Genomic DNA, 72,089 nt, shown 5'->3' with positions numbered 1-72,089 from the left:
GGGGTGGGGGGGGGGGGGGAAGGAGAGAGAGAGAAAAAGAGAGGCAGAGTGCCTAGAAATAAGATACAGTCCCTGGGTGGCAAAACAAAAGAGCCCAAGAAAAAAAAAAAAAGCTGTAGAAAGTTGACACAGTCAAGAATAATGGCTAAATCTATCAAGTTTGATCAGGTCTGCTATAATGAAGTGGAGCTTCATATTCCAAGCAGGGACAATGAAGACAGAAGTCAGGCTCTAGAAATGTGCTGCTCACTTTGTGCTTGGAATATGCAGCAGCCAGCAGGGAGCCACAAGATAATTACACAGTATTTGTGTGGTTCCAGGGAGCTTCCTGCGCAGGTTGAATGCCCGCGCTATATTAAAAGGCAGCACAGTGAAATGTTTTTAATGAATATTTTTGTCAGGGAAAGAAAAGGCATTTGAATGATTTTTGTGTATGCAGGGAAGGAGAGGTGGAACATCACTGTCAAAATAGAGGTACCTTTGTTTATATTTACTCCATTATTCACAGTTTCAAGAGCCTGATGTCCCTTCAATAATACAAATCACAATGCCAGCCTAATGTTATTTAGGGCTAATCGCACTCACAGTCCTAACTAATGTCTGCTGCTAGTGTGTTCCACTGAAATCCTGCCTCAACTGCCTTGGAACTACTTTTATTTTTATTTCCAGTAGGAGCTGAAATGTTTAGACACATTTAATCAGAAAACTCAAAGAAGTAACACAGATGTTGATACTTACTATTCAGTAGCCCTTGGCAGTGATAGATTTAAACCACGAGAATACATTATTCCAGCACTCTGTAATTCTCACCTAACAGATGTGAGTAATCCACTGAATTAAAACCCCCAGACATCAGACTTAGAAATGCTCATCCTGCAGCACGAGCCATCGTGATCACAACCCGGACTTGGGCAAAAAAGGCCTTTTGGTGGCCCAGATTTCAATATTCTCTACAGCTAAGCCAGCCCCTGTTCTGCTCACAACTGAATCCCTTCTGGTATGCACAGCCCAAGACAATTTGCTGTTCTGTGCCTCTCAGCATCCTCGTGCAGGGTTAAATCAGGCCCTTCGGGTTCCACAGCATCACCCTCCACAAGAAATACAGGAACAAACACCCAACTTCCTGCTCCAGGCAATGGCTGCAATCCATGAGGAGGTTTTTTTTTTGTTTGTTTGGTTTTTTTTTTTTTACGATAAAAATTAATCTTTAAACAAGTACCATGGTCAGTTCTATAATTAAACTGTGTTTCAATAAACACCCTGGCTGAGAAAGGAGGTCCAGGAACCCTCATGTCCTTCCTCCCAGAATCAGCACCTCTACCTGCACTGTCCCATCTCTTTCCCACCCAAATGTGTGCCTGGATTGAGAGGATTTATCAACAAATACCAAACAAGAAAGCCAAAAGATCCTGTTTCTAAGGGTTTTCCTAGAAATGCCAAAAAAATACATATAGTAATTTCTGGACAACTCAGAAACAAGGAATGCAATTAAAAGGAGTCACTCCTTTGGTGATGATGCTTCAAGTAACCCACGGTAGCAGGAAACAGTTTCTCTTCTCCTCATCAAAAATACAGGTGACTTCCACCTTTCCACATTTTTAACTCTGTGCTGACAAAAAATAGTGACTATTTGTGATATTAGTCCCAGGAAAAGCACAATGAAATAGGGCAATGCTTCACCTGAACTCTGTTATTGAAGAGAACGACCTCGAGGATCAAGATAATGCAGCCAAAGAGGTGTTCAGTTTTGTTTCTTTTTAAAAGACATTAGTAAATTATTGAATAATTCTGATATTGCCACTGATTTTACAGTTTTAAGTCTCTATGAATAAAGGTTATTATAGAATAGCTATGGCCACAAATTAATCCCCAGTGTAGCTCCAGTGATTTCCTGTTTGCTACTGGATTTAAGTGCATCTAGAACTTGAATTTTAGAAAACAAAAACAAAACCCCCTTAAACTCCAAGTTATGAAACTTATTCCTCAGAAATTATTTTATTTTCAATTCAAATATTTGCTTCTTGTACATTGTTTTTGAGAACTCTAAATTAAACTTCCTTGAATCACTGAGCACTTCAGCAGCGTCACTTCACCTTTGCTACCTGCAGGGACTGATTCTGCCCTTTTGAACAGGAGATTCACCAAAGGCAGGAAGAAATCCTGATGCAAAAGGGAATAAAAGGGTTTCACATATGTAACACCTCCCTGGTTTTTGTTTGCATTCCTATTTTAGCAGCACTCTGTGGTAGGATTTCTGCCATGATCAAAGGGCTACACTGGAAATACCTCTTTCAGAATGATCAGCGCTATATTTTTGCCAAGGAACTGAATGTGATTTCTGCTCCATTCTTTGTCTACAGCAGCTCTAATTTAAAAGGAAATCTTTCAATTACCAGATGAAGAGGTAAACAGCTGTCACATTGGAGCCTGTGTAAGCATTATAACCTACATTCCATACCCCTGAGCAAAGAAATCCAGAGGAACTTCCTCCACCACAAAGGATGGGAGCTGAGTGAGTTTTCATTTTATTTTTGGCAAGTTGGTAAAAAATTTTTGCAGCTTTAAAGGCTCAAGCCCACCTCTTAAATGGAGGGGAAATAAGAATTACTCCTTTAGACCCCGGGCTGTTGGAGGTTGCCTTTTGTGATTAGACCAAATAGTCACAACTAATCAACCACGACAAGCTGTTCTTGCTCCGTTTCAAATAGTTCACTCTACCAAATCTGGTTTTGAGCAACTGAAATATCAAAGATTACACCTCAACACTCGAGAGCTGAGCTCTCCTCCACCCACCACAGCACTCAGAGCCAACGCTCTGTGTATGCAGCTCATTTCTGTTTGACTGTTGTTACAAATAAGCTGAAAGAATAATAACCTCATTGGGTCAGATTCTCGTTCTCGTTCCGCCTGTCCATTTAATTCCATGTAAGCCAGTGCATTACACCAGATTTACAGCACTCTGAGTGACAACAGGATTCACTCAGGCCAATAGAATCCACCCAGGTTCTCACAAGTTTGAGTCAGAGCAGAATTGTGCCTCTATAGCAGCAAAGAAATCTTAATACCATGCTCGCTGTGCACCCTCTTCCCTTGCAGCAGCCATATAAACTGGGTAATGAAGGCACAGATCCTTTTTGCATCTGTATATTAAACAGTTATTTTGCCAGTATTTATATGCCCATATTCCTGGGTACAAACAGAGCCAGGGATATCAACCATAGCTGTTGCATGAGATGAGCTTTGTATCAAAGGAAAAAAGGTTCTCTCCATCTCGGATGCTTTATTTTATTCAACCAGCTCTTTTTCACATTGTTATATCCAGTGAATGTAGCACGGTTGGATTCAGAAGAGAACCTTAAGCGTTATCATAATGCTTAGAAGCAATGGCTTCACACTGTATAATCTATCAAAGGTGTCAGATTTACAAAATGCAGATTTTCTGTCAAATTTGGGCACTATAAGCACTGTATCTTTTCACTAAGGTGCTGACTGCTGTTTTAATGAGGCCCTTTGGTGGCTGTAAAAAACTGAAAGGAGAGGATTATAGGGGTTACCCTAGGTATTGTCTATTTGTCTTACAAATTTCACACTAACTACCAATTACATCGCCATAAACCTTTTGGCTACTTCAAGCTATATGCCATATAATACATAAAAAATACGCTGTGTTAACCTCTCCCATATTATACGAGTAACTACAGCCACTGATGCAAGTAACATATCTAATGAAGCCAATAATGAGCCTCTTTAAAAGTAGTCTTGTTATAGGAATAATATTAGAGCAGTTCAGTTAAAGGCTAAGGTCCATTATGGCACGCTTCCTATGTTCTCCAGTCCCAGGGCTGAAAAGATGCTGACATGCTAATTCAGGCTCAAGAAGGGCATTAATCTCACAACCTTCTACTTGTCATGCTTAATGGGACATCCTGCCTAGGTGAAATGAACCTGATGTATTCAGGTAAACATAATTTAATAAGGGGGAAGGAAAAAAAAAAAGGAGTAGCCAGGGTCCAACATAATGGGAAAGGGAATATTTACGATTTATTTATGTTTATATCTCAGTGGAGAGGATTGTTAACATTCAACTGAGAATTAAGCGGTGTAAGAAAAGGGCAAATAATGCAGGATTTTTATAAAACCCAACTGCTGAAATACTGGTGCATTTAAAGGAACACGTTAATTTGGAGGAGGAGGAGGAAGGGATGCTCTAATGTGGGACTTGGAGCACTTGAGTGTAAAATAGAGATCTGGAGATATTTAAAAGCCAAGCATGAATGTCAGTGCGTAGCTGTAGATCCTCTTTGGGCTGTCATCAATCATAAGTCTAATAAGCTACCTAAAATTATGTCACAAGGTACAGAACAGTACCAATGGCAGCAGCTAAAGCAGTGCATGCCCCACTTGCAGCCCAGCTGGGAAATGCAGGGCTCACCTCCCAAACTCCCCAAAGCACAAGGAAAACACACCTGGACACAGCATGCAAGGGCCTGATGGTCCATGCTGCTGAATTTACAGATTATAATTGTGGCCATTCCTTGGATTAGCAGGAGATCAAAGTACAAAAAAATATTGTCAGCTACACAGGAAAGATTTATTCATGAATAGCGGCCAGTACCCAAGAAAGCCAAAGCATTGGCTATGAGGCTGCAGGATGGACTTGTTAGGTTTTACCCCTAGGAGAGAGTCTTTATTTCCCTAGAATTTGCCTGCCTCCAAAGTCTAAAGGTTGCTCTACATATTTCTGTGCTGTGTGAGGAAGCAGGATGGAATCATCAGACACTCAAAGGGAATAAAACTATTATAGATGCTCCTTGGTGACTGCAGAAAGCACAACCCCCCACTCCACTGCAGAGCAGGGCTGTCGTCCCCAACCTCTGGGGCTTCTTTAACAAACTACAGCTTCATTTCTTTCATTCCTGTACAGCCCAAACATCACTGTAGCATCAAAAGCTCAAGGGAGATACTCTGCAAGTTCTTTGGCTGTTGTCAGGTTTTTATGTAGCTGCAGCCTAACTGAGCAGGGAGGGTGTCACATCAGCAGGGTAATGGTGATCAGAAACCAGAGAAAGTTAGGTAAATATCCCAGTGCTGTGATTGTGGAACTGCTGTGTTACAGTTGTGTCCTGTTCCAGAGAGGGAGCCAAGGGCACCTTTCTCCCAACAGCAACTCCTTTTGCTGGACAGCAGAGCCCAAACTGCCCTGGTTTCACAGCACTGAGAAACACAAACTTCACTTTTAAGCAGCAAAACCCCCAGGTATGGAGAGAGCACCATTCAGTGGGCCCCTGCAGGCTCACACACACAGGCATTAATCTTGTTAAGCCTCCAAACACTCACTCTAAATAGACCTTCACTGCCTCACTGGCTCCCAATGCACCTTTTGACCATAAACATCTGGGTATTTTATCTAGGCTGGTTTTTGCAAGCAGTTTCCTCTAAAGGCACTAATGCAGGCAGCTGCAATGGGGCTCCTTGGTGCCTATTAGGTGCTGGCCATGCTGAGCCAGGGTGGGGCTGTGCAGATCAGCTGCTCCACAGGGAGCTGCTGCAGGGCACAAACCTTCCTGCAGCTCTCAGGTGCACAGAGGAGTACACTTGCCATTAAATTCTGTCACAGGGAGAGGCCTGTTACCTGGGAAAGCTGATCCTGCTCTAAAGGCCAGTGCAAAAGGACCATAACCCTCTCTAGGGAGATGATGTGTCCAGAGAAGCAGCCCCAGGAATCCCAGGCAGCTAAAGGCCAGTAATAACAGGCACTTGTATGAGTATGAGTCAGGTTTGATGTGCAGCTTCCCGTCCACACAACCCCAAGTGTGCCAAAGGATGGCCCAAGAAATCAGCAGCTCCAAAGTTCCACTAGTAAGTATCCATTTGTTCCCAACTCCAGCTTGTAAGGAGAGATTTGGAAGTGGAGGCCAGTCAGATTGCCCCAAAAACACTGGCAGAGTTTGTTGATCCAGCACAAAGCCTCCCCCTTAAAGTTAAGGAAAAGACTCAACGATATTGCCATATTTGAATGCATTCTTTCTCCAATAGACAATTTCCCAGCCTCATTCTTGAGGTTCCCTGGGTGCCAGGCAGTTCTCCCCTCACCTCTTATGATTTTTTTTCTCCCCATCCAAATGGAAACCATGTTCTGCTCTGTATAAAATCAGCTCTGCAGAGCTGGATAAAATATGTCACCTTAGGCACCTGAATTAATAGTTCGGTTATGTACTCTCTTAAGTCTTTACTATAGATCAGCATAACTGTGCCAGACAGACAATTCTTTAGAGCTAACATTTTAAAAAGGTGCCAAAGCCAAGGGCCCTTTGAGATCCCACTGAATTACCCAGATTAAGAAATAAAAAGGAAAAAAAGGCACAAACCAAAACCAAAGTTTTTTGGGTTTTTTTTCCCCTCCTGCAGCTTTCTTCAGTGGAAATATAATATAGTGGAAAACATTGGCAGGAACAAGCAGTTCGTGGAGTTGCTAAAGCTGCAATTAATGTTAATGAAGCTAAACCTTACACAGAAAGGAGCCCCAGTATAAACTGGATAAGTAAGAAAAACGATCAGCCATTGTGCTCTTCCCATACAGTCCATCAGGGTATTGCCTCCGCGAAGCCATCTTGATTTGAAACCGCGAAATAAACCAAAATAAATCTGCAAGCAGGTGTTCCTCGGTGGAAGTTGTAACGCAAACAGCCTAATTTTAGCTTCTGTGGAGAGAGTGAAGTGAATTTACTGCTCAGCGATGCAGCGAGCGCGGGGAGGACACGAGCAGCAGGAGCTTCCAGCAGGATGGCTGCTATTAAGGCAGGAAGACTTCCCGCGGCTGTTAAGGAAGTAGTGGAAGGCAGGTGATGGAAGTGGGGGCTTGCCAGGCAGCCACGGGCCCACTGTACATGTTAAGTTGTTGTTTTCTGCTCAGCTAAGCAGCAGAGAATTGATATGTTCGCAATGAAGTGCAATGACAATTAAATTGTAACTGACCTACATGTTACCATCATTACGCTTTCTCTTTTTTACTGCTTTCCCTCTTATTTAATCACACAGTATGGGGTTTTTATTAGGCTGTAATGTTAAAATCTTCATCCATTTAGCCATAAATGTTTGACTGGTTATCTATCAGACTTCCCTGCACTATACAAACAAAACCATTTTGCTGAATCATTGTTGACTTGTTTGTGGCCTAATTTAATGAGTGTAATAACTTACATGACTACCCAGTTAACATTTAGGAGCCCAGAAAAGACCTGCTAGCATGCAGCAAGCTACTGTATATGTTTTCTATTCCTATCACTCCTCTTTGCAGTAAATTTTATACAATAATATGCACTTCTTGCAAGGCTGCCTTTGCTTTTCCTCAGCCCAGGTTGCACGTCCCTTAGCCAGGCTGCAATGCTGACAATCAAGGGCCTCAAATTTTCAGTAGAGTTTCAGCTTTCTAACAATCAGGTAACCTCTTACATAGAAATCATAATATCAAGTACAAGAAGCCTCAGCACATGCCCACTGCACTGTGCCCATGCAGGAAGCCACCTTATTGAGGAGGAAAACAAAGCCACTTGCTAGCACCAACACAAAAAAAAGGTTTTGAAGTTCAAAAACCACAGAAAACGAAACCTTATTTCAGATGAGGTGAAAGAAACGTGGCTGCTTTATGACATTCAGGGGCCAGTCCTAGGTGTTTGGGACTGCTGAGGAAGGAGGAGAGGATCCCCGGAGTCTGGGGAACCCACAGCAGCAGTGTTCACCTGTGGGAGATCATTTTTCCTCCATTATCCTGAAAAACCCCAAACCTTCTTGTCACTACCTCCACTTCCAGATTCATCTGCCATTGGAGAGCCCTGCAGATTCATTAAGTAACAAATGAGAGCCTCCATGTTCATACACTAATTTACCACATACTTGGCAAGACAGAGGTGTCTTGCTGCTTGCAAGGCCATAACTCAAACACCAAAACATAGAGGGTGACAATTTGTGAAGTGCAAATGCTGAAATTTTCCATTTTCTACACAAAAATATCATTTCAGCGTGACAAAGGGATGGCACCAATTATATTTTATTGCAGACATCCTTTGTTAATGGCAATGAATCAAGCTGTACCAGGGAATTGCAGGCTCTGCTGTAAAAGTGACCCTGTCCCAGGTAAATCCCAAAGCATGGAAGAGTCTCAGTTGTCCCCCAGACACATTCCAACAACCCTCTTTTATCCACAGGAGAAACTAACCCCAAAAGGCATCAAAACAGACACCAGGGTCACTTGGAGTCTCTTTGAATCTCTATGAAAGGACAGAGCACAAGGATTTTCAACTTAGGAGAAACAATCATGTATGGATCTGCCATTTGGTAAATATTTTACCTAGATTTCTACATTTTGTTGAATGTCATGAACTTACAGTAAAATTTCTTTTAAAAAATAACAGCTGATATTTGATTATTTATATTTTGGTCACTGTGTTTTCATAAAGTGAAAGGCTTTGGGGTTTTTGTTCTCTCAGTATGCAAAATGAAATGCACATTGTCTTCATCAATAGCATAATACTGACCTAGGAAAGTCGAATAAATTATTTAATTTCAGGAAAGGTTTCTGGAAAGATACCTGAATTCAGTACACAGCTCTATTTGGTTTTAAAAACTCTTTAAAGACCTCAGTAACAGCAAAATGGGTAAATTGTCAAAGAGGGATGTGTTTCCAAGCCTTTGCAGGGCCACAATTAGGAGTTTTATTTTGAATGGATAACAGCACACACCATGTGGCCTGGCAAATCACACTGAAGATTTCTATTATTAAATCCTGCAACCTTAAATATTTGATGTTTTTTTCATTAGTGTTTCTGACTCTCCTTCTATTCCATTTTTAGGATTGAAGAATGGGGCTGGCAGTAAAAAAATCTGACAGAACAAACCTCTGACTCACAACTTTTCTGCTTTTCCTTCTCTCTTTTTCACTTTCTCAACACAGCACAGAAAGTACAACCTGGAGAACTTTCAGGCTACAGCTCAGACAACAAAAACCAGCATCTTCCAAGCACAGGACTCAGCCCTGTGGAATCCAACAGGAAATGAAGGTAATATTAATCACTGAGTATTTCTGCACCCTCCTGAACAGAGAACCTGCAAAATCCCTACTAAAAATATAATCCCATGTTATTTTCTCAAACTTCAGTTGCTGCTGTTTGTGCCATGTGAAAAACTGAGGCAGATGAACTGGGAGTCACAACAAGATCTGGGGAAAAACCAAAATGCTTTTTTTGCTGGATGAATATGCAAAAGCTAGATAAAGTTAATCCTTGGGTTTTGTAAAAGGAAAACTGCTTTGCAAATCCAACAGTCCTGAGACAGGAACTCCACAAGTCCCTGCCTCACTCCCAACTGCTCTGCGCTGTGCAGAGCCAGGTGATGCTCTCTTTAAAACCTTCCTCTAGGTCAGGATCACTTCATGATGATCCTTGTGGGTCCCTTCCCACTCAGGATATTCTGATTTTAAACCCAGGAGCACCCCTTTGCCAGCCATCAGTCCAGGACACTGTCCCACCAGCTCCTCTGTTTTGACACTATGACCCTCTGTGAAGCAGATTTATTCTGGTCCTAAGCTGTAAACAACCTAAGCTACTTCAAAATATTTTTCCTGTTATTGGGACAAGGCAGGTGGGGAATGGACTGAAATTCTCTTGTTGACACAGCCAAAGGGTCATGTCAGATGTATCTACATGTCTGAATAAATGTACACAATTCCCACCCTTCCTCCCTTCCACCCCAACTCTAAAAATTCACTTTAATTATTTAATCAGTTTGGTTGAAATTCAAAGTTGTAAGTTGTTAGTTGCTACTTAACATTCCTTATAAATTGCATTTATTAGTTGCAGGAAGGAGACTTGCCATTGTTACAGTAATTTAAATTGTTACCACATGCCTACAGACTCCTGCTGACTGGTAGCTTTGGGGCAAAATCAGCTCCTTAACGATCTTTAAAAGACACTAGAGATAAGCTAACCAAACTTTCCTCCAGGAAGTTACAATTTATCAAAAATGTAATGCACCATGGATGAAATACTCGTTGTAAGCAGCACATAACGTGGTCCATGAAATGACATCTTAGCATCTCTCACTCTGGTCATATGGAAGTTTGCTGACAGGGCAGGGTGATGCTCCATTGATATTTAACAGCCCCAGCTCCAACATCCTTTGTGAGATTGCAACTTTATCCACTCCAGTCCATTCTTTCCCCAGCACTAAATCAGTCAGCTTTGACACACAACACTGTTCCAGTCCCTTTGTTCAATTTTAATGCTGGAGATGTTTTAACTTCCCAATATTATTAACTTGGAAAGCAACTGAGGAAAGACTCTCCTCCCTTCCCAATTCTCCCTGTACTTCTTGGACACAAGCACATGCTTGTGATAAACGCCGGCCTCCTCCTCCCCATCCTAAGGAAAAGAATGGTCTCTCCTGGGGGTCACTGGAGAAATTTTACAGCTGAAGACTCTTTAACCTTGATGCAGCACAGACAAGAATACATCAGCACCTCCTATAGGAAAATTTGGATGAACACCACACATAAAATAACAAAATAAAATAATAGATTCATCTTCCTGCAGCTAAAGATAAATATTAAATAATCCTATCTGCTTCTGGCTGAAAATTAATTTCTTCTAAGGCAAATAGTGTAATACATATGTGCGTTTCAATTCCCATTTGGCAAAAAGCCTATTTTCAGTCTGCAGTACATAGACTTTTGGAATACCAGAACTGCATTCATCACAGACACACTTAAACAAATAAAATCTTCCTTCGGGTACCAATTCACTGTGGTCTTGTAAAATATATAATTTTTTTCAAATCATCAGTATTTCCACCCAATCCAGATAGCCAGATTAGAAGCAAAGCTCTTTGTTGAATATTTAATTAGTCCAGCAAGCACTTCCAGGAGGGTTATCCCCAACATCCAGACTGCCAAGCAGGACCACAGACACTGCCCACTTGTGCCACACAGACAAACGTCTGTATTTTGGGATTGAGCCATCCATGCAGCACTCCTGATTAACTCATTGCCCAGGAAAGGAGAGCAGAGCAAACACCAGTGTGAGCACTCTGTCTCCTGCCTTGGCTCAGACAGGAACATCTCCATCCCCCTGTGCCTCTGTCACTCCCGCGCTGCCGAGCGCTCGGGAGACACCGCTCCACGAGCACGGATCCACTGTGCTCTAATCAGCCTCAGCTCCTTGTGCTGTGTGGAACTTGCCAGGTGAAATGTTGTGACAGAAAACCTGACATGCCATGACATTGTGCAGTCTTGTCAGCTTCCTGGCAACGCACATTATTCTCTCCCTTTCCCACCAAAATCCTCTTTTCCTGTTTTGGAGCAGCATCCAGTTGTCTCTGGCATTACCCTCCACAGAACTTCTTTCCCATGGCATATTCTGGGTGCATTTCACCCTCTCATACTGTTAAAAAACTTCCCTCCCCATGCTTGGAGCCCTGAGGAATATGAATTGCTCACTGCCCAAGGTTGGAGAGCCTAGATATTTTTCCAGACCCCATTGCTGCCCATACAAGCACAGGAATTTACAGGTTTGCCAGCCTGTTCTTCACTCAGACCCTTCTACAGTCTAGTCTGGGCTCTGACAAAGGATTTTGAGTGCTACAAACTTTCTCTCAAAACTTTCTGAGATCTCTTGATCTCAGTCTCTTAGCCAGGACCCATTTGGCAGTACCCAGAGTAGCTGCTCTGATGCAGGATGCCCAGATAAGATATTAGACACAGCTACCACGGTGATTGATAGTCTAAAAATATCCAACTCAGCTGTACTGACAGATGGGTTAAATATATGGCTGCACTATACCTGGATCACAGTCTGTTAACATGAGGATGCAGATAAGGACCAGTGAGTGCAGTTCAGTTGTAGAAATTGAAAGAAAAATGGACAAAAAAAGTATCTATAAACTCTACTGGTCTCATATGTTAAAAAGGCTTCATTTTCTTTTTCTCTTTCTGCTCTAGCAACTCTATCTGGTCCATTCTGCACTCGAGGAGATGACAAATATGCAGATTGCAGTGGTAAGGAGAAGGAATCCAGTTCTTAGGAAACACAACATGACAGAAAGCATTTGTTGCCGCTGCTGAAATTTGTGTATCTAAGCATTCCGAGAAGTCTAATGTGATCTTAGGCTGCCTGCTGCCTTGGAAACCAGTGGTCAGATACTCTCAGCAGTGGGCATAACCAACTAGAACATTTTGATTAGATGAAATTTCATGGAACTGAAATATTTCACACACTGGCTTCAGTGAATTTCTGTCAAGGACTGAAAAAGAGAGAGCACTCCTTGAAAATCACAACCCCACATGCTGGTGGTTTGGACACAGGGATGCTGGAGCTCTAGACTCAAATCCCTGTTGGACCAAGTGATCCGGAATTAAATCAATTGCACTTGAAGCCAACAACAGGCCAGCCAGGCTGCTAACAGAGAAAGTCAAGAGATGTAACTCTCAGATATAAAAGAGAAAAAAATAAACCCAAACACACACCTATTTTCCATGTTGTTTGACTCTCTCCATTGAAACCCTGAAGCTTTGAGAAGTAAAATTTGTGCACTTGCCCAAAGCAAAGCATTTGGATTACAGAAGTTAGGACAGAGTAACAGACCTAAAAACTGCCAAAACATCAGGTCATGAGGGTTCTACCTTCTAATCTTGCTTTGGAGAAACAGAAATCCCTTTTCCTCAGAAACCATTTTAAGGTTACAAGGCTGAACAGAGTCTTGTTATTGTAGGAATAAGAGAATCAAATTAGCAACAGAAAATGTACTTGGATCATGATGGTATCCCACCTCTGCAGCACAAGGACTGGAGTTCAGAAAGCAACTTTGCTGCAGCAGCTGCTAAATATTGCTGAATATTGTTTTCCTCCAGCCAGCAGCCTGGATGTGGGAGCATCCATTGGGTGTGGGCTGTCCCCACAGCCTCCAAACCTCAAGGGCCGTTCCTAAGCTGTGAAAGGCATTCAGCTTTTGGCAGTGCTGTGATTACAGGGAAGGGCCCATTTGCAAAGTGCCCCCTTCAACGCACAGAGCTGCCACTGCAGCCCCCTCATCCCAGGTGGGATCACAGCAGTGGGTGAGGCTGGAATTGCAGTGGCAAGATGCTGCAAAGTGCCTCTGACTCCCCATTAAATAATTGCTCTTTATTAAAAACGTCTTTTCAATCACGTTTCTTTGCATCCAGATCTGAACATTCCTGGGATTTCTCAAGGTCAGCCGTGCACGGGGATGTTCCTCTTTCATATTGCAACCCCCTGAAGTGATGATTTCTCCTTCTGTCTTTGGGCTCGGAGCAGAGCTGCCCTTTGCAAGCACCAGGTGGGTCACGCTCCCCAGTAACAGCCATTAGGTAGGGATGCGATTTGGATTTCAGCATATTTGTATGGAAATCACCCTCGTGGTGTCATTTTACTCCTTATAAATCACTTCAATATCAGGCTCATAAACCCAAGTGATTGTAGAGAACAAATAAATACGGATGCATTGCTGGAAATGTGCAACAAGGAACACTGCTGGACTGTGGTCAGAGAGGTTTTCCACCCATTCCTTCCTTCGGTAGCCATCCTGTTTTTACCATTTCAAATTTAATACTTTTTCTAATATATTGTAAGTTACCTCCCATGTATTTAAACTGTACTTAAAAGCATGCTAAGAACTGGTAATTCTTTAATGGTTGTTCACTTACAAGCGATTGTGGGTCATTACACAATCATTTAAAGGGCATTAATGAGAACCATTTAATGGTTTTAGTAGAATATCATTGTAAGGGACAGGGGAAAAGTTACTGGCTGTAAATTTTTATGACCATTTCTTACAAAACGTATTACTTTAAAGATTTATGTACGTAACAATGAGTACAATAAAAGCCATGCTAAAAATAATTTGAAATCAAAGTAATGCATATAGATAAGGTCCCACTTGCTTCAGTTTTCAATGCAGAGAGATTCTCTCTTTTCTTTTAGAAACCTTTTGACTTGCAGTGCAGCTTCAGCTCTCCTTTATGAAAAGTCAGAGCAGGAAAAAAGTGCTCAACTCTACATTTTAGCAAGGCATAAATTGTCCTTTACGGTCCATATTTTATTTTTACTTTTCACTCCTTGTTTTGCATATAAAGTCAGTATTTTCTCACTTTTTCCTCAGACACAGCACAATAAGCCAGCTTTTAACCAGAATGCAAGGAGAATAAGGAGAATTACTTCCATAGGCATCTCGAACTGTGCATTTCATTGGCTTTTTATAAATGGAAAATAAAGGAGAACTCTGCACACCAAAATTAAAAGGTTGGCTATTTCCACACATGGAAATTCTTTATTACTGCACTAGACCAGAGCATACCTTCAAAACTACAGAAACTTATTTTGAAAACCATTCATATGGATGCATTAACCTTATTAAAGTGCTTTAATAACAAAACAGTCATCATATTATGCCTGGTTTTGTCCATTTGTGATTCCCATGGAATATCTAACGAGGAAGAGAATGCCCTTTTCCCCCAGTATTCTTGCATAAGTAGGAGAATATTTCTAATTAACAGGCAGACTTAGTACAGCACATGAATTGAACTCAACCATATCTCTAGAAATGCTGATATTTTTACTGTTTGCATTAAGTAAGGATTGTATTTCTCTCTGAATCTGACCCAGTACCCATTACCAATAAGATTAAGATTTAAGATAACTTGGTCAAAAGATGGTGAATTATAACTTTTAATTAAGCGTAGGAAATAGTTTCTTTAAAACAAACATGATAATACTTCCAAGATCATTAATTTTTTATGTAATGAACAACAAACCCAACCTGAATATTTTCAAGTGTGACACTGCAGAGCCAAGGAAAGGGAATTTTTCAATACTTCAAGGCAGCAAACATAAGCAATGCAGCTCATCTGCAGCTTTTGAATGTTTGAAAGCACTGCTGTTCCTTCACAGGGAGTGCTGTTGCCCTTACACTCTCCAAAATTCAGTTTCAATTCTAACTGAGATGACACAGATAGCAGTGAGTTATGAGGTGATGGTTATTGCTGTGTTTTCTTTTACTTTTGACTGATTTGGTCCTATTTCAAAAGGACTGAAGAAATTTAAGAGCTGGACTGATCTGATTCACTTTTGTGTTTGAGATTGTGTACAAAGCAATGATTAATATGGTGTGACATGGTGGCTGTCTCACCTTTAATACAGATTAACATTTGATTGGCATCTCAGGAATTCTTATTGCTGTGAATCCTTGAGCTTAGTCTCCAGAATTCTGTTTAACACAAGAGCAGACTACAACTGATTTTATTTAAATTGTAAATGCAGGGTCTGTGCAAGTCAAGTCCAACTCCTGCAGAATTCCATGGGGCATTTCCCTGTATGAGGCAGCAGAGGCACCTCCACATCCCATCCTCGAGCTGTCCCATGATTCCATTTCCTGAACAAGAATTGTCACCCACACCCAACTGTGCCAAGCCATAAACCAGGGACTAACCCAGGCACTAGGATGAGATCAAATCCCCTTTCACCAGCAACCTGCACTGGGAGTTATAACCTGCATTTCTGGAAACAAAAGGGTGACACACTAAAATCAATGGACCACTTCATTCCCTGCTTTTGTGATCCTGCTCATTATTGGCATTTTTCACCTCTCTCTCACATTTTATTTTTCACTGGGTATTAATCACTGCTAACTGTATTTTCCCCTACCAATTCTTCACCTCATCAGAAAACAGCACCTGCACTCAGAGCACAAAATTAAGAGATTCATAAAAATCAAGGAATGAAATGGCACATTGGTTTAGTGTGTCAGAGTTTCACCTCCAGGAACACAGGACTGTGAAAGAGGAAGGGGGAAAAAAAGAAGCAAGAAGCAAAAATTTAAATAAAGAGAAACAAAAGGAGCACACAAAGATGGGCAAAGAGAATGAAGATGGGAACACAACTAAAAAAGGAAAAGGCAAAATTTGGGTGGATGAAAGATTAAGAACTACCTGACATTATTGTCTTTATACACCTGCACACATTTCCATGTGCTATAGCACACAGTTAAAATGAGGAGAAAGGCAAAGCACTGAAATTGTTCACTTTTTTCCTACAGCCCCACTAAAAAAAGAGGAAATTGAATGCCATAAATATCTTCAAACAATAAAGTTTTGATTTACAGAGAGAAAAGCAAATAAATTGTGAGTAATGATTTGAGGTTGTAGAGGTCTCCAAGCACTACATGATTTCTATTTGTCATGTGTGTTTCAGTATTTAGATTCACTCAAGTACATTGAGAACACAGATTCTGCTGAGTTTTTCGAAGGTATTTGGCTTGCACTGAGCTTTTTCCTCTCCCCTTAATCAAATACCAACATGGAGTGCACAGGCACCTTTGTAATTGCAAGACAATATGGGTTTGTTGCAATTATTGACTTCACACACACACGAGTGCCTCTTCTTCACAGCTTTTTGAATTTAATCATGTTTACTGATGATCCTTTGGCTACTCATAAAAACAGAGACAAATATCTCCACAACTGCCTTTATTGTGAGCAGCATTCACATAGGGCTTCAAACCATTGCCTTGTCCCTAAAATTGTTTCAAAGAGCCAGGAAGCTGCCTTCAGTTCTGACCTTCCTCTTCTGGCTTTGCACAAGCAGAAGGACTGAGAATGGATGGAAAATTACAACAAAAAGTATGGAATTCCAATATAAATAATTTACTATATATTTTCAAAGTACCAATATTTAAAATACCTTCGAGGAACTGCTATTTTCAGCTTTCAGTCAAAGTAGCTGCCAATGCCCACAGCACAAAAATGAAGGAACAATTGCAGAACAGAACCTAGGAAAGCCAGAGACATTCAAAGCAGTGTCAGTTTGGCTACACCGATTTGATCCATGATATCTTAAATGCAAATATAGGCAGTGCCCTGGAAAGATGATTTGGGATTAATCATGGAAAGGTTTAGTTTGGAAGAGACCTTAAAGTCATCCAGTTCCAACTCTCTGCCACAGGCAGGGACACCTCCCACTTGTAGGTGGACATTCAAGCTCTGGATTTCAGACATGTAAAATATCCTGCTCAGAAATGTATTTTCCAGCAGAAAATGTGAAACTTGAGCTGTTAATATCTGATCTACAGGGTCACCAAAAGACAGAAGGGACATTTACTGCACCCAAGAATATTCACAGATACTGCATCTGCTGATCAATAAAAACTATTTTGAGATACAACAGCAGTGAAAGACAGAAATGGTTTATTAGACATGAATTTGTTACAGACTGCAAAATTTCTGGGGGGGGGGGGAGGGGAAGTCATCATATAAATAGACCCAGAGCCCACCAAACACTGGAGGCCTGGCTCTGTCTGGCTGTTACCAGGATACAGGAATATCCACAGAGCACCATCACTGTCCTGGTATTACAACTTCCTCGGAAAAAAAAATAAAATTGCTGGTGACTTCTGAGAGAAGCTTACAAGCCAGAAATTTGGGAAGAGGAGGGACTTGTGAATGGTGTATTCCAGTAAATCATTCAAGTACAGCAATCAGGGGCACAGAGTGATCAAAACAGCTCTAGAAGTGTCTCCATGACAATCTAGGACAGGTAGGAAAGATCCCAAATTTTGTTCAGCCTGGAAAAGTGAAGGCTCAGGGGTGACCCACTTGTGCCCTTCCAGTACCTGAAGGGAGTCTACAAGAAAGAGAGAGGGGGATTACAAGGTGCTTACAAGGGATGGAGTGACAGGAAAAAAGGGGAATGGATTCAGACTGACAGAGGACAGGTTTAGATTGGATAGTAAGAAAAAAAATCTTCCCTGTGGGGGTGGTGAAACCCCAGCACAGGCTGCCCAGAGAAGCTGTGGGTGCCCCATTCCTGGGAGGGTGCAAGGCCAGGCTGGGCTTGGAGCACCCTGGGATGGTGGAAGGTGTCTCTGCCCACAGCAGAGGGGTTGGAATGAGTTGGACTTTAATGTTTCTTCCAATCCAAACCATTCTGCTGTGGTTTTGATTTTATTTTTTTAGGATTTTACTCTTCCCAGCACCATCAGCAGGGCATTGCTGGTACATCACTCTGAACATCTGGTATGGCATCCCTGCATTTAAAAAAAGTCCATTTCAACCTGTGTGTGGATCATTTTGCCACACTGACACCTCAACTGTCTGTGCATTCTTCTGCCTACCACACCTCTGGGCATTCCTAAAGAATGGTGTTAAATAATGGTTTAACAGCAAAAATTTGGGGAACAGGAGCAGTTTCCCTGCAAATCTCTGCCACAGCCCTGTAAGCTGCACCTGGAGGTGCAAGCACAGTAGAACCAAGGTGGCAGGTTATTTTCTGTGAATTCAGGAGCACATTTTAAAGCTGTGACACAGGCAGTGCATCCTCTGACACAAGCTGGGAAGCAGAAAGTCACCAGCCTCAGCTCCTGCCTGAGTGCTGGTGACTCCCTGAAGGATTTACCTCTCTGCTTTTGATTCCCTATGTGTCACCAGGGAATAACAGCACTTACCTACTTCACAGCCAGGCTCTTGTGAGAACTAATTAATGTTTGTTGCCCAACACTTTGAATTTGTAAAATGTCATTTAAGTGATAAGTATTATTGCCATTATCATCAGTGCTGTCCTGGGGACCACAGACACACAAAGGCAGCTGCTCCAAGAGCTACTTAATACATTAATAACAACAACCAAAACAGTGGAAAAAGCATCAAATCTGATTTTCTTAGGAACAACAAGTTCTTAAGAAAAACATATTAGTGGTTGACATCATCTGCCTGCCAGGTTTGTTTGTCAGGGCCTCACTCTGTCCCAGGGTGTCAATGGGACCATTCTGGAATGGCACTGGAACCCAGCACTGCAGGACCTGCCCGAAACTGAGATGCTGCCCATGTGCAGTTTAAGGAGCCTGTTCTTCCCCAGGTTTTCTTCCTGTGGAACCTCACTTCCCTTTTTAATTTAATTTTCCCTTTCTACACAGCAGAGTTAAGGTCATCAGCCAATGATGTAACAAGCTGGTTAGGAAGGTGCTGGAACCACATGAGATAACTATATTTAGTTAGAAAATTCCAACATAAATTATACTGCTGAAGTCTATTTATGAAATTCCTTCTGTGGATATATTAAAAGCTATTTTAAGTATTCATACTTATTGGAGAAGAAAAAAAGAAACCCAAATTATGTCCAAAAGGTAAGGACATTATTCAGTACCTGCAGAGAAAGACACTGAAGGTTTATCTCCTTCCAAAAGGCAGAGATTCCTAGAAAAATCCTTCAGTTTTATCCCTGGGACAGACATATCCAGTTTGGACCTTGTACCCTACCAACTCAGCACACTCAAAAACAAACTACAGCTCCAAGGACTGTGGTTCTCTGGAAACTTTTCCTCATTAACCTGAGGTTCTGGGGAATCAACTCCAATCAGGAAGATATTTACATCCAGATCAATGGGAAATGAGACTTCCCAACACGGATTGTGTCCTGCACAATATTTTAGTGTCCCAAACCTATTAAGTGCTATGAGATTTATACCATCAAGTTCATGTACCATGCTATAATTTACATTTAAAAGTTGCCTTGCAGCTGCTTCCCCTTGGCCTGTTCTTCCATTATATCCAAATTAATAAAGTCTATAACCTGTGCTAAGGAAAAAGGAGAATGGGGAGTGAGGTGGAAGGAAAGAATGAAAACAACCAAGTGAACACTAAATGACAATATTTCTGAACTGTTTTAATGTGTCTGAAAAAAACCCACTTAATTCATCCATGATATTGTGCATTAAAAGCAGACTTTTTCATATTTTTGTCTTCTCAAACGAGTGCCTCAGCAAAGGATCACTGGAGCAGCCACAATACAGAGGGCTCTAATTGGGATCATCTCTGTGAAACCCTCAGTGATGCCAAGCACAGAGAGAAGTACAAATAAATAAATAGGTATCAGGGTACAAATCACACATTGTGCAAATATCCCTTGTAAATATAAAGTGATGTGCCCCCACACAGGTGGGAACAGGTGATTCAACACCCAGCACAGGGGGTGACATCACTGGGACACAGGAACTGGCCTGGACTCTACCCCACAATTCAAGGTCCTGGCCCATACATGGAATTTTCCTTCCAAGTAATCAACTACTCAATGGGAATGAAGGATCCAGGAAGAAAAAGCACATCACAGAATGCAAATTACTGAGGGAAGCTACCCGAGATGAGTGCAAAACGTGTTTGTACTGCACATTCTCTGTGCCCCTCAGAAGGGGATCACACAAAGCTGGAGAGGAAGGGTGGCTGGTGTGAAATGAGCCAACAGACCAAAGAACAAGCAGGAGCAGGAATGGGAATGGTGGGAAGGGATGAGGTTGTGTCAAACCCTCAGTGCCTTCAGACAAAGTGCCTCATGCCCTGCAGTAACAGCTGCACCAGCCCCAGCCTTTATTTACTACACATCCACATATCTTTGACCTATATTTTGAGAGCCATTAACAATCCAGAATAAGGACAAACAAAAATAAGAGGGTTTTTTTTTCTTCACTGGGTTTTTCCTTTTCTCTTTTGTGTTAAATAGCACAGCCTCAAGCCATTTCTTGCAGTTGCAAAGATGTTCAAATGAGGCTTTCAAAGGCTGGAAGCTGAACTCTCCGGGGTGGACTCTGCTGTAATCATTAAGCTAAACAGAAATACAAAATTGCTGTAAACAACAAAATTACAAAAGAGAATGTTAAATATCATGCCACCAAGTCAACAGGAAACTGAAGCTCTCTGATACACAAGTCATGGTCATGATGCACACTGTGCTCACATCAAAATGTAACTGGGTTTTCTTCTGTTTATCCTTCTCCTATTACTCTGTGAAGAATGAAAGGCAGCAGGAGAAGAGAAACAAGACAGGCAGTTGTGGTAACAACAGCACTTTCAGCTGCCTTTTGCCCCCATAAGAGCACCATGAAGACAACAAAATGACCATAACCTGCAAGTTTATTAAGGAAAAAAGGAGGTGAGAACTCCCAAAGAGCACAATCCAGACACGGCAGATTCTGTACTGAACAGTCACCAATTCATCTTGAAAGCTGGAGCTTTTTCCCATAATAGAGAATCTGGAGAGCACAGCCCTTCAGCAGGCAGTAATTAGGGATGGCAAAACTGCCTGCCTGCACATCCTCCCTGCTCAGGAAAGCCTCTGCTGCTCCAGGAGCTGGAGCAACTCATCTCCAATGCCCCCAAAATAGGAAACTTGCTGAAGCTCAGCTGCTGACTAAGGAAACCAACAGAGCTTTCCTGAACTAAAGGAACAACTTGATTTTTTGTGAACTAAAACTAATGGGTTTGTGATCAAAACAGGTTAAAGGCAAAAAAACTCTCTACTACTACCAGGTACAGACACCACTATGAAATATACAGAGATGCACATCAAAGAATTATTTCCCAGTGACAGAAAAGCCAAAGTGCATTCCATGATAAAAGTTTTCAGAAGAATTCTCACACCAATTAACAGAACATCCTGCATTTTCACTAATGCCTCCAGCTTAAATTCTGAAATCACCAGTAAAAATATTTGCGTTTAAAACCAAAGAGATGAAATTAGAATGAATAGTAAACTTGCTTCTTGCAAAAACACTGCTTTACAAACAGCATATTTACTGAAAGCACATTCCCAAGAGCCTTGTGCTAAACTATAACGCTTTCCTTTACAATTGTACACTCTGAATAATAAGTTTGGGCTTAAAGAGCTTGCACACTTTGTTGCACCCAAGCTGTGTGCAGCACATGAAGCTGCTTTAATCCCAGGCTGCCTTCTGAGCACTGCTCTAAGTTATGCCACTGGCATTTCTTCCAAGGTGCTGCCTTGGTGAGGGATGGGGACAGCAGAGGGGACCACATCCAGTCAAATTCAGCTGCAAAGACAAGCAGAGCTTTATTTTGCCAGATTGAGAAAGTCAAAATCTGCCGCTGAAAAGTGTGACAGTCATGATTTCTCAGGTAAATTGCTCTTAAATTATGAAACACAAAACAGACTTTCAACTCACGGACTGCTTGGCAGAAAGAGAAACTCGCACCTGAGAGGACTTGGATGAATTCAGTTTTCACTGCAGGTGTCACTTTCCTGCTTTACTTCCTCAGGTATTCCCTCTCAGCACATTGACTAACAACATTTAATGCTGGTCTAACTCACTTCCCAGAGCAGCCACAAGTGCCTCTAGCATTCACAGACCCTGCTCCAAGCACTAATCCAAAGAGAAGCAGCTGTTCCCACCTCAGGGTTGGCACCCAGACCAGAGCTGTAGCATGTCTCTGAAGCTCAAAGATTTTACCATAAGGAAAACACCAAAATCCTTCACACCAACAAGGATGTGAGCTGTACCAGGAGTGCTGTATCATGTATTACAATTTCTTTTGTTCAATTTCAAATTTCAGTTCATGCTCTGTTGTTCTGGTATGATTTGAAAGGTTAATAACTTATTGGTAAAAATTAAAGCATAGAAGTTTTCCACTTTATCTCCAAAACTTCTATGATTCTGACATAGAATTCCTCCTTCCTCCCTTGCCACAAGCATCCCCCTTCAGAAAAGTAAAATTAATAGTTTCCATTCACACAGCACCATTTGGGAGTGAAGTTCCTGGCACAGATCAAATCCCACAACACCAATTTTGACCTCCAGGCACAACAGGTGTGCTGAGCTGCCTTTCCATAGGCAAACACCCTGTTCCTGGAATATGGGATTACTCATGGCTATCCAAACCAAGAGTCTTGGAAGAATAAATGCAAGAATAGACAACTAGAAAAGTGAAAATTAAAGTGAAATTTTACCCAGTGTTTCTAGTTTTTGACTTTCCTGGAAGTGGATTTAGGCTAATTTTGAAAGAATCTGCCATCACAGCTGAACCTCTGTCAATGGGAACAGGAGGTCCCACGGAGCCATGTTCTTAAAGGGTTAAAATGAAACCTCTGCTCCAGCATTTCCCTGGATCAATTCCCAATCAAGCCCCAATTCCTTTTGTTTTGACAGTTTTGTGATGTAAAATAGAACACACATACAGTAGAAACACAATCAAAGTCCTTGCTACTTGAGACTCTGGAAGTCTCTCCTATTTATAAATAGCAAAAACGTATGTTTATGTAAAGGGAAACACTGATTTACTAGAACTGATTGCTTCACAGTCTAATTACTTTTCAACTGGCTGTTCCAAATTAAGATGTCATTGATGGCTTTTTGTGATATATTTCATTTTAAGCAAATTTATTCTATAATAGAGCACATCATAATGGAAAGCAGAGTTTCCACTCTTCCCTCCTCTTTGTAGCCTGATATCTTGACAAGTAAATTAAATTTAGCAGTTAAAATGCTTCCATTAGTAATTTTATTAAGTTAATTAAGGAATCTCTCTTTCTGAATTTTAACTACATTCATTTCAGCACAACCTTGATTTTTTCTTTCAAATTCCATATATTTAGTAACCATGATGGTTTCTAGGACAAACAACTACCTATAGGTCAGTCATGAGCCTATGCCAAACTTAACTAAGGAAAAAACCCAGATAAAAGCTCTTTTTTTCCCCTTTAAATTCTTTTGCTCTACAAATCAAATAAGACTCTCCTACTCAAATCTAGGGACAATGAATTGCTGTGAGCAATTCCCAGCTCTAGACACCACAACAGAAATTTCACATCTAGAACATTTCTGCTCTAGAAAAGAGGTTAATATGTGTGAACCATGTCAATAAAATGAGAATTACTGAACACTCACCTGTTGCTTAAGCCAAATTCATAACTCCTGGTACACAGAAAGTCTACATTTAATAAATACTGCCTTCACTTCTATCTTTAAACACAGAAACACCATGGATATAGCAAACATTGTGAGAGCAACTGTTCCCTTTTATATCCCTCCTCCCTGAAATGTGGGACTATGAGACTCACAGTCACCTCCAAAGAAAATAACTGTAAGCAATTTGCATCCAAACTAAATTGATATATTGTAAACACGAGCTAACAAAGTGCTTTACTTTTTCAGTCACTGCAATGTGCGAGAAGCCTGGTGTTACATTCTCTGATAGTAAAAAAACCAACACAACCAATTTATCTCCTCACCTAAAGGAAGTGGATTTTTCAATAAACAGCCAAACTCTTAAGGCACCCCAGGAGCGGGGCCAAACAAATGATAACGTCCACTTGACACTCCATGGTCTGCTGCAAAGCAAAGTCTCCAAGAAGGAAAATATGATTATTTAAGCCCAAACACTAAGCACAGGGAAGGCTGACACTGATTGTGGATGACAAGGCCACCCAGGGGCACGGCTCAGCACGGGCAGATTAACATGTACAGATGTAAGAGCGCTCCTATCACAGCCCAACACAGGCAGCAAACAACAGCTGGAACAGGGAATTGTTTGCTGGATCAGAGATCAGCTGATACAGGTATGGGAACAGATTTGAGAACATGGAAATGGGGGGAGATGCTGCAGGGCTCATTGATCCCACTGAGCCCAGCAGGGACCAGGCAACACCTGCAGCCAGGCCCTGAGGTGCTGTGGGACAGGGAAAGCTTGGGAAGAGGCAGCTTTGGGAGGTTGAGGGAGGAAAAACCCACTTAGATGAAGCAACTGTGTAAGCATCACGCATTAAATCCATGTCTGATGGTAACTCCTTGGATATCTTCTTTTCTTTGCTGCTTTCCTCACCAGAGCTTTCCAGCACACACAGGACAGGCAAGGGAGAAGAATGCTGGGCCAAGGATGAGGTAAAATTGGGAGTCTAAATTACTGCAGCACAGATCATCCCTAATTATGGCACAGTGGGACTGCAAATAAAACCAGTGATAAAATGGACTATTAAAAATGATATTCATGTTATACTGATGGAGAACTGCCTATGGAGATGTTGATCCCACTTCACAATGCAGTTCCAAAAGCAGGAGGTGCCCTCTGCCAAGAGCTTTGGCTGAAAGATGGGAATGAGGTCAAAACACAGCAGAATTTCTCTACAAACAAGAGCAAACACAGACTGTGGTTTTTTTCATTAGTAATGGTCAGAGGAGTTGGGATGAAACTTTTCCCAGCTTTGTTACAGAATTTGTACCTTGCAATTTATTTTTGCAGGAACAGAAAAGCCTCAGAAAAAAAACTTCCAATGAGAAAATATAAACAAAGTTCATCAGTTTCAATCAAAATGTTCTAATTTATAAATATGAAACCAAAGATTTGTGGGGTGCTCCCCCCTTCCCCAATAATTAAAATGGGGAAAAACTGCATTCAGAGCAAGATCCCAGTCATGGAATAAAAACCTAATAAAGCTGGAAAACACACTAAGTCTTTAAGGCTGTTTTCAGCACAATTAATCAATACTGATATATAATTGGGATACAAATAAAGTAATAAAGCAAAAGTTTGTGCAGTGAATAAATTCCTTGAACCTCCTTTTTAACAATAAATATTTCTAATACTTAGGCATCAAAAAACTTGCAGAAGCAACCTCCTCATATCCAATATTTAACATTAATTACCTTCTGAATGTTAAAATTGAATTGATTTACAAATAACAGTGATCAAAACATGATGCAGAGCTACTCAATTCATTTGGCCTGAAGCCTGAATTCTATTTTTACAGGTAGGAAAACAACAAAACAAACCAAGAAGCAGAAATAGTCGCCATAAAGGGATTTTTAACTCAGACTGGGACACAACTTCAGTGCACTCACTACCCCATTGTTTTAGAAATATTCTGTGCCACTGTTTTAAGCAGTGAGCAACTCTTCCAAGTATGGGAACAAAGGTTTTTTGGGAAAAGTTAGCACCTAAAAAACCCAGAAATAAACTGCAACTTTCAGCCCTGATTTTCCTCATTTTCAACCATATTTTTGCTTTGTAGGGGCTCAGTAAGGGACAGTATGAGCGGTTAAAGTCAACTTCCCATCAGGCTTCCAAGATCTGTGAGTGGGACATTCAGCTGGGAACAGAGGATCCAGACTTTCACTATGTAAGGAACAGCAATCACTACTTCAAACAGGAGGGAAAAGCAGGGATGTGCAAGAAATTCTTAGGATGACATACCTCAGACTCTCCCATTTTTGTTTTCAAGAACTGGCTCCAAAAAAACTGGTGCCTGGGATTGTGGGCCACCCACAGGTGTTCCCTATTCAGCGACTCTGAGAACAGCAGTTTCTCTCTCTCCCTCAGTTCAGCCAGCCCAGAAAGTCCGACAAAGTTTAACCAAAAGAAATGTATCACCCTTCCTTAAAAGCTCCTAGGTTTGGATTTTCTTTCAGTGAATCCAGGGATTAAGGACTATGTAAACAAGTAAAACAAATGCTGCTGAAAACAGTCACCATTTTAACTTCTTTACCACAGAATTGAAGGCTGTGTGCAAAACCACGGGAACATCAAGCTGGACAGGCTCCTGAGAGATTGGAGAGTCCATCCTCAGGCCCTGAATCAGGTTCAGGTGTATCTGCATAGTTGTTAAACAGGTGTTTTTCCATCTTGTTATTTAACACCTCTAATTGCAAGGTTATACAATTGCTCTCAGCAGCTCATCCCCGTGGTTAGGGAGTTTACATCTGCACTAAAAATAATTACCCAAAAAAAAAAAAATCAACCTTGCTAATAATCAAGTCAATTATTTCTTGTTCAACACTTGGTGAATATGAAGAATAACGATTGCCTCATAACCTTTTATTTTTTAAGACTATTCAAGTCCCTCTCACAAACAAATTCCTTCTAAACACCCACAATTATTTTGACCAGGAGATTTTCTACTTCCAATGTATTCCAGCTAAAAACATCCACGCATTTCACCTCAGGCTGTAGAGTCAAAAGAAAGCATCAATTTTCCCCCAGTCTGCAGCTACCAAACTGGGACCATGGACTTGGAGCCAGCCACCTCCTTCTACTTCTCCACACTCACATTAGGGACCATTTTCTCTCTCCCCTGGATTCCATCAGCCACAGCCCAAAGCAGAAACATCAGACTTGTCTGCTCAGCCATACAGCACCTCTATAACACAGGGCACTGCCTCATCTCAAAGCACTATTTGACAATTTACATGTAAAAACCCAAGAGATAGGCTTAGGTAAGGAATTTTTTTCTGGAACTTCCCAATCCCAATGCTAAAACACAAAACATCTCAAAATGTTGGAAACCAAAATAATATCCTTAGTTGACTTTGGAAATAAAGAATTCCTTTTCTCCTCACATTAAGTTATTTCCTAATGTCTTATCAATACATTTACTTCTTTCATTAAAAAGAGACAAATTTAACTCCATGGCTTTTGCTGATGCGCATTTAATTTCCAAAGCAAATGCCAGATACAAACCCAGCATAAATCTTCCAATAATATGGACCACACAGTGTAACCTACAAACAATCCTGAAAAACTTCCATAGAAGACACAAACTTACCTTTGGAGAAGAGCCTCTGTTCTCAGTGGATCCACTGGTGTCAGACAAAGGAGTTTCAGGTCAAGACCAGTTTGTCCCAGCTGGAAGAAGTCTAAAAATGAAATCTAGCTTTCCATCGTTTCATTTGTAGAAAACTGAGAAGCAAAACTCTACTGAGTAATTTTTAAATAAAACCTAATTAATTACAAACTCATCAATTAAATTTAGCTGTCCAATTATATAACTAAACCCACTCTGGTAAGGCTGAAAATGAGGATTACACTGGGCGAGCCCCACCCTGGGCTTGGCTTTGCTTCCTGAGCCCTGACTGGTTTCTCTCTAACAAGGGGCACCTGTTGAAAGCACCTGAACCATATTACACTCAGATTGTAACAGATGATTTTCACGTGGGGTGTTAGTTTTTTGGTTTGGGATTTTTTTTTTTGACTTCTTAGTCAAATATAACAATTTTTCAGAAGTGTTTCTATGGAACTCTTCCTAGAGCATCAACCTGGAACAAAATCAGTCTTAATGTGAGAGCTGGAGCTAGAAACCATTCAGTTCAAAGCACTGAAAACCATAATTGGAAATAAATGCTTCTCTCCCAAACTCTGGTGGATCCCAACATCCTGTTTAACTCCCACCTAAATGAAACCCACCCTAAATGAAAACACAGCATACTTCAGCTAGGGAGTGTTCGTGGAAGTTGACAGAACATCAAATTAATTCTGATCTCCTTTACCCTGTGTTAAATAGAAATATTGCATGAGCTGTCAACTTCTTTTTGAAAGATCTTCCTTTCTATGCCAAATTTATCCTGCCAGCAAGTACAAACAGCACATTGATGTTATCTCCAAACATCAAACAAATACACTTTTGGGTCTGAAGGGACCTGATTTGATTCCAGACTGTGCTTTCCTCATCACTGGGGCCAGGATTTTGCCCCTGTTTCTCATATGCTTTGCTGGATTGTTCCTGTTCTACATAACACCCCTGAAATGTTTCCCATCTAAACCAACCCAAAAAAGTGCTGCTAAATGACTCAGAAAACTCCTTTTGCAAAGATCCAAGCTTTCAGAAGCTCACATACAAACTGCCTTCAAGGAAAAGCATAACTCTTCTATTGCTGTGTCCTAATCCAAGTCTGAAAGTCTCCCCAAACAAGAAGTTGCCACACAGGGATAACTTTGGGATCAGAGGGGGAGGATTTTTCCTTTTCTGCTTTCCCACTGTTATTCTTGTCCTAGAGTAAAGGCCTCCTGGAAAACAGCCTGTAAATCCAACAATGATACCAATAATAACTCAGAAACAGAACCCTCTATCTGAATTGTATTTGAGTTTATTATTGAGGAGACCTTGAGTCCTGGTAAGCAGAGGAGAACATGAACACCTTGGGGTGTCAGAGGGCAGCACTTCATCCCAACACTGCAATCCCCGAGTCAGGAGAGTTTCTGTTCCAAGGAGCTGGACCCCAAACAGCTGCTGAACCCTCACAAACTTTTCTTGTGTATTTACAGCCCCCACCCATGAGCTGCTCATTGGTGTTTACCTGCCAGGCTGGGCCCTGCACTGCTGCCTATAAATTGCAATTATAAATTTAGCACACCTGCACATGAAGCATCTTTCCAGCCGTGGGAACAGTCAGACAGCAGCTGACAGCTCTGTAATTCTCCATGAACTTTTGAGGATGGTGGAACTCAGGGCTAAAATACAGTTCACAAAAACTGGTGGGTTTGGCCCTTTAGAGTTTGAGGGGGATGAATCTGGGGAGCTGTAAATATCCTGGAGATGGACAGGCTGTGACCATGGACCACACTGGATCTTCTGGAAAATGCTGGAATTATGGTTCTAATGAAATTGTCAATAGTAATTCTGTTACTGGGAGCTTGAAAACCCTTTTTAATGAACTAGACAGCAGCAAAGTAAGAATACTTTAAAAGCTACAGTAGGAGGAAATGCTAATTGCTCCAGGTTTCATGTCCATGCTGAAATGCAGAGGGACAGCAGCACCACCCAGCAGCACTGGAACCATCAGGGCACTGCTGCTTTGTCAGAACTCCTGGAATTATCAGCTGGAATTTGGGGGTTGCTTTACCAGCACAAATTCTTTGTCATGCACCACGAGAAATGGTCAAAAATGTAATGGCATCTGTGTGGAAAGGTTTGCAATGGTTCAAATCATTTGATGCTGAAAAAAAGCACATCAGTTGGCAAGAAAGGATGGATTTCACCCCAGGATTTGTAATGCCCTCAATTCCTGGTGCAGCAGCTCCATAGCACCAGATCCCTTGCACAGGTACTGAAGCTGGGTTTGGGGATTTGGGTTTTTTTAATGTTTTCTTCAAATTTATGTGGCTAAGGCATAGCAAAAGCTTCACACAGAACATATAAACATGCAAAAATTCAAACAACACACAAGTTTCTGCAAAGAATTCATTTTTCTGGGGAAGGAAGACAATGCAGGAGTGCAGAGTTGAAATCTGCCTGAGACCAACTAAAGCAGAATGCCAGACACAGCAGAAATAGGAAGATAATTTCCTCAGCCTACTGTTGTGAAATTTAGTAAAAATTACTTCTCTCCACCCCCCAAAGAGACAAAAGATTTGATTTGTCCACCCCAGTGCATAAGGGGAAAAATCAAGATGGATGGTTTCACCTGCACACCTTTAATAACAACACCTCATTCCAGCAGATCCCACAACACTTCTGAAGTGCTTTGAAAATGTGGGGAAAGCGTGATGAGAAAGGATTTTTATCAGAATATGCATCCAGGAACAGAGCTGGGCAAATGGGACGCAATTCCCTTTTGTTGCATGTGGAGTAAGCTTTAGAATATGAAAAATGTCCTTGTTTTCCATAGGTACCTTCTCACTAAAATACATTTTAAAGACCAGGATGAAGAAATATAATTCTTGGAAGGATGGTCCTTTGCTGCTGATACCTCCTGATATAAAAGGGAGAGGGACATGACCCTCCTTATGTAGAGCAGAGGACAGGGATTCTGACCACACAGAAGAGAGTAACTACAACAACCTGGGCCTGCACTAACTTTCCTGAGGCAATTTGTCCCCATTTTAAATTATCTTCCAATACAAACACTGGTTTAAAGCCAAAATCTGGGCTGTGTTTCACAAGTTGCTGGTTTCAGATCAGTGACTTTACCCTTCTGAGAGTAAAGGGAAGACCTTGATCCATCTCTGAAAGAACTGGGTCTGAAGTCAAAGGGAGCAGTTGTCATTTACAGAGCAAATGCAGTTATACAAAGTTTGGGGAGGGTTCATTACTCAGCACAACATATTAATCAATGTAAATGTGATCAGGGCAGGCTGGGACAGCGCTGGCAGGCACAGAAAGGTGACTTTGAATGTTTGTCCTGAAGATGTACCAAACTAACCACTAAGAGGTGGCAAGGAAAGTCAGCACAGCTAAAAATGTCACAGATTTTAAGGATGTTTCCAAGGGGCCGTACAAAGACACTGATATTGAAGCACCTGCCTGCTATTACTGACATCATCATCATCACTAAAAATTCAAAGTAAGATACCTTTCTGTCACCAGCCACACAGTCCTGCTCTTGAAGATTAGTCAAAAAAACAGCTGGACATTTGTCGCTCCTCCTGAGATGGAAAAATGCCACTAGAAATGTGCCAATAAAAGCAATAAACTTAAAAAAAAACCATAAAAGCAATAAAAAGATATATTTGTGGGGATTTATCAGGGAAACACTATTGTCTATTGCTTATGTCTGTAACATGTCTTTTAATAATAACATGTAAATATTTTTTAAAAGTTGTTATTTAGTAGCCATGTCATCACTAGATTTTATGAAAAGAAAAGACACAATGTTCTGTGTCCCAGCCACACTTTACTTAAAGAAGAATAGTGAGGAAATATTAATTGCACTTACATTATTCCATTTTGTTTCTAATAAATCTGCAGTTGCAGAGGAGAAGTTGTGCCTAGAAAATATAAAAGGCCACAGAACAGCCCAGCCTCATCCTCATTGTCCTGCTGTTGTCGGCTCAGCCCAGCCCAGCTGCAGGAGGACTCGTACCTGCAGGTGGAGAGGAGGCCTGGGAAGGGATTTATGAAGAAAGTAATTTCTTTGATGGACACAGACCGAGTTAGAGAGCCTGACTTCTGAGTCCTCAGGAGACACTGACTGAAGGCACTGTTGGGGAATATTTAGGGCAAAGTGAGGGATCTGTGTCTCACACAGGAGGCCCTGCAGATGGAGGGAGAAAGCTGCAGTAGCTCAGATTGCTCAGCCTGGTGATGAATACAGTGCCAGAGGACATGGCTGAAGGGATGTTCACAGCTCTGGCCCAGCCCAGTTGTCTCAGATGTGCCAGCAGATGCTCATGGCTCTCATCTCTCTCAAGCCAAGGTCAGGTAGCATGAGCTTTATTAGTCTGTAGGATATGAAAGAGAGATTGGGCCCAGCAGCCAGTGTGCCTAGACCCCACACATTCATGAAAGATAATGTGTGTGGTCAGGAGCAATGAGCTTGGACAAGAACTCAGCACTTCTCCTGTCCTTATTCACACTAGGATGAAATCCATCCCACGCACTCATGGCTGGTTATGATTTTAGAGAAACCCCAGCTCTGTTTTCCCCAGATCTCTTCTGGGCAGCCCCATGGACCCCACAGAGAGCTGCCAGCCCCTGCCTCACACCTGAGGTGCCCCACTCTCACTTCTGCTGCCCACGTGGGTTGTGTGGCTCTTTCACTGTTGCTCCCTCTCTGCTCAGCACATCATTATTCCAAATCCCTCTGTTTCCTCTCAGGCCAGGCAATTTGTCCTCCACATTCACATGAAGCTTTGGATACACAGAAACTGAATGTAAATGCAGTTTATGAACTTGGAATTAAAGATGATGTTGCTTTAGGCTTCTACATTGATGCAGCTGAAAACACAGCCTATAGTTTCAACGAGAACATGACTGTAAATTAGAGTGAAACCACTTCCTTTGCTTTGAAGGCTTCCTTGCCTTCAAATGTATGAAATACAGAAATACTAAACACAGCAAAACTTCCATTGTGAGCTCATTCCAGAAACCTGAAGCTTGATTTGTCTCAAGGCACCACGTAAAGAAAAACTTTCATAAAAGGTTGTTGATATAAAATGTAACAGTTAAGATGAAGGGAGGTGTTCACATAGAATTAACAGAGTTAGGAGAAACCTTTGAGTAGAAGGAAAGGAGTTTCAATACATTTATAAAAACTGTTTTACTGGGAAACAAAGAAATCTGTTGAAAGACTGTGGATATCAGTTTAATGTGATGCAATTACTTTCTACCCTGTGTGATTTTGTAAGCATTTTAAACAGCCAGGTGTGAATCCAGCAGAAGGTGTGATGGTTTATTTTTGCTTATTTATTTTACTTCAGGAGGAGGAATTACTGTTAGCCTAATTAATGGAATTGAAATAGCTACAGCACAAAGAAGATAAGAGTTAAAGATCAAAGTGTGGCTGAACCTAGAGAAGTCACCTGGGAGCAGATTTACATGCCAGATCTGAATCAGCCAGATTCAGGTAGCCTGGGCTCCTCTCAGACCTTCTGCTGTTTTTCCTGTCTGATTGGCTTTGTCTTGGGAGACACCCAAACAATAGGAAATGCTCCACACTGGGACTTAAGAGAAAGGAGCCTCCAGGGGCCTATTGTGGTTTCAAAACTCTGAAATCAACAGTAATTAGGTGCTCATTTTCTTTTTTAATACCTAACATGCAACTACCTGCATTTGAAGGTACCAAAATACCTTCAAAACGAAATCTTTGATCTTGCTCTTAATTTAACCACTTAGGTGTCACAAAAGTACTTTTGGGGAGGGAAGCAACAGGACAACTGCAGACAGGGAAAGCTGGGAGAGTGATGTGGATCCCAACATTCATTAACAGCACTTCTACAGAAAATAGATGGAATTGTTCATGAAGCATTTTGTGCTAAGGTTCACAGGCTCAAAATCTGAGCAACTGGGATGATGATATATCCTCTTAATCTAATACATATTTACAAAATCTATGTAAATCTCTATAAAGTCAGAATTGTTTTCCCAAAGAAACAAGAATTAGCTCCTTTTAGTCTCTCCTAAATATTCAATGCCAACAGGACAACACAAATGAGAAACCCAGTGATAATAAACCCACATGAGGGAGTGGACAGGAAAGAAAATAGATTTTAGGTTTAAGTTTCTAAGAATTTTTTTGATTGAAAACTAAAAAAAGGTACTCATTTTGCACAAGAAGAGAGCTACAAAGTTTATTGTGGGATTTTGAGCCAAGCAGCTTCCCTCTGGAATTTCCATTGTCCACTGCCCTGTTCAAACCCTTCCCTTCAGAACACGAAGGGAAATTCCCACCTGCAAGAGCTCCTCTGACTGGGGATGCTCAGGCAGGGCTGAACCAGGAGTAAATCTCTGAGTGCCAGAACGAAAGGCCAAGGAATGTTATCTGTGATTACAAAGGCTTTGCAGCAGCTCCTTTGGAGCAGTTTGCAAAATCCACATGAATCACAAATGCTGGCATTTCATCCAGTTGTTCTCTGCTAAAAATTACCTGGATTCGTGGCAAAGCACAGCACAAATATGGCTTTGGTTCCAGGCTTCCCAAAATGGGCTCCCTACCTGGAGAGCCCATGGACTTCTCCCAGTGTTCTGGTTTGGGACAACAAGAAAAACATCAGCCTTGGCTGGGCTTGGTAACAAGTGCAGAATCACCAAAACCAGCAGTGATCAGTGAAGAGCAAGAGCAAAAATAGAAGGAAAAACTGCATGAGAAAATGTAGATTTCTCAACCATGGCAACTAAAACACTCTGATAAGGAGCTGGGTTCACTCTTTCAGTCCCTAGCATGGCAAACATCCTTTCCTGAGGAAGTGCAGGGCCTGCAGTCTCTACCAAGATTTTCTGCTCACTTAAAACTGAACCCCAGCCATATAAACACTGGTGCCTGTGTGCAGGGCTGAAAAGAACAGCACAGCTATTTTATTTAAAAAGACCATGCTGAATCTTTCAACCTTTTTTCGGTGGCATGACCAGTGGGTTCAGGAATGCTGTGTGTTTGGACAGTGTAAGACCTTTGTTGTTGTTGGGGAAACTCTGGCTTGATGCCTCTATCCATCTAAATAACTGGAATAAAAGTGCCTGGAAATGAGAAACACATGTGGGTCTCCAGATCTGTGTGCAGGATAAATAGGAACTTTTCATCTCTCCCCAAACCATTCAGGCATTCAGTGCCATGTGTCTCATTAGCCAAACAAGAGGCTCCCCTGAACCTCCCAAGGAAAGAGAAACGGGGTTCCTGCCTCCAATAAAAACATTGGCCTTTCAAAGACTGGCCAAGAACATTCATTTTGTGCCTCTCCTTTCCTAAGTACCACCAGTCCAGAAGGCCACTGAAATGTCAGCTTTGGGGTGTTTCCTGAGAAGGAAGGGTCTTTGATGCATTTTAGCACATAGTTGTTGTGCAGCCAGGCCCAGACTCACTGCAAATTGTATTTAAAACTTCTTGTTTTATCAAATGAAAATGAAATTGAGGAGGGATATAATCCTGGATGTGAAATAAATTATTGTCATAAAAAAGGAGCCTGATTCCCTTGATAAGCTATTAATAACTGGCTTTTACAAATATCATTACTAGGTAAACCACTATTATGGTGCTTTTTGTAGTCTTATGAAACTCAGTGTAAAAGTATTAAGATAAACCTTGAATTCCAAGTCTTTGATGGACCCATTTAAATACATAAATATGGACTGCTGAGGAGAATGATTAGTTCAATACCTCTTCTGGTCTTGGATGTTTTGTTAACACATTTTTTCCATCAGTTATGGAATCACAAGGAATAAAATGCTTGGAGAAAAGGCCCACAATTCCAGTCTTTTGACTACAGGTCCATCTCTGAGAGGAACAGTGATATCCCACCAGGCAGTGGCAATGCCTTCTTCCCGATATATTTGCCAGTAAAATAAATAAAACAGTAATATTAAAAAAAATCTGGCCATAAGTGTGCATAGAAATATTTAAACTTAACGACTTCCTATAATATCTCAAGAGCAAGCTTATCTGTTTTGATAATAAACATATCAGTGCTTGGATGGGGATGACAAGATATTCCTGTGTGACAAGAGATTCTGAATGTTACATACACAGAAAGTTACAATTTTCTTAAAACCTGTGAAATACTCAGTGATTTCATGTGGAGATGAGGTATAAAGAAAGCAAATCAATGGTAATTTATTCTGCTCTCCTTGGTTTTCATTAGGTATCTGGTTTTCAGGACAGTGTCCCTACACATGTTTTTCAAACCTCCCGCTCACTACAAAATCCTTGGGAAGCTGAGGGCAACTACAGTATCATCATGAAAATGAGCATTTGACAGCAATATTTCTTAAAGTTCATGAAAATATTTACAAACTTTTGAACATCTGAGCATTTTTATAATCCTACAATTATTTGGTATTTTGCCCACATTAAGAATCTCAAGCCCATGTTTAAAATCTGAAATACTGCATTTCATGGCACCAAGGGGCCAGTCCAGTTTCATTGTTGGAGCTGATCTTTATGCCAGATTCTGATTTCCCTTTAAATATTCCAGATCAGGAACAGGTGCACCAATGACAACTGAAATATGTGACATTTTTCAAACCACTCAGAGAGGAGAATCAGGTCAATTGTGTTTCTGGCAGCAATCTGGAAATTCTGTAGGAACCAGAGCCCTCTGGAGACCTCACGACAGGGGCTGTGCAAGAACAACCTTTGCTGAAGTTTTTCAGCAAGTTCATGTCCAAACCATCACTTGTCTCTGAGCATAGGGAAAGCAAGGGAACAGAGAAGATGCCTGAAGCTCTGGAAAGTTTTAAAGATTCATGTTTTGAAGATCCCAGTCAGCCCTAGAAATCCCAGTCAATTCTGCTGGGCCGATGACCAGCTCAGAGCCAAAGTCTTCCACACTCAGCTCGGATGTTCTCTTTCCCTGTGGAGTGGGACATGGCAAGTAAGGCCAAATCCAGGATGAGATAACACCTCTAACTCTGTGCCTTCCACCCAGATAACTGAGTTTCAGGCTGTCCTGTACATTACAATATAGGATGATGGATGATATACACAGTCCTATACTTCCATCCCTACAACAAAACATAAACACTCCTATAAACATTTCACTCCCCAAAACAAAAAGGAGCAAAATTATCCTCAGATTAAACATAGGCAGCTGAGGAGAGTGAGCTGAATAGCATCCTCTGACAGTTTTCTTAAGAATACCTGATCAATTAATTAATAATTAAACAAGTAAACCCACATTTCCTGCATGTAGGTCTTACATTCACAGCACATCCTTCCCCTCTCCTTGATTTTTCAAGAGGCCCTGTCTTCCTCTGAAATTCAAGCTCTAATTCTTAATTCCTAATTTTCTTAAATGTAAATTGAAAGTATAAATATTATGTTCAAAAGCACCAAAACAATGGTGCTGAGGGACAAAGAGACTTGTTCACTCATTCACTCAGAAGCTGCGAGGAGAATGCAGGATGTGATTTGCATGGGAAGAATGGTACCAACATCAAAAGTTATTCCAAACAAAATGACTGATTCATTCCCAGGGAGAGGCAACGATCTTGTACATTCAAGCACATCAGGCAGAGTGAATTATAATACATAAACACTATTGTATTTTAAGATAAAAGCACGGAGTTCCCAAAACATAGGAGAAAATTAGCATTTGAGTTCTGAAGACCCGAGTAAGCTGAATACATTTCTGGAAAGAAAAACCACCTGGTTCACTCAATTATAAAAAGCTCCCTCTCATTTTGCTATATGGCAGTGACAGCTGGATCCTCCCAACACCTCTAGTTCCATTTTTAGGTAGTGCTGCTTGTTCCAAAGCATGCAGGACAAGAAGAAGATGAAGGAATTCTGTGTATTTATTACCAGTGCAGATAAGATTTACATCTGACATTCCAGAATAATGACATCTACACTAGCAACTAAGATATTCTTGTTTTAGAACTGAGCAACTTTTAAAATCCCCTTTTAAGCTTTGCAGCCACAGAAGACTCTTAATAATTGATTATAATTGATTTTAACCTTGTCCTAACCTGGGCAAAATGGCAAAGCCAATCATCTTTGTCCAGACGGGATACGAGAAAAGAGCCCCCAACACACAGCTTTAAAAGCTCCAGACATGAGCAGAAGATAAAATATTTAGTCTGCAGAAGCCTTGACCTCCCAATTCCAGCCAGTTTTGAACTTGAATTGATTTCCGACAAGGCATCTGGGAGATGATTACAACAAAATGCACTAAAGCTGGGCAGCCTTTATTTTAACATCCCAGCAGCTTAACCTGTTAATAACAGCAATTGTTTTAGATACAATACCAATTTCAGTAACAGACACTGGGAATGGGCCATGGGATACAGTGGTGTTAGAGCACAGCCACTCGCATTCCTCTCACTTGTGTTTCCACCTCAGGCCCTGCATTTCTGGGCTTTAAAACTCAGCTGAGGAGACACCAGCCAGGGCTGAGAGGCTGGAGATGGCTGAAATGCTGGCTGAAGCCAAGGGGCTTTCCCTGAGGAAGGATAAGCACAATCAGAACTTGGGCATCAAAGAAACTGTAATCAAGTAAGAGATGAAAATACCATAGCTACATGTTTCTTATGGATTTCACCCAAAGGATGAAAAACCCTTGGCAAGTAGAATCACAGAATGCTTTGGGTGGGAGGGAGCTCAAAGGCCATCTTGTCACAGCCCCTGTTACAGGACACCTTCCAGTATTCCAGGTTGCTCCAAGCCCCATCCACCCTGGCCTTGGATGCTTCCAGGGATGGGGCAGCCACAGCTTCTCTGGGCAACCTCTGCCAGGACCTCCCCACCCTCACAGGGAAGAGTTTCTTCCCAAAATGTACCTAAACCTACTCTCAGTTTGAAACCATCCCCTTTGTCCTGCAACCATGTGCCCAACAAGGATAATCCCAGAGGCATTCCCACTTCTGAGCAGCCCCAAAGTTAGTCTAAGGCCTTGAAAGAAAAAAACATGTTTGTGGATTGCTTATGGATAGAGATTTCCTGACCTTATTTATTCAAGCAAATTAATGGACTTAGTTTAATGAATAACTTAAATAGGATGGGGCCTTAAGTTGCCAACACAAAAATCACACTTGTATCTAAATAAAAAGACCCAGCATTATATAATTTCTGTCATGTTTTCACTAATTTCCTTTGCATCACAAGTATTTCCTATTGTAAATATTTTATGTTCGAATATACTTATATATTCCAAACTCACAGCAAATTCTGAAGCAAAGAATATAGTTTACAGACTTCATTTTCAGATACCATGAAGGAAGGTATGTGAACTGCCCATGGAACAGAAGGTAGAAATATTGACAAACTTTTAAAAAATGAAATTATGAGACCACAAATTAAATTGGCAGAAAGAGCAGGGTGATAGAATGGCTTGGACCTACTCTTGTTTCTTCCCACCCCATTTGCCTAGGATCAGTAGTCAGGACCATCAGTAGTTTTCTTTAGTACTTTACTATTTAGATTTTATATTAATAAGAAAAAAATAGGAGGAAAGGCCCCCACTTTTACTGGTTTTTTTATGATGCTGCTGTTTGAAGAATTTGCAAGGTAAATGTCAGAAACATCAGTGCTGGGCATATCCCGTGGGAGCCTGGAAAAAAGACTAAACTGTACTATTATAATAAACACCACCTAATCCAACCACAATTAATAAAGTGGTGGCTCACACTCATTGATTGGGTAGATTTTTTTGCAATAGCAATCACTATTGAAATAGTCCTTATTTTAATATGCAGATGTTTCTTTAAGCATGGACATTTTAAGCTCAGCTCTGCTATTCCATGCAGTGCCTGCATTCCTGAGCATGTTTTTTGACTTCACCCTTTTCCCATTAGGGTTGGAGGATAAACAAGTGTGTAAATGCAAAACAATCCTGCATTTATGACTCAAACAATATTGAGATTTTCACAAGTAACCCTGAGACAATTACAGCTGTTGGTACCATATTTTCACCATGGAAACTTTTGTTTTAGTTAACAATTGAAATTACAATCAGATGTGCTCATCCCTTGTTGGAGTAATGAACAATGGTACATCTGAGAGAGGGACTCAAAGTGCATCATTTATCTTATCCCATTTTCAATTAGGCCGAGCGTGGTGTAAGATGGTTCCAAACTACACCACAGTAACAGGGCAAGGAAATTTATTACCACTCCAGTGCTAATCTTAGCAGATGGTAAAAAAATATTTTTAGCATGAAATATGCTAAAGCAATAAATCTAAACAAGGTAGATGTTATCAACTAATATCTCCCCAGTGTGAGGTAAAACTTCTGCATGACAACTCAGCATTCCTATAAACTCAGGGTGAATGCTGGAAGATGTAAGTCTCTCTGTAGGATGAAAAATAACAGAAATTAGTTGAAAAAGCATTCCACGTGCAGTTTAATACAACATACCTAGTGGAGGAATCAGAAGGGTAGGATTTTGCTTAGCAAGATTTTTTTCCCCTAGACAACTCATTTTTTTCTTACAGGAAATTTTTCGTTGACTCTGGGAAAGATATAAATCCAGTAATTCTCTTCTGCTTTGGAAAACAACAAAACCCTCACTCCCTAGTCTTTAAACAGAATACAAAAAGACAAATATTAGAATAATCTTAAGAAATAAATAGGCAAAACTTGGGGCAAAAGGACAGAATGACAACACTTCTCTTGCCAATCTATAAGCATAAAAAAATATAATAACAAGCAAGAGTAGAACAGAAAATGGTTTCCATTGCTCTCAACACACATTACAAAACATGGGAAATTCAGAACTTAAGAGTACCTGTGCAGCAGTGAAGATACTGAAAACACAGGGAGTAAAAAATGCTCAGGAAATTTTGGAGACTTTTTATTCATTGTATTTTAATCAACAGAGGTCATTAAGTTATAACAAAATAAAATTAATAAGAATTTGCCACAGGCAATGATGCTTTTACCATTTTAAAACACCTCCTGCTGCTGATATATGGGAGGGATCATGAAAATAAATGACAGGTTCCACATTATAAATAAATAGAAAATTTGGTCCTTTTTGAGGACAAGAAATCAGGATTTTGGCCAAAGCCTCTGCCTGAAATGGCAAATAGTGGCATCAGCCTTCTGTTTCAAAAGGGGAAAACAAAAATAAAGGCTCAAAACCACTTAAACAACTTGTTTAATATATTTGAATATGCATTTCAATTTTCTTAAAAGTGTTAACTTGCTGAGCAAATGACATAAGGAGTTTATGTCAGGAGATGGACTTGTGAGTTTTGGGTAAGAAATGGGCACCACTAGAGAAATAAAGGAAGTGTACATAGCTCAAAAAATAAAAACTGTTGCTCTCCTTAGAAAACCTGCAATTTTTTTTTCTTTTTTCTTTATTCCACCATTTCCAAGCATCAGTTACAAAGTATTTAAAATTAAAATAACTGCTCATAAACTACCAGGCAGGACATGTGTGACTCCCAAGAATCTCATCAGACTGATCTCTCAGGGTAACGAAGTGGAACTGATGACCAGCTCAGTGGCCACAATTAGACCAAAGAACAACAGGAATGCAAGAACCTCATATATTGAAAACAGGATAAAATGTCCATATTACAGGCTAGAGAATTACTGAGAACTATTCCACTCCCAAATCTTTCCAAGGGAACACTATCCAAACTGAAATTAGCTTAATACATTACCCAAAACACTGCTGTAATCTTCATTCTCACTTGGCTGCATGGCTCTATTTTTTCTTCTAAATTATATCAGAACAGAAGTAAAAATGAGGAATACGTATTTGTCCCAACAAAAGATAAAAAGCTCAGTTCTGTAGTTTTTACTCAACAGAGACTGGCAAAAGGAGACCTACCTGAATGAAGGCTACAAGAGCAAGCCCACAGAATTTAAATAACTTCCTTATCTATTAAAATATAAAAACTTATAATAAAATTGTGGCTATAAAATCATGGAATTAATCTATATTGTGTCTTTACAGTTTTGCTTCAATAATAGAAGTAAAATAGATTAAGGTTTTAAAAGCAGTAATTTTGTTGCTCTAAGATTTGGCTCTTGCATTTTTATGCCTCGATTAAGAATTTCCTTAATTTGCTCCTTGGTTCAGGTGCACCCCAGCCTCATGGGCTGACCACACAAAGACTGAATTAATTCAAGGGCTTTTTAATAAACCTCAGAAAGTTTTTGCAAACCTTCTAGATTAACCATGAGCCCACAAAGCAGAGCTGTGGATTCAGACTCTGCCAGCACCTGAGGCTGGGATGGCATATGCTGGAGCGGCAGGCACAGGAGAGCATCTTTTCAAACTCAGAGATGCTCGCATCAAGAGTCTCCACGGTGCCAAATCAAGTCCAGAAGTTTGACTTGTGCAGAATCGAGATTTTAATGCAGAGGGCCCAGGAGAAACCTCCCAGGAGGCTTCGAGTGGGGGGAAAGAAAAACAGAAAGATTATGTATAGCAAGAGAGCAGAGGAAAATCACAGACCTAATTTAGGCTGGGTTTACCCTTGGATCAGAAACTGTGAGGAAGGTGTACTGGGAGTGAGGGATGGATGATACGGGAGGAGGAAGCAGCTCTGGGAGACAGAGCCGTGAGGGAGCCATCGGCCCGAGCCGTAATGGAAGCCATTGGCCTGAGCCATGGGGGAAAGGATTGGTCTGAGCTGTGAGGGAGCCATTGGCCTGAGCCATGGGGGAAAGGATTGGTCTGAGCTGGGAGGGAGCCATTGGCCTGAGCCATGAGGGGAAGGATTGGCCCAAGCCATGAGGGGAAGGATCAGCCTTAGCCATAAGGGGAAGAAGGATCAGCCTGAGCCGTGAGGGGAAGAAGGATCAGCCTGAGCCATGAGGAGAAGAAGGATTGGCCCAAGCCATGAGGGGAAGGATCAGCCTGAGCCGTGAGGAGAAGAAGGATCAACCTGAGCCATGAGGAGAAGGATTGGCCCAAGCCATGAGGGGAAGGATCAGCCTGAGCCGTGAGGGGAAGAAGGATCGGCCTGAGCCGTGAGGGAGCCATCAGCCCAAGCGAACTCCGTGGGGAGGAGGCGCTCTGCACTGACAGCAGGGCCTCTGCCACAGCAATTCCCGTCAGGAAGGCTTTGTTTGTGCCCCACAGAAATTGTTCCAAGGCTGGACACTGCACTCAGAGCCACACAGATGTCCCTGGGCTGTAATGCCATCACCAGACGTGTGTCAGCTCCAGGCTTCGGAATGCACACACCTGAGGAGGTGAAATTGTTCTGGGGACAGGGGACTCAGCAGATTCTGCACACAAAAACCAGCAAGTAAAGTAACAGCAAAACCAAACAGCTTAGGGAAGCAAAGCAAGGTGCCTCTATATAATTCCTGGAAAGGATTTATAACTTATATAAACATGGATCATAAAGCCATTGGCAAACAGATACAAGTTATTTCTAAAAGCTCCTTAGTTTAGATGTCAGAATTTAGAATTCTGAATGAACTGACCCCGCTCCTCAGGACACCTAATTCCGTGCCTTGGGAATGTACTGGCTGTTCTTAGCAGAGACTTGATTTTTGATCCTTCCCAGTGCTTGGATTCCTGTCCAAGGACAGGCTCTCAGGTAATCTTACGAATGTACTTTAAGCTAAATGACCAGATGAAAGATTTTCATGAAAAAGAAGCTTACAGCATCTGGCCACTCTGCTTCCCTTCAGCAGAGTGCTGAAGGACTTAAAGGGAGATATATACTGAGGGGTCAGCACCCAAAGTGTAATATGCATGGCAGGGAAGCTTTCCATCACTTGTCACATGAAGTCAAGTTGCTATAAATCTTGGGAACAAGATGGCTTTTTCTTCTCTATGTTTTTATGAGAAACAGGTTGCTGATAATAACTGCTCTGACACTTTGACCTACTTCCTAGTGAACGCTGCATTAGTATGTTACTGTACATCCTCTTGAGGGGAGAAGCTTTTCCTCTCAGAACTGGAGGATGGATCTGAGGCTCACTGTGCTCTTCTGCTGAGGTGCAAGGATCTCACACTGCTGTCAGCAGTGTTAGCACAGAGCCATCCACACCTGCCCACAGCAGGAGGGCTGGGATCCTAAATTGTCCGCAAGGTGCTCAGCTTCTGGGCTGCTCCAGATGTTGCTTTTGGCATTCCTTGTATATTTTTTCCTACTGAAGAAGCTCTTACAACACAAACCTGCTAAGGCACAGTCCCTGATTTCTGTGGTCACTTGAGAGGCAGCCAAACCAATACTGACATTTCACAGGGTGTCAGTTCATAGGATCATCTTGTCCTGTTCCAGAGAAAGGAGTCCCAGCTCTAAATCCAGCCAGCAGGAGAAGATCAGGAGTCCAGAAGCTTGCCTGCTTATCAGGGTGCATCTCTGTTATCCACAGGCAAAACTCCCATTCAACTGAATCAACAGATATCCCATATGGGAAGTAGATAAGAGATAAGTAGATAGAATAAGATAAGAGATAAGTAGATAAATGGACTTGGTAGTAGAGATTCATCCTGCAGTGCAAAGCAGTGCAAAGTTTTACTCAGTGAGAACATCTGCATTTTGTGTTTTTCTACGTTTGGGAAGCTCAAAACATCAGTTACAGAGAAAAAGCAAATAAGAAAACACAAGTATAGTTGCTCTAATGGAATTTTGAAAAATATTGCACCTGTTTCAGAGTAGAAAGGGGAAACCATGTATCACTATTACTTCTGTTATTTAAGCAATCTCCTTTCTAATAAAGAACCAGGAGAAATAAAAAACCATTGATCTTTATTTATTGACTTCCTAGTGAGTATAGTTAAAGCTGACACAAATCAATCACAATAAAGTTAAAAGGATAATACAGCATAATATGACCCAAGATCGTGCTGCAAGTTTAATTACTGAAACTCAAAGTTTTAACATATATAGAAGAGAAATGTCCAGTTAATTGTATTCACATGCACACTGTAAAAGGAGAGGGAAATCTTGGGACTTTAACATTTAAAAATGTTTTCTCAGCCAAAGCAAGTAGAAAATACAGAAATGTAAGGGGAAATAGGTCTCTTTCCGAGGGAATAAATGGATCTTTGATTTCCTTTTCTCTTCACTTGTTGCCATTAATTTAAAACTTTCCAGGCACTCTGCAGGCAGTAAAATGGGCCAAAATATTCCTTGCTGTCAAAAGTAAATCTGGTTACAGTTTTGCTTTTAAGATGGTTAGCAAATGGCAAGTGAACATGCCAATAAAGAGCACTGCTGCCTTATGCTCCCGAAACATGGAAAACAAGAACAAGAATCTTTGGAGACAAGGGAAAGCAATATTAAAATCACAATTAAGAAGACAAATCCAGCAGATTTCCATGGGCTGTGGCACTGGGAACAGGCTGATTGCCATGGGATGTAGTGCAGGTTTGTAAAACCATGAATGGCATGGAGGCAGCATCAAAGCATAAAGGAAACTGCTGCTTCCTTCCTTTTTAGAAGGATCGCAGAGAAAACAAATGAAATAAAAACATGTCATTCAGAACAAGGACACGTGTGGGAAAGGTGAATGAAAATGATGTGGAGTTTCTTTTCAGCATCGTCTCCCTGGCTGCCTGGTGGTGGTGACACCCTCCAGGGCACCCAATATCAACCCTCTCCAAAGGACTGAACTGACTTAAACACTGGAATAGAAATAAAAATAAAGGCAACCTTGCCTAAACCTCAAAATGGAAAACATAAAATTATATTAATTGGTTAATGTCATCAAAAACTAATTATCATAGCTATAATTTTCCTACCCAGCCCTTTTTTCTCCCTACTGATAAACAATAATTATCTATTGGCTACAATAATGTGATAGTCACAAAAGCACAATCTGGTGAGATTTAATTGTAATTCCTACAAGGAAAAGTTTCTCCTTTTAGAGGATCCAGTGGGATTTACAGTGTTGGGACCAAGCTCTGCAAAGGCAAAGGCATCTTGGGGTGAGCACAGTACTGGTGGTTCTGATGTGTTGCTGAGGACACAAGTGAGACCAGGGGTGTGGGCAGAAATTCTTCCATCAAGGAACACTGGAAAAACACAGATCAGGGAATTTAGCTCCCATTCCCAGTGCTCCACCTTTGGAAATACCACAGTGAGTGATGTGGGGTGTCTGTAGTTTTCCCTCTGCTCAAAACCCACCATTGCCTAAGATAAACAGAAACTTAAGCTTTTCACCACAATGCAAATGGAGCTTTAAAATATAAACAGCACTTACAACAGGCTCAAACTTCAGCAGCCAGAGGGGACATTAAAGAAATTCCAGGTAAGAGCAAGTGCTGAGTCATACAAAACTGACAAAATAATATGGGCAGTTATCACCCAAATGCATTATTTATCACTGAAACCCATTGACGCCTGTGCTTACACAGGAACCCTCCTGTGATATTGAAGGCCAAAGTGTCTTCTCTCCCTAACAACAGTGTTGTATCTTTGGCAACTCGAGCAGGGACTGGGAAAATCAATAGCACTTCATGAGCAAGGTCTCGGGCTTCTTCTTTTACGAGGATTCTGTCAATGCAAGTGGCCATTACTGTACTTTAAAGGCACGATATAAAATTGCCTCAACAAGATATAAGACACACGGTTGGAAAGAACCTGGGGAGAGTATTTTAGTCAAAGTTAAATAGTTTCATCACGTAATTACTTCTATTGGCACATCTCCAGCTGGAGACACTCATGCAGGGTAGGGGCTTTCTGGGATGGGGTGGGGAAATTGGAAGGGAGGGCTTTCGATTGGGCTCGGGCTGAGCTAAACAAGGTCAAGCTGCTAAAATGGAGCCACAGCCAAGCACCAAGACTATTGACAGCAACACAGCTACAACAAAGTTGCTGTCTTTTTGTTTTCATCTTTTTTTATTTTTTTGGAAGCTAAGTGGTCTGAAAGTAGTTTTAGTTTTATAGCTGAAAAATATGTCATCCTGATTTGCAGACTGGTAATTCATTTTCTAAGGACTGTTTAGAATTTATTCAGGGGGAAAAAGGAAGCTGTGCTGGTTCCTATAACTGATTCACATTATATGACAAAATTTAACTTTTGTGGTTTATGGGATTTTATGAATTCCACTAAAACCATTAGCTAGTTGTTTCTTTGTGATTAAATTTAACCACTTATGTAATACTTTAAACTGATGACAGTCTCGCCTGTATTTATGTTTTCTTTTGTTCAAAATGCACGTCATTGCAGAGAAAAGAAAAAGACACTTCCACTGATTCTCTGGGAATGAGAGAAAGCCAGGATAAGCAGCAAAATATAAAAGCACAAACAACTTGTTTTAGAAGGGTTAAAACATTTCCTGCCTGGAAAGGGCCACCCACAGCAGAGGTATTTTCCTGAAAAGACTTTTCAAGTGCTAAATACATTAACTCCAGGGTTTTCTACCTGGGTTCTTTTTTAAGAGTGCTCCTTTCAGTCAAAACCTGACAGGTTTGGGTTAGAGTTCAGAGCAGGACACTGCCATCCCACAGGGCAGGTGATCCAAACCTTGCTCGGCCACCTCAGAAGGCTTTGCAGCATCCGCCCACGTGGCCTCATTTTATTCCCTGAAACATATCAGAGCTGTCCTTGGGGTCAGGCTATAAAAACGCTGCTTCAGTGGCTTGGAGCACATAATTCCATGGTGTTTCACCCTGGAACACTGGCTCAGCCATGCTGGGAACCACCCAGGGTCGGGTGTTAGGTGGCGTGGCCATGAACAGCACAAACCCCTCGATGGGGGGACATCAGTCACTTTGCACCACTTGGTGTGGGGAGTGCAGAGCAGTCCTTGATCCTGGCTGAACCCAGAGGATTGATGTGCTGAACCCACAGGACAAACCCTCTGCTTGTGTACACACGGACAATGCACAACTGCTACGTAGGGATGAGCTTCCCAAATTAAATTGCATTTTTGAAGCTACTTTGATACCTGCACTTGTCCTCTTATCTGGTTCACTTAGGGGTTTTTTTTCCAGCTTCACACAAATGAACTGCTTCAAACAGTTCCTTGCTTTTTTGATTCCGTAATTAGCCGGTGTGAGGTTTAAGACAAGAATTATTTTGTCCTGGAACAATGACAGAAGTAAAAATGAATACTGTATCACCCAGCAAAGCCAGACATAAGGTTTGTGACCTCCATAAAAACCCTTTCCCTCTATTTCCAGGGAGACACTCTCATATATATCTCTGAACGCTATGTCAAGGCCTCCTAGAAATTTTTCTAATACATTCATTATAAGTTCTGCATCTCTCTCTCAATCCGAGGTGAGCCAGTGCCTTTGGACTGAGGAGCTAAAGGGTCAGGAATATGATAACCAGTATTGATAACACCCTCAAAATGGTAACTGCTTAAGTGGGATATATTTAACAAATCATTGTTTTCTTCTGGAGGCTGTGATTTTCCAAACTTTACACTCACAAGGCTCTCAGAACAACCACAGAGCTCTGCACCTGAGGGACAGCAATAGCCACAATTACAGGGAGCTGAGGCTTTCCTAACCAGAATCCATGGTAAATATCATATCACAAATTGCATGAGATGATGATGTGTTCCTGGAGCTACCAATTTATAAAATAGTAAATTCTATTTATTTGATTTTCACCTTTTCTCAGAGGCATCCAAAATACTTTTTCTTAAAATGCATTTATTGAAACATTTTTGTTTTCACAACCCAGTTAATTTATGTCTGTAAGGGCTCTGGATTTCTAGTCCTTGATTTCTCTCAGACTATCCCCTCCATCTAAAGGCATTTCAGTTGCTAGTATGGATCAAGATTATCAGCATGTGAGCTCTGTGTTGTTGCACAGCCACAGGGATGGAGAAAAATGCAAAGAAAATGCTTGTTAATGTAACAAAATGCACTATATCCCAGCTGTGTGCAAGGATCACCTAACAGTACGTTACAGAGTGGATTGGCTCATTAGAAAATAATAAAAAATTAAAATTCTGACTATTTATTCCACTTCTCATTCATTTCAGGTTCTATTTAACTGTCTGCTTTGTACCCTGACTCTTCACTTAACAGCCTCTTAAACTTTTGAATCCTTAGGTGGGAATTTGACATCACACCTGAACATCTAAGTGCTGTTTTCCAGGCACTACCAGAGCACAACACGTTAAATAACCAGCCATTAATGTCAACAAATCAAGCTTTACCATACATTTTCGGCATTAATTTTATAAGTACCATAAAACAAGATTTTTACTGGGTAGTTTTGGTATATAATTTCTTCCACAAGAGGAACAGTTTCTGTATAGTTAACACATGTGGCAGGGTAAGGAAGCATGAAAACAACATCACTGTAAAATTCATACTAAATGATGGAAATAATAACTGGAATAAGTGTAATTTGAGTAGCAGCCTGAAACAACAGACAGAGAGCTGAGCAGTGCTAAAGCAGACAAACTGCAAAGGCAAGTGGTCAAACCTGAGACCTGAGCAGAAAAAGGGGAGAACTTTTCAGTCAAAAATACTCTTGCCATGAAGAAGGGAAGTATTTAAAGGAGCTGGTGTGACACCAATGCAGGCATTTCATGGATGTGGAGCTGTGGGGGCTGCAGCATCTCTTAGGAAGGGGGAGAAGCTGGGAGGGAGCTCAGGTATGGACACCTGGCCATCTTAGAGTGGGACCAGCCCTGTAATTTTCCAAGCAGAACAGCAGGATGCTATTTAGCACAGGTGTTTCTGTAATTGTGGGACCGAGAGAATCGGTGCTCAATGGCCCACGGCCTCCCCCTGCCACCCATGTAATGCAGCAGAGTCTGCACATGGGGAAAGGAAAAGTGGGAATCTGGGTGATGCACAGCACAAAAAGCATTGTTAGCCACCCGCTGACTCTCCTGGGTGACAAATATTTATTCAAGGGCCGCAGTTTCAGATGAAAACCAACTTTCCTCTATCAGGAGAACAGCTAGTAAATTTAAAATCCGTGTTTTTGTACTGGTGTAGCAGGAGCCATTCTGAAATGTTTCTGTTTCTTCCAGAGGTAATTATGTCCCCCACATATAAAAGTACATGTCAGACCCTTATAATCTTTCAGGCTTTTTCATTCCAAGTGCTGCAGTTTTCGAAACAATGAAACTCCTTTCTGAGGACAAATGGCATGAATAAGTCAAAGAGTAATTTTGAGGAGTGGTGTGAACATCAGTATGTGGCAAGCCTGCTGTATTCCAGTTCTATCCTTCCACAAAAATATGGAAACCCACAAAACTCCAGATTGAGAGTAAAAGACTTAATGTTCGTGGGAAGCAATTCTTCTGCCATAAATCTACAGGTAAGAATCTCACAAAAAAGGAGAATTTGTTTACTCTTCCCCTGGAGGATTTTCTTTTCCCTTTCTATTGCTTATGTGGCTACTTGGGGAAGTCAAAATAAAATATTTAAAGTATTAAGAAGAGGCAGACGTGCTCTCTAGGACATCAAGTGACTCACAGACATGTTAATAACTTGGAACTGCTTGAGTGATGCTACAGTACACCAAATATGAAATAAGAAACAAGCAGTGCCAATATCCACCTGGATTCATTCCTGTCCATCACCTGGCATGTCAGGATTGACACACAGCTAATAAAAAAAAAAAAAAGCCCCTTTTTGAAAATTTAGTTAAAATTCAAAGTCTAATGACGGTTTTACTTTCTTAGTCCTGGTTCTAAACTGTGGTTGCTAAGCCTGTGTGCAAATATTCCTGCCCTTAAACCTATGTCAGATATATGAGTGAGAATCCAACTAAATTGCCATAAACTGCACCTTCAACTAGGAAAGACTCAAGAGGGATAAATTCCAGCAGGGAGCATCCTCTGGTTTAAAAACAAGAGGAGACACTCGCATGCAAACACCTTTAATGCCAAACACACTAAAAGAAATACTCAAAAACCTCAGCAGCTTCTAAACTTAGAGAAACTGAGGAGAAAAAATCCAGAGTGAATCTGTTTTTCTGAAAACATGCAGCGTTTCACAATGTAGGCCAACACAATTTATTTTGCATTAAAAAAGTCTTCTAAAAGGGACTTTTTTGTTTCTTTGGTTTATTTTTTTTGGGGTTTTTTTCTGAAAAAGAAGGTAACAACTTTGCTCTGAATGTTCTCATCCTCTCAGATTTCAGAATAACTCCCCTCTAACAGCAATGTGACCCTGCTATGCAGATCAATTAGGAAACAACACTGTCATTAGAAAACCCCACACAGCAGAGCAACGTGGGGTTTTGCAGTATATAATTGTTATAGCCTCAAACTGCATAAAAGGCAGCCATGGGGAAGCTGACCATGCATTTCTTGTTAAAGACAACAAACTGATCCCAAATTCTCTTAAGAGCTAAACATTCCATTTAAAATATCAAGTGTGAGTTAATAAGATACTTTTTCAAAATTGATAATTCAGATTTTTTTTCAATAAGTTTTCTATTAGCATTTCCCCCATCCCCCTAAATACCATTATTTTTTCCCCAGCTGTATAAATAGTCTTATAGAATATGGCCTGAATGAATGCACCGTTCAGAAAACAACATAATTACAGCCATTTCCAACAAACTGGGTGCCAAGAAAGTTACAAATTAATTGAAGGTTAGCACTGAAAATTAAATCCTAGTCAGCTTGAAGTCATTTTTTAGGCTAGTTTATATAAAATTAAATAGGAAGTTCAGTCTTCCAGTGTTTCATCAGCTTAGTGGAGAGATTTTTAAGGTTCAGCTGAACAAGTGGTTTGTGGTGTTCTGTCATGTGGGAAACCCTGCATTTCTCCCTGTGGGCATTTCTTCTTCTCAACCTGTTTTCCAGGTTCTCCAAACAGAGAGACCAAAACTCCTGGGTTCTTTCCCAGTTCTCCTGGATATGAACTCACTTCAGAAGAGAAGAACCTGTTCATGTTGACTGAACTTTCACTTTCTAATTCACAAGCACACACTTCTCTTTTTCACTCTGTTAGTGTGTACCTCCAAAATGTAGTTTAAAAGTTTTATTCCTAATGTAGAAAAAGCAAGGAAACAGAAATCATTAATTTAGAACCCACAGTTTCAGGTGTTTCAGGTCTTTCCATGGAGTCCAATCACAAAAAACAAACAACCAAAAAATAAAACCCAAGAAGGAAAGATTCAACATGCCAGTGTCAAGAACCTGAATTAAATTCCCACAGTTCAGTCAGAGAACCCAATAAAAATCACAGCAATATTCAGAAAACCCCTTCCAGCCATCCAGCTTGGGAGCAGCAATGGAGCTGTTGCCTCCTTGTTTCTTTGATCATCTCTTTGTGGAAGCACAGCATCTGGGGATGAGAATCAGGTGGATTTTCATGCCTTAGGAATACTTCAGAGACGGGCTGGCACTTAACATCTTAAATCAATTCCCAGAGTTATCCAGAAACTTTACATGAAATCCCAAAAGCGGTTCCTATTTTTGCTGGAAAGCTCTGCCCACACTCCCTATCCTTGCTGGGCAAAACACTCAACTTCAGCTATCAATCCTGTGTTTTGCCTGCAAGGGATACAAACATGCCCATGGTGAGAGATAAAATCCAGGAGGTTTTCCAGCATTCAGAAATGAAGCTTCTGGTCTAAGGAGGATCCTCTGTTTAGTTCCTTTCTTCTCTCCCAAATCAAAGCACCTCCCTAAGGAGACATCCTCTGCTAGTAAGATTTCCCACTCCCTTTGGGAACCTGCTAAGCCCTCCTCATCCTAAATGAATTTAATCTTTCATCTCCCAGCTCCCAGGGAACTGCTGGAGCCATCAAGCTGAGAAGGGACAACCCCTGTCTTCCCTTCTATTTGGCAAACAGGTGACAGCAAAGTAACAAAACACCCTGGAGAAAAAGAGGGGAACAAGGCATTCCTGGGAGAAGGGAGAAGCCAGGGAAAGTCTGCTCCTTGGGCTTTTTGTTCTTGTGTATGAGCAGTTTCACATTAAAGGCAGAAAGGAAAATTCCTCTCCTTCCCTGCCCCTACCTAGGCGCCCAAATTGAGGACAACACCCATGTGCCAAAGTTCCTAAAGCAACACCTCAACTCAGTCAGAACTGAGCAAAGCCAAAACATTTCAGATTTGCTTCCCAAGTGACTATTACTCCAATATTCAATTGAAATATTCTTGTTGAGCCTCATTAGCTTTTAGGGATTTAAAAACATAATTGAGGAAGCTTTAGGTCAAAAGGCTGTTACACAGGAGGCCTGAGTTTTGAAAACATTCCTGGCAAATATTTTCTGACTTATTCTCAGCCTCTTAATTCTGTTTTTGCTGCTCTTTTTCTATCTACGAAGGGTATATAAAGGGCATCTAAAACTTTAGTCAATAGATCCATTATTATGATTGGCTGAAAACCATAAAATGCATCCATCAAGCCATTGTGTTGCATCTTGTGTTAAATTATGGTGATAAATAGTCCTTTTTTCATGACGTCACCTACTCAGCTATGCAGAAATCCATTCCCTGCTGCCATTATGCATCACTCAGCCTCGTGCCAGCCTGCTGAAAAATCCTCCCCACGCCACGGCCCTGCAAGGCTGCGCTGCTCTGCCGAGACAAATATTTTCTGTTGCTTTTATGTCCTATTGTGAAACAATTGTTTTCCTGGTTCCCAGCGTTACCCCAAGTGTGCAGTAATGTCCTCAGCTATCAGCTCTGGGCATTGTAGCTCATGTACTTTTAATTGTTTACAACTTGCATCAGAACTGGATTGAGTCCATTTGTACTCATATTGTTTTATCACTACGAGATGATACATTTTGCCACCTTCTTCTAGGTCAAAATTGAATCCTATGGAGAGCCTTTGAACAGAGAACTAATATTCACAGGAGCTGAGCTGGGGATGTATAGCAATTTTATTATTATGTTTGGGATTTTGCTTTGAATTTAGACAAATCTTTCTTGTATAATTAGATTTCATAACACTTGAATTACAGCTTACAAAAACAACAATGAACAAGAATAAAAATATTTGGCTAAAATTACTTTAAATCAAATGATTGCCTATGAAAACAAAGAACACTACCAGCTTTAGGTTTTTTTTTCATGTTTCCTTATTATTATACATCCATCTTATCTTTTGTTTAAATAAATTGTCTTTTTCTTCCCTCATTTAGTAAAGAACAGAAGAGACAGGATAAGTCGGGGACAGCTTTTATAAAATATTGCTCTTACATTTTGGCACTAACTGAAGAAAATGAGGGATGTATTCTAAGGACTGCAGAAATACCTTGCATTTACAATTCTCATTTAAAATTAAGAAAACAAACCCAAAATTGGGCTCATTTCCTACTTCTAATGGGAAAAGTAAGACGTGAAGGAGTAGCATCAAAAGCAAGAACCAACAGCAAAAAACATGCTATCATCTTCAGGCTCACATAATCTTCTTTTCTTGTTATTATCAGCAGTACAACATAAAAACAGAACTAGAGAAAGCAGGTAGCACCTCTTCTTACACAGAAGGATCTGCATCACTTCAGGCACAAAAAGCAGCTACATTTTTTCCCCATCTCTCTTCCTCTCTTTGGTGTTTCCAACACTACTAAATGTTGAATTAAGCCTGGGGGAAGTTGGCTTCAGCTCAAGGTAGGAACAAAAACCTAAGGGACGCAGTAATGATTCTTCTCATCCTCTCTGAAGGAGGAATGAACACACAAAAGGCTGAAAAGAGCTGGACTTTTGTCACAGCTGTATCTGAGCACAAACCCTTCCATGATGATGCTGGCAGAGCTTTCCCTGTGCTGCCAAACACAAAACCACCTTCTCCGTATCCTACAGGCTGTGTCTCCTCCACATTTCCACACTCTAAAAAGGAGAGGAGGAAGGCAAGAGAAAGAACGCTCTGTGCTCATGAGGAGCCCAGGAGCCAAAATGTCACCTGCCAGAGCTGTAATCACCAGCTGCTCTACAGCAGTGACAACCAGAGTGGTGGCACTGTCCCACCTGCAGCTCAGCGCTTCCCACTCCTGCTCCGGGATGAAACACATCTCCATGTAATTAGGTGGAGAAAGTGAAGTTCTTTCACCTGCAAGGCTGAAACACAGGAACAGAATGAGCTGCCCCCGGGGAAACATCAACCAAATGTTTCTAAGGGAAAACACAGGAGAAACTTGGCTCCTGTCTTTAGGTACAGCCCTTCTTTGCCCTTAAAGGTACTTGGTCAAAAGGTCTGGATCTGGGCTGGGATGGGGAATGAGGAAAAATCCAGATTTGGTCTAGGCCAGGATTCAGAAAGGGTGAAAACTTGGACTGGATCAGAATCTGAGACCTGAGATCTGGAATGGGGAAAAAAACCCAGACTGGGTCTCAACCAGGATATGGAAGGGGCAAAACCCAAATTGGATCAGGCTTGGGATCCAGAATGGACACAAACATTGACGGCATTTGGGCCGGAATCAGGAATGGGGGGGGGGGGGGGGGGGGGAACCCGGACTGGATTAGAGCTGGTATCTAGAATGGGAAAAAACTCTGACCAAGTTTGGGCCAGATTTAGGAATGGGCTTGGTTTTTCCATCTTTAAGCATAGCCCTTGCTCTTAAGGCACTGGTTCCAAAAGATCTGGGGGAAAAGAGCTGAAAAGGCAAAATAATCATTGTAATATTTCGAAGAGATTCAGCCACTGGACAAGCCCCAACTGATTATGCAGCAGAACTTAAACTTAAAGCTCCCCAATATCCTAAATCCTCCTAATAGAATCCACAGAGCTACTTAGTGGAACAGAATAATGCCTTGTGCCCCTTTTCCTCTCATTCCTGTTGCAGCTCTAACCTCCGCCCTGTGTCATTACTTTTACTGGTAAATGATGAAAGAAGGCACCGTGCAGTTCACAAATTGGATTGGGTTGGGAGGACTAAATACCTAAATATGTCTGAGCACTCAGCAAAAAGATTTGAGGTGGAAGAAGGAAATTTCCTTCTAGAACCCCTAGAAAGCCAAGAAAATGTAGAAAGACAGCTGAAGTGCTTTTGGGGAATGCAAATTGTCAACATAATTTTCAAATTCTTTTCAAATTCAAATTGCAGCTTCTGTGGAGAGCTGCTGTACAGTACATAAGGTACACTTTGGGCAGCGTCACTGGGAACATTTATAGAAACTTCCCTTTTCCCCGGCCATTGAAAAAGTAAAGCATAAGTAGGATACATTCAAAGATGATTTGCAAAATTTTGGCTTTTGCTTATGTAAGCAGACTGTCAGCTGAAACTCCCCCCCAAAGATGCTCGTAAGACTTTACATTTGGAAATTTGCTTGAAAAGCCTGACCAGAAGAGAACATTTGGAAAAGATCCATGCTAAGAGAACAACGTGAATTTGGTTAAAGCTGGATCAACACGAGTATTTCATTTGTGTTTGACACCTCCCAATTTATATTAGCAATGGAAACCAGCTGTCTAAATGCTGAGAATCAAATGGGGATATGATCAAATGGGGAATAAAATGTGGGGTTGATGCAGGATTAATCCAAGAGCAGACAAGCACCCAACAACTCTGAAATGACCGGTTATTGTGGAAAATTTTAACCAAATTATATTTTGAGAATGGCAAAATCCTAATTTTCAGAAACAACACTTGTTGAGGGTTCACAAAGGGGTGGGAGTGTACAGAAGAACTGGCTACAGAATATGAGCAGTCTTACACTACATCTTTGCATTTTGTACATTCAAAACCTGATTATAGAAGGGTTTTGTTCTCCCCTAAGAAGTGTAATATTGCTAATGGCTGAGGTGACAAATGCCACCTTGGAGAGTGTCCCATGAACAAGCAGTGATTTTATATTTCCAGAACACCACACAGGCATTCCTTCCTGAGTGTTATTTACACCTCGCTGTGGAGCACGTAGCTGTGCTTTACTTTTCCAAGGGATGTACCACGGCACCGTGGAGTCAAGTACACTTGTCTCATTGCACTGACTTCTGAGGCATGATTTCTGTGCAGCTAGGGATGCATTTATCCCACTGCCTGCTGCCCACTGTATTTACCTGCTAAGTGTCCCTGGTACGAGGTGATGGTATCTCTAGCACGAGGTGATAATGTGCTATTGTGTTTTCAACAATCCAGAGTGCAATGGAATACACCATTAATTCTGATAGGTCTGTAAGGACACCTTTGAAAATGTTTTAAAAGACAGATTAGTGTCTCATCAAGGCAGAGATTAAGTGAAAATACTTTCAAATTTGTCATGCAGCGTGGTATCTGTTGGGTTATTTATTATTTCATAGCGCATGCAAAGTAATAGATCAAATACACCTTAGAGACTCCTCGGAGATATCAATGCCTTTCAGTGTGTTTAAATACACTGGCCAGCACTACTGCAGCTTGGCGTTTTACTTTCTTCTTAAGACAACAAAGAGATTTTCAGTGCCTACGGAGACGCTGCAGTTCCCTGCATCCCTTGGTTAGGAAATCTAAATTCCCCCTACACTTGTTCTTGCAGGGCTGAACCGCCGTCCTGCGAACTGTGTTGCATCACTCCCGCCTGCCCTGGAGTTTAAATGTTAGACCTGGCTAGGAAAGGCTGTTTTCCCACTGATTTCCCTTCTCCTCTCACTGCTAGGCTCAGCTGGAACACTGGGATGAAGCTGACACACCTCAGCTTCTCCCTCACCCGGGTCAGGGGGGCAGTGGGACAGACAGAGCCAACAACGAGGCAACGGGAAAAGAACTTCCTTCTCCCTTCTCCCTCCTTCATCTGATTTCACATAAGCAAAGATGGGAAGTAATACCACAGCATATTGTTTGCAATATGCTCTCTTGGCCATAGGGAAGGGAAACAGTTCGGGGATTCTTTTAAAAGCACTTAGCATGACATACAGTCTTTATATTTTGCTTGGATGATGCCTGCCTTCTGCTTGTCTTACTTATTTAGGTTTCAAGTCCTCTTAGCAAGAGTGTTCCTCTCAAATACATTTTGCAAATCCAGTGAATAGTTTTATTATAAAATAATTAAGACATTATTAACATTCATCCTTGCAGCTTCCCACTCTTGTAACTTCCTCACCATAATGTTCTGCTGAAAACACTGAGTTCCCTACCACAACGCTTGCCTTTCTGCAGATACTTTGTCTGGAGACAATTAAAGAAAATCAGAATGACAATGATTATCAAAGGCAAAAGATAATATCATATTCAAAGAACAAAAATAGGATATGAGACCTCAAAATATCTTTACACAAATATCAAAGTTAAAAGAAGGAAAGAGACTTAAAAAGAAATTACTGAGTAACAAAAGGCTCTTTTTTTTCCCCATGCCCTTCAGATCATTCATGGCATTCTGATTTGAAAGGAGGATGACAGAAAGAGTGGGAGGTTGTCTGAAATTTTTTACACTGGAAACAAACAGGTGCAGACAATGAGAGAATAAGTGTGCTGAAAGCTGCAGTTCTCTACTAAGAAATGTTAATGCATAAGTCAAACCTATCGAAGGGGAAATCGCCTCCCACAACAAAGGGAAAATGTAGATGTGACAGACAGAGAGATGCCAGGCAACAATCAAAGAAAACAGATATCTAACCTAGTTATTCAGACATGCAGTATAACTCCTATTATCCTCCCATTATTATGAGGATAGTGGCATGTGCTGGAAAGTCATACACAGTGTCCCAGGACACACTTGAAACACAGCAGAGAAGCTCTTGACTTCAAGGATCCTGTATTCAGTCTCCAGTGAAGACACAGGGTGAGATATTGCAGATCTAAAGAATATCATATAGTTAAAAGCTGTCAGAGGAGAAAAGGGGAGATCAGCTGTCTTGAGAGATAAGCCACAACACAGGCTCACCACAGAAATATACAGAAATTAGGGCTTAACAAGGTTCCCACACTGAACACCGCTACAGATCTGGCACACAAAATTTGTGTTCCCTATATTTACTTCTTTTCTCCCAAATGCTTTTATCCTAGTTAAATGAGCTTTAATTTTGGAAGGAGGACATCTAGTCACTTCATCATTACCCCTAATAATGTGAATAGGGAACAGAATTTGTCAGTCTTGCTGTGGTGGAAACAGCTGGTGTGAAACCCTCCAGGTTCTCTTAGTCCAGCTTGGCAACTGCAAACACAGTCCCGTTGTGCTGTTACAGAGTCTCCTCATGAATGGAATCACTTTTCCAGAAGGAAGGAAAGAGTGGGCAGTGCCATTTTTAGGGTAAGAGAGAGCAGGGTTCTCCTCCAGCAAGGGTGAGGAAGATGGTAAGGGAGAGTGTGTCAAGCGTTAGCTCCTTTTCTCTTCTGCTTTTTCCTTTTGTTACTCCTTTATGCTTTTATTAATCTCTCACAATTTGGATTTCAATGAAACCTTCAGTTTTATTCTCCAATTTTTGTCCTTTTAATGGCTAATCTAGAGGTTTGCTCATGGCTCGGACCTCACCTTGCCACTCTGGGATTAATCCTACCCATCGAGCTGCACTTTGTGATCAGCTGCACACACTGAGAGATGCATCCCCAGAATGAAGTGCCAGCTTTCCCAGGGCTTGTTGGGAGAAATACATGGGGTGAGCCCCTCAAGGCACTATCAAAGGAACAGAAAAAGTTTAAATTTTAATAGCTCCTATTTCACAGCACCTATTCTTACATACACCTTGAATTCCAAACGTGAATCCCAAAAGGAGTGGCAAAAAACATTTTGCACTTCCTCAGAATCCATTCCCCCAAGAAGATGAAGGAAGAGGACACACACTTCAGGCTCATACCTCCACAGCACTTTGTAAAACAAACTGATTTCTCTGGGCGGGTTGTTACTCTCAGCAGCTTTTCCCCAACCTTTCCTTTATTCCAAAGCCATTTCAGGCACTGCACTTTGCACCTCTGTGTGCAGGTTAAAATATTGCACAACAGCTATGTTTCAACAGCAGCACACAGTCATTCAGTAGACAAAGATGTGCTCAGAGCTTCATGAATACATTCAGCAGTTAGGAATTGGGGAGAGAGGAGCACAGGGACATGGATTTACTGTTTGCATTCATTTCTGGGCAAGAAACATTTTTCTCTCATTTAAAGAAGTGTATTTGACTAGTTTGACATGTTGAAGATCCAGCTGGAGAGCAGCACCAGATGAGACCATGCTCACCAGCAACAAGGAAATGTCTCCAGTGTACGTTTCCTTGCCAGTGGTTTCAAGGAAGTGACAGGCGGCGCGGGATGCGCGGATCAGCTGCTTCACTGTGCTCGTTCCACATCCCGGCACCGGACAAGGCACGGGCTGGGAACTCCCCCCACTGCTGAGGAGATCAGCACTGTGATAGCAAACAGGGAGAACTCTCCAGGAGGACAGGAAGGGTGGGAGCAGAGCCCTCCCAACACCTCACACAGTGCTGTGCTGCTGGGAGCAATGCTGAGCACTCTGCTATGGAGCCAGGAGTACTCCAGCTTTGACTCCAGCAAATTCAGGAGTGCCAGGGGTGTTCCCAGGCACCAAGACAATTCCACCTGCACTTAAGTCACCAGCAGCTTGGACCAGGGTCAGCTGCTGCTGTCCCAGCAATTCCTGGGTCAGGTTAGGACTTACTGCATGGAAGGGCAGATGCCATTCTCAGATGGCAATTTACAGTAGGTCACAGGTGGCCAAATGTCTAAATGTTCCAGAAGCCAAGGTTCCTGTAAATGAAAGGACAGAATGCAGGGCTGTGGAAACCAGTGTGGTGCCTCCCTGTACCCCATACCTGCTCCCTTCAGTTAAATAAGTAGCTTCAAATTTCAGATTCATATTCAAGAAAAAAAGTACCTTTTGCATTTTCCCTTTCTATTTGGCTGTCCACCCCATGCACAAATTTGAGTCTTGGCCATCACTGGGACAGTGATTTCCAAATATAGATGTCTGACTTCCCCTTGGCAATGCTGAGTGGGTCTTTAACGTAGGTAAATATGAACTGTCCTTTGGAGGAGCCTCTCTCTCTGTCCACTGAATATTTACCAACGAATAGGCCTATATTACTAATTTAGGTATTTGAATCTGATACTTAAAATTAAGTAGTCTCAACCCTTACTAGAGTTCTTTTTGAGGTCCTGACACTGCTGGTGGCTTTCCACAAAGACAAAGTTCATTGCATCATTCTTCTGTCACGTAATCTTGATTGTTGAGCAACAAAAAAATGTTCTTCCTCTTATCTGCTCCTTTGTTTTAGGGGATAAAAATTGTAAGTTGTATTCCTATCAAGGCTTTTGATGTAAAATTTCCAGGATGGGTTTCCCAATGAGGCAAACAAAGCTTAAACCTTCATCTTCCAGCTTCTGGGACCCAGTGTTTCTTTTGCTATGAGCCATTTTGCCCTTCCCTTTTGTACCAAACCTCCTCCTTGCCTCCCAAGAGCTGTAAGAAGCCTCTGGCACTCCTGATCCTGTTCCCTTCTCAGAGCACACGAGGATTGGCCCTGGACTGCACCCGAGTCTGCCCACGGTGAGGTCCATCAGGCATCGGTGTTTCTGCGGGAGGCAGCTGCTGGGAAGTCTGAGGCCAGAGGCCAGTGAGAAAGGAAAGATGCTCATCAGCCCTCCCAGCCCTTTCACCTCTGATTAGTCAGCTCTGAAACATCTCGGCTGGAGGATGCCTCTCGGCCCCTGTGAGGTTGAGAAGGTGGGTAAAGCTGCAGGTGTCAGGGGACAAGGATGCCACTGTGTTTCTGCCTTCTCTGGGTAATCGTGACTGCCACTGATGCAGTCACTGCTGCTGCCTCTGTCCCAGCTGCCTTAAGCTGCCAGCCACTTTGATAAGAAGGCAACTTGGATGTGCCTTTAGATCACCAGGAAAAGCAAAGCCACAGCTCTCCCATGCCAAAGATGGGAGATCAGTACCAGCTCCTTTTGTTAAAATATTCTGTATAATGCACAAAACCACAACTGTTGGGTTAAACAGGAAATTGCCCTCTCCCTGTGGAAGCTAAGATTTCCAAAGAACAAATAATTGCTCTGGACAGAGCAATGAAAAACTCACCATGATCAACCTGAAACTACCTCACTAGTAAAGAAGAATCACCTTCTAGATTCCATGGATTCTTTCCAAGATGCACAATGCTGTACCTCTTTCTAGAAGTTATTTTTAATTAAACATTTCCAAACAGTTAAAAAATCAGTGCTACATTTACCAAATCTCAAACTGGGAAAGTGGCCTCAAATTTCCCTGTGTGGTAGATCAGCTTTAGAGGACAGCAATGGAAAAGTGGCTGCAAGTGCCCAGAAATAAATAAAAAAATTAAAACTAACTGTGGACAAGCAGTCAGGATGTCTGTCTGGGAAGTGCAGTGTCTTGGGTATAAATCAGTGTAGCTCCACTGACTTTGCTGACACCAGGGCAGTGACACCAAACTGCATTTGGGCTGTTTGTACCATCACAGCATCATCAGCTGCTTCCCAGAGCTTGCCTCGCTCCTGGGGCCAAGCACACGCACCACCTGCACCTGAGAATAATCACCCAAAAGGAAAATTAATTTATCTAAAAATTATTCACCTTTTTGTTTGAAATAAGGTAAATGAAACCAGATTGTTGTGGGGTTTTTCCCCCAAAAGCAAATCCGGGGAGTGATTGAAATATTTTTTCTATAAAAAGAGAAAAGGCTCAAAATTTAAAACTTCTCATTATTATTTTCTAAACATCAGAATCCTTCCCTATCAGTCCAGCTGGATAATGCTTCTGAGATGATCCCACCAGCTATTTCTCCCTGCAAATCAGGGGACACGATTAGATCCTAAGTGGCTTAAGACCTGGCTGCTTTGGAAATCTCCTCTCTTCTTATTGTTACATCAACAAAGATCAGCAAAACTGCTACACTTGGAATCCCTTTCATATAAACAACAGGAATTGGTTTAGCTTTGTATTCTGCACAGACAATCCTCAATTTTGGAATTTTATCCTTTCTGATTCAAAGACCCACTTTATTAACCTCTGGAGGGTCTGCCCAGGACTATCTATTTTAATTAAGCAATTCAAGAAGTGGGCAGCTGAAGGCCAAGGAGCCTGGGTTATTATTGCTATGATTACTTTGAAAGAGTATTATTCATTTGCTGGTGCTTGCTTGTTGCATACTTGCTTTTTTATTGCTATACAAAGGTGTTCAGAAAATGTGAGCCTGCTTTTAAATGTTGAAGAAATCAAAATAAACAGCAGTGTTACAGAGGGAAAAGGCAGGGATGGGCACCACAAACACTCCTGAATTCTGGGCACCATGCTGAAAGTTTTCTGGTATTATATGAACGGATGAATAAAGCAAATTGCAGGGGGATCCAAATATTTTTCTATTATCTATTAGGACACACTCCTAGTGGTTTTGTCTCTGATCACATGTAAAAACAGCTCAGATTGTTTTACCAATGGGGTTGTCAAACTTTAGGAACAATGATTCACTTCATAAAATATAGAGAGAAGAAAATACAAAATTCCTGGGGCCAGAGCCTCTTGGGCCTTCCAGAGCCATGGGCTGAATTCATCTTTGCTGAAGTGACCTAACCTTTGAAACTCCCATGGAGGAATTGTTGAATTACACATTGTAATGTTTTCCCCAGATGCTGTTTTCCTTAAAAGGTGTCATTCTCCCTTTCTTTCTCATTCACAGGCATTCTGACAATTCCTTCCCACTGGGAACACAAATTGTGGCCCATGTTCTCTTTGGCATATGAAGAATTCACCACCTCACCTTAAAGAAAATTTTGCCCTGATTTCCCATTTTTCTTGTGTTCAGAAATGGCACCCGTGTTTGGAAGCACATTCTGTATCTAATTTTCAGTGAGTTACAAGCATACAGCATTCCACCTGTAATTCCTTCAGACTGTAGCAGCCTGGCTGGGATCAAATGAGGCACACTGGCCATTTGACATAACCAGCAGAGCCATCCCATGCCCACATTAACACATTCTTTTTCTAAGATGTCCTTTGACAAAAACACTGAGGCGAATGGTGGGCAAACTCTGCAAGTTAGAAAATACCCATTTTGTACATTTGTTAGGGGCCTTTTAAGAGAAAATGTGCCATTATGGGATAATAGCTGTGTCTAAGGTTCATAAAGGAGCATAAAGAAGTGAGGTGTTCAAATTCCATTCCTCACTTGCAGTGTTTCTGCTTAACTGGTCATCTATCCAAGACTCCCAAATATTGTAAAGTAGATTTTAGCACCACAGAAATGACTGGTGATGGCAGCAATGAGAGAGCAGCAATGACAGACTGTCCCCAATGAATATTCCCCCTAATAAAACCACACTTTCAATCTGTGCTCCTCCCATGTTTTCTCAAGGCATCATGAATCCAATCCTCAACCACTGTAAATCACTGCAGCTCCCAATTTAAAATGGGTGAGGATCAGTCAATGAGTCTTTAACAAGAGCTGGGTTGTTTTCCTGTAACTGTTACACAGAGATGCCACAGGAAGGAAATATTTTAAAGAAAAAAAACCCATAAATAATATCCAATAAAACTCTGGTACTTGGAAAAATCTCCAGAACCTCATCTGGTGCTCAGGTCCATGGATTCTGCACATGGCACTGGAAAGCTGGGGCTGTTTGCTGTCCCTGCATTTCAAACTCTGCTGGAGGACCAGGACCATGATCTGAACAACTCAGGTGTGGAAACAGCACACACAGACCTGGGGAAATCTCCATTTCCTCTCCCTCAGCCAGGGAAGATCCCACACGCAGCACAGCCCATACAGGTCCCACAGTAATGCTGGGAAGCAGGATTTCAGGAAGCTGCACAGCCCTGGGATGCAAACTTACAATAACAAAGACATCAAACAGTTCCATATAGCAGCTAAAAGTATTTTTCTCTCCTGCCTCTCCCACTTTCCCCTTTCCAAGCAGGATCTGGTCCCTCGTTAGGCATTTCTGACTTCTCTCAGGACTGAAAATCTTTGAAAAGACACTTCTATTCCAAAAAACCCCCTTCCAACTGCTTTGCTCTCTGTTTAAACAAGAAATACAAATATGATAATATGACTGCAGAATAGGAATTCAATCTTACTCTGGTAATTGTGTTCCTTATGTTTCAAAAAAAATGGGTAGGACTCAAAGACAAGTCTTTGGAAAAAGCACTACAATCCTACAGGGACTTGTAGATAAAATCACATGTACAATTTCATGTTAAGTAATAAAGAGTTAATGGTAATTAAAAAAACACATGACTTTAGTAATCGCTGAATCATTTTTTTTAAATTCAGCATTTACATTTAGAGGGGTAGATTTTTTAATTTCACAGAAGCTTTGCTTATTATTAAACATTTCCAAGAAGGTTTACAACCATAAATTGTGGATTTTTCTGTATACAGCAATTCTATTGTTATGACTAAACCTAAAGAATACTAAATTAAAATTGATTTACTAAATAGGTTAAGGATAGCATACTTATTCAAGATTTCAACCCTATTTCATGCTTAGACAGGCAGATCTTAATTATACACAAAAGAATACAAATGTTATTAGCATGATAATAATTATTTAGAAGTCGTCCTCTTTAAAAAAAAAAAAAATTAAAGCAGTATTGTCATTCGTGCAGGCACATTTTTCAGTGGAGTGACAGCTCTGCTAGTCCTAGATATGTTCAAAGAACATATACAATATTCAAAGCTGTGCAGCCGACATGTTATCAGGATAAGCCGGAGTAGGTACTGCCAGCACGGCACTACACACTAATCATTATGTCCTACCCATGCTACTACATGCAAATACAATCCTTTGTGACATTTTGTCAAATATTTGGAGCTTTCTGCACTTAGCGTGGTTCCCTTTGCACTCATTAACACGCAGCCGCCCCGAACCCGCGTTGTTTGTACTTGGGTTCTTCACCAGGATAATGCCATGACAAATTAATGAAAGGCAAATGAAAGATTTAAGTATTTCCAAGTCTGACAGAACAGGAGAAGGGCAGCAGAATTTAAGTTTGCCTTTGCAGAGAGGTTTCCTCCTGCCTGCTGCATCTGTGCTGTGCAAGATGTAAACATTGCATCCAGCACCCAGCACACGACACCCTGGAAAAATCAATTTATAGGTGCTGGGTTTGCCCAGCCCACGCTGCAGGTCAGTGCTGGCTGTCAATGAGCCCACATCCTATCAGGCTGAGAAAATGTAAAAATGGCTCAGGACTAAACACTTGGCTCCCGTACAAATGATGCATTTCTCAGCATTGATTTGCCAGAAGTGTTTCTGTTGTCTTGTTGCTCTAGGCTGGCATTTTTAATTATTTCTGAGACAAATGGAACGTTCATACACAAAAAATCTGTAGGGCTTCGTGTCAAATTAATAAAATAATAATGAAAGTAGTCATTTTGGACTGCAAACTGTCAAAATACCTGAAAAGCTCTACAGTAATCTACATGCTTAAGCAAACTAAAATGCTTCCCCGTGTAATTTTAAATCCTAAGTACTACGACATAAAATAGATTGTATAGTGTCCATTGTATACAATGACACCTACTGTGACAAAACCGACTATGTTTAATGACCTTTTTAAATCTTATACCTAGAGTCCATAAAAGCATTGTAATTCAGTTGTAAAACACACTTTAATAATCAAAATGCAGCTGTTAAAATAGCATTGCTCATAATTCTAACTTCAGGCAATTTTTTTGTTTTTAATGCAGAAGAGCAGACCACAGTTTAAAATTCCTATGAGGTCACTATTGGCCATTACAGTGTTTTTTTGCAACTTAATAATAGATGTTTTAAAGTTTAAGTGCAGCCTCAGGCACTCATAAGCATTTATTACAAATCGCTGGTTGCCTCCCTTATGCAGAGAGGAATAACATTTACATACAGTAGCACAGATTAATAAGATAAAAAATTTGAAAAAGCCGTCAGTCAGGGAGTGAAACTGGTGCTAATAAAGCCCACTATATTCTTCGGAAATATCAAGCCGTCTGTTCCAATATTTTGCCATTCCCCATGAGGTATACAAATCCAAATCAGATAAGACTCCAGCAATGCCAAAGACATGCTGCTCTGCTCTCCAGTGGCATCCAGCTGAATCTTTTATTTATCTTCAGAGCAATTGTACATTCTCGGCTACTAAAGACTGAAATAAACCCAACATCCCTCATCTGAAAGTTTCATAAAACGGGGCCCCTCTCCTTCCCTAGTTGCTAACCCTGATTAGTGGCTACAACCTGGAGTAAAGGGTGTGGAACAGCAGGAGAGGTAAAAGCCCCCATTCTGCTCTGCGATGCTCACACAGAGCACAACGTGGAGGAAATCAAATTGCTTAAGCAAAGGAAATCTAAGTAGCCTCACACTTCCCTGCTTTCTATTAGAGAGAAAGCTCAGGAGCTGGGCTGCCAAAGGCATTAGGAACAGCACAGGTCTTGGAAAACAGCACACACAATGTGGCATTATGATTAAACTGCAAAGGTACTTGTTAGAACAAATCACTTTGTAAATCAAATAAACTGCAGCATAAAAAAAGAGTGTAAAATCATTTCTGCACCCTTGTAAGGCCAATAATTTTAAAAGTATGGCATTAAGGACAGGAAGTTGGAAGAAGACCAATCAGGAATTTTTAGTAAGATTTCTCCCAAAGATAAACCACGTTTATTTACACAAGTATTTTTGCATCTCTCCTCCTCTCTCTGTTTGAGCAGGGCTGTGAATTGAAGACAAAACAGAGATACTGTTTCCTTCTCATTTTTCTTCAAGAACACTGTCATATTAACATTGAATAATTACTAAAAATTCTAATACACTGGTGTAATATTACCTTTTGCCAAATTGCATTAATCAAAAAGTGAGCCCACTGCAATCAAGTAATTAAGTGTAAAAAAATTCGGTGGATTTGCATAGCCTGTGTGCCCAGGATTGTTTGCTGTGCTGCCGTGGCTCGAATTCCTGGGCTTTTTTTTTGTTTTGGTTCAGTTGCGGAGATGCCAAGGTGAGAAAATGGGAATAAAGCAGTGGATGTGAAGCCGGGAAAAAGTGCCCAAGCCGGGCTGAGGAGTGACAGGCACCTTGCCTGCTCCGAGTGTGTGCACAATAAAATAAATCCTGCTTGACCTCCTCAGGAAACCAGACTATTGTTCACCAGGAGAAGTAGTAAACACGGCTGCTTAATTACACACAAGCAAGCACTCGGGTCCATTGGGCTCATGAGACAAAATAAGGAGTTTCTTGTTCTGCTGGGTTTTTTTTTTTTTTCCCAGGGAAAAAAAAAAATTGTATACATAGTAAAGATCATTTCAGGTATATATTAAACTGGGTAAAGTCAGAAAGAGCTCCTTTGTATAATGTCACAAAGCAACCTTCAATGCTAACAGAACAACTGCACACACAATTATTTTTATAGCCTTTTGTCTCCCAAGTTTATTTGAGAGGGGAGCAAAGGTTTCTTTTCCATCTCAGCACCTGAACTTGTAGCCCCCAAAAATTCTGCGTTGGTGAGAGGAGTTTTGTGAGAAGCAGGGGATTTTTGTGGCTGTTTTTTTGTGTGTGAGGAGCAGTGTCTGTGCAGTGTGGTGGCTCCCACCAGTCTCTCCCGGGCTAGCTGTGAATAGTGCCCATTTTGAGATTAGGAGATTAGGTTATTCATCACTTGAGATGCTCCCTGCTGTGCTGCTACTATCAGAGCGCAGCCAAATCAAAACATCTCTGGAAGGCATTTTAGAATAATTGAATGCATCATAATTTCCCTATTAATACATATCTCATATTACAGATTATGCATGAAATGTTCACATTATCTGTTACTTTTTGTTAACGTCTTGCTCCTTGCCAGTAAATTTAATACACAGAGTGAATCAGCATGCCATGATGAAGGGATAGGTTACTGATAGCCATTTTTTCAGGATTCAGTAGAAAATTAAAGTAAATCGATCATTTTATAGCCCCACTGGAATGTCTACAAGGGCATGTTGCTAAGCAAATGGTAATTTAAATGTACTGTGTAATTTTTCTAAGCAATTTACTGAAAGCAGATTTTATTTCTCACTTACTTAATCTCAGATGCTCTTTATCTGTTAGTGCATGATGTATCAGTTATAGAAAAATTATTAATCTATGGTTTAATCAAATGGTAAATATACAGCAATTTGACAGCCAGTATACATATTAGGATGTCTTAATTCATGTGAATTACAGTAAAATCACTTGCTATTATCTTAAAAGACACAAGATGATTAAATTACATACATAAAAAACACAGTAAGTTCCAGGTAACTCGGCATAAATCCTAAAGAAACAGTAATCCAGCTGTCTATTAAATTTTACCAAACCCAGCAATACTTGTCATTTACACTTTATTTTATTTTCCTGCATGAACAGATCTACTCTTTCAAAAGTTATCCAGCAACGGGGAGCACAGCACCCATCCCTGCACCCACAGAATCCACCCGGCTTAAAAATGAAATTGTGGGAATGGAAATTGGGATGGGATTGAAAAAAATGCCATGAATATTTCAAGGCAATTCATTTCCAGCTGGGTGGGAGCTGTGCCCAATTTATACATTCAGTGCACATATAGTGCTTTTAACAAAGAATATTTAATATATACCCAGGTAACTCCTCACCCTTGTTTAGGCAAAATGCCAGGTGGCTTTCACTGCAAATTCTGCCTCAAAGGCAGGAGGATGAGGCTCATCGCAGTATTTTAACTTTAAGAATGCTTCCAAGTATGAGAATAGTTTAAAAAACAAATAAGGCCATAGAAAATAATCCCTCTCTGCCCCCCCAGCCTCTAAAATGGGCTTGATGACAGCCTTCATTTTTATGAAATACAAAGAAGTCTCCATTTATCCTTCAGGTTCCTTCGAATGAATGTAGGGTCCTCCTACTGCTGATGCACAAAATGTATTATTGTCATTAATGAAAAAGTTAATGGGCCATTTTCTTATATATCAATTTACATTTTACAATTTGAGTATACAAATGATATGTACAGCAGAGAGCTGATTATTTTTGCTCAAGGAAATAGTTTTAATGTGTTTTATGGACATCAAATGTTGTGAATAATGATGCATCCACAGAATGCAAATAGGATGACAGTTCTTGTGCTGTGATCAACAGTCCTTGGATAAAAGGTCTGCAGCGACAATAATATTCTATGGAGGGTCTGAACAGTAAAAAATGGGAAACAAGAGGATACCATGATGCTCAAAATGTACACCAGGAGAAAGATTTGAAATTGTCACTAACAACATTATTCCTCAAGTACAGGGGAATGGCAATTTCCAAGTGAAATGCCCCCCCAGTTTGGAGGGTTTCCCAGTAAATGGGTCATCTGGCCTTTTAAAATAGCATTTTTTCTCAAGTCTAAACTTGTGTTTTTAACCAAATATGCGTATCTGGTGCATGCCCTGTGTTACATGTGCCTGAGGCTGGCAAAAATTTATTAGCAGCATCTCCCAGCTGTGTGAGGCTGTAAATGTCCCAGGACAGCCTGGGCAGTGGGAGTGACCACACCCCACCATAGCACTGGGAATGGGGTCCCATCTCTCAAAACATCCAGGGGCTCCCCAGGACTGCCTCCAGAAAAGGCTGCTTTTCCTAGAGGAAGAATGTCACCAATTCCCAACAGGAGGCTCCAAAGGGGGCTGGCTGTATCCATAGGACTGAAGGCATCACTACTTTTGGGACCTAAAATCACCCTGACCCAAATGCAGAGGAAGGATTTAGAGCAGCTGCTTTGCACCCCAAAATTCCCTACCATGCTCATGAGGAAAATTTCCTGCAATATATTTGGATCCTATTTGAAAAATAAAGTACAAGATACACAATCAGACAGAATTAAAATATTCAAGTGTTACCTTCTACAGCACTGGACTAATTTTCACCAGGATATGTTTGTGGATTGTTACCAGACCTGCAAACTGTTTTCTAGAGTTTCTCACTATGGCTATAAAAGGAGGTGAAATTATTTTTTAAATAAGTTTTAAAATAGTTTATGATCCAGCAACCCACATTAAAATGCAACACAGGATTTTTATTTCTCTTTTCCCCCAAATCCAGCACTGATAAACAAACTCTGCTGTGCCAGCACTCCTTGGATAGTCTCAGATTTCAAGATAGACTTCAGTTACACAGTGGCCTGTGTAAATCAATCTTAACCCAGGGTATTAGAAACAGAAGTAGCCAGAAGATATTCAGTTCATAAAGTGGAGGGGGGGAAAGTAAGACCAGATGTTGTGGTGGGGTTCACCTTTGCTCTGCATGCTGTGTGCAGTGTCCTGTAACCACTGGCTCTGTCAGGGGCCAGGGGGGGAGTCTCAGGCTCAATGAGGTTTTTTCAAAGGCATTAAAAAAAAACCCAACCAAAAATAGAAAGTGTGACTGGTCTGATGTGCCTCTAAAGGCTCAGATGCTGCCAAAAGATAACTGCGTGCCCCATTCCAAAACCTACACAATATTCTGTGTAAAAATCCTGCCAAAGTACTTTCCGTGGTCTCCCTGAACTCCTGGGTGTTGCACCTGAGCACAGTTACAAGGAAAGAAAATATAGAGTTCTGTCAGTCCATTGCTGCGTGCCCTAATTAAAATCAAGGTGATAACTACAGCTGTACATGAGCTGAAATATTGTGCACAGATACAAATACAGGACCTGGGCTTGGGAAACCTCCAGGAAGCTGCAGTGGGCATCTTCAAACACATCTTCTCCTACTTTCCAAAATTCAGGCTGATGACAGAGCTCTGCCTAGAAATCAGAATCATGAACGAATTGAAGCTGATGCCATTCAGCTGATAAAAACTGGCAGATTGAGGGCCTTGTTCTCTAGTTACACCTGAGGTTTCTTCTCATGAGGGAAATGGGACTGGATTCCCTTCAGGCACAGCCCCTTATGTTGGAACACACATCTGGAGTTGGCTGGCAGCATTTTCTGTTTGATTCGTGTAGCAGGAGGACAGCAAAGCTCCTGGCCACCTTTGGGTGCTCTCTTTGTCACCAGAGTTTGGGAAGTGCACATCTGTCATTCCCAGTCCGTGTTTTTAGAGCCCAGTGCTGATTATCCCACACTGGCAACACTGTGATTGGGATGAAATCTATCTGGTCACATCAACAACAACAGAACATTTTTCAGGCTGGTGCTGGGGAATCTAATTAAGCATGAAACAAACCATCAGCATTTTGGGTGCTGTGGAATCTCTTCACCATTATGCTAAATCTCAGTAGTATTTTAACAGCTTTCCACACAAAACACCGCCCTGGAAGCATTTTAACCATACTTTGAGCTGTTCATCTGTACAAAGCCAATGTTACATGAAGTGACAATTCAGTGCCATCACCCCGTTCCTTTAATTAGCATTTCTAATTTTTTCCAAATCCTTCCAACAAAACAAAGCTTCTGATTAGAGGGAAGGGCTCATCTGTGCAGCACCACCTCAACCAGAGCGACTGCCACCAAAACAGAGGAGGGCACTTGTCTGCCCCGAGCTCCAGGTGTTTGTTGTGACACACCCACGCTGATCCCATCTCCCGTGAAAGAGGGAGACAGTCGGAGCTGGAGCCTCTCCCAAGCACAGAACACGAGGATTTCACCCTGCTCACAATGCTCTCCTTGGGGCTGCTCTGTGAGCAGCACTAATGCAACCCGGCCAGGGCACAGGCAGCAAAATGTGGATTTTAGAGTTGGGAAATTACAGAGAAAAAAAAAGAAACATTCCCTAAAGTAAGCCAGGTTAATAAAACAAAAACATAATTCTCCCAAACATGACAGACACAATCTTTTTTTTTTCTGTAAGTTAGCAATCCATCCTGAAAAATATAACAAATATCCTGCTGCATATCGATGCATTTTATAACAATACAAAACTCTCCACTAGCAAAAACACTCAGAATTTTTAATCAAGAGTAAGATTTACTGTACCTCAGGATATGTGCATCAAGATGCAACTT

Source organism: Passer domesticus, chromosome 3 (genome assembly GCF_036417665.1).
Source record: "Passer domesticus isolate bPasDom1 chromosome 3, bPasDom1.hap1, whole genome shotgun sequence".
Taxonomy (NCBI): domain Eukaryota; kingdom Metazoa; phylum Chordata; class Aves; order Passeriformes; family Passeridae; genus Passer; species Passer domesticus.
The sequence above is the reverse complement of the archived record's forward strand: the minus strand, read 5'-3'. Positions refer to the sequence as shown.